The following is a 72,089-nucleotide window of genomic DNA, read 5'->3' as shown; positions in this document are numbered from 1 at the left end:
TTCGTTGTTTCTTGGGGGTGCTCTTTGTCCGGCTGGGTTGTTTGGCCTGGTGTTGGTGTCGGTTCTGGTTCGCTTCATTGGTGGTGCACCACCTCCGGTATTCCTCTTCCGAATCTGATCCTGTACCCCACGTTGTAGTAGTTGGATTCGGTAGAGGTTGGCAGCACTGGAGTAAGCCTCGTTGAGGGTGCGGGGCCCGCTTACTATTAGTGCTTTTCGAGCTTCGAAGTTGAGGCCCGATACAAACCTTTCTATTTTTGTTGATTCCGTGGGAACTAATTCTGGCGCGAAGCGTGCCAGTTCGAGGAATCATTTATGGTATTCAGTAATGGTCGGCGTGCCTTGTTTTAGGTGGAGGAACTCCTCGTGCATCGAAGAGAATCGTTCTCGCAGGCGCGTTTTCAGGTTTTTCCAGTTAAATCCTGGTTCCTGCCTGTAAGTGGGTCCTTCGTGGGTCCACCAAAGATCTGCCTCGTGTCCGAAGTAGAACGAGGCTATCTCCACGCGGCGTTCTTCTGGGCATTCTACCAACCCCAGAATTTTGTCGAAGGTCCGTATCCATTCTTCGAGGATGGCGGGATCTTCTTCGCCCGAGAACGTGGGTGGTCGATGGTTCGAGACCTGTCGGGCGACTTCTGAGTTTGTGTTCGGTGGTGGCCTATTGTTGCGGAGGGCTACGTCGCTTAGTGCTTGGGCGACCTGGGTGAGTTGCTGCAGGGTTTGAGCCAGGGGGTCGTGTGTGGTGGGTTCAAGAGTCCTTGATTGTCTTCTGTTCGGTGCCATGTTGCTGATCTATAGAACCAATGTTTACACTGATTTAGAGGGTCGTTCCCTTACCTTGGTGTGATAAGCGAAGAGAAGTTCTTTTAAGTTAATGAGGGATAGGGTCGTGGGATGTTATGTGATGGTGGTGGGTAGGCTCACAATCTCACTGCGCGTCCTAAGATTCCTGAGTCTTATGTCCCTGAATACCTAGAGTTCAAGTCTAATGTCCTAAAGTCTGGTCTTAAGAGTCTTATCCTAGGCTCAAACTTAGGCTCTGATACCAACTGTAACACCCCAGAATTTTAGAACATTTAAAACTTATATAATAAAGGTAATCCTTATAAAATCCCGGGAACATAATATAAGAGTATGGGGAGCTATGCCACACCTGGGCTAGAGAACCCAAGTGCACAGGCAAACTAACTAGGATCCTCAATAATGTCAATACATAAATATGGCACGCAGGCCGAAAGGGAACTATCTACTCTACGCTTCACTTCTCTAGCGCGCTCCGGTGTCTACTCATATGTGCCTGAAAGCCAAATATATCTGTTCAGCGAGAGATGCTGGTAACCCACTCCAACGTGTTGAAATACAATATGTATAGATACAGATATAGGAAAACCATTTTGAAGCAGGAAGATATACTTAGGAGACTCTAGCCTTTAAAACCTGGAATAGACTCGACAAGTAGAGATAAGCCTGTTAACAGTAATAGATAGTTAAGTAGAGATATTATCATAGAAATGCACATCAAAGGTCACAGTTCCCTTTCCGATTTCATCATTCAATCATCATTCATAGCACATACTCAATGATGGCGCCACGGGACCAATCGCATGCCCCGAACATGAGGGTTAATGCGTATAGCATTAACACGGCCCCGCAGCACCCTACCTCAATACCACGGTATGAGGGGAGTTGATCGCAACCAACCCTTTTAGAACCGTTGACGAACTCAACGTCGGATCACGATCCTACACACCGCTGACGCACCCAGTCGGTGGACCGCGATCCCCTTTACAATGGGGGACATACGACCCTACACACTGTCGATGCGCACAGTCGGTGGACCATAGCGGATCTAAGCCCGGCATACCCCTGAGCTGTACTCAGTAGGTGGGCGAAGATCCTCGGAGACTATGGCCCTACACACCGCTGTCCCATCGTTCGATGGATCGCAGCCTGCCGTAGCCCTACACACCGCCTGATTACTCAAGTCGGTGGACTACAGCCTTCCTCGGCTTATTGGCCCTACACACCGTCCTGGCGCGTTCAGGTCCGGTGGGTCATAGCACCGAGGCCCATAGTTGGACCTGTAGTCCAAGAAGTAAATCAAATTGGCCGCAGCCACTTCTGAGTCTTAACCCAGGACAATCCATTGGCCTTCAGCCACTTCCGAACCTTTAGTCCAGGATCAATCCATTCGGTCTTCAACCGACTTCCGAACCTTTAGTCCGGGAAATATCCATTCGGTCTTCAACCGACTTCCGAACCTTAGCCTGGGAACCACCCAATTGGCCTATAACCAAAATGGGGGATCATGCAACACATAACACATAGGAGCACGTAATAACACATTGGGAGGGGAGAGACATATAAATAATCTTACGTGTGATCATTCATATACTAAGAATAGTCCTAAGGGTTCATACAACCTCCACCTAGGCCAACGGGTTACCGATTCAACTAGCATGCAATTCCTAACACTCGTTTAACCTACGAATGGTACCTAGAATATCAAACTAGACTCGAGCACGACAAACGGGGTCCGTTTGGACATCGTGGGGGATGGGGAACATCAAACGGGGAAGCCGGAGACCCGGGGTGGGGTACGGGCCAGCGGGTAGCCGGTGGGTGGGAGTCACCCGCCGGCTGCCCGCCGGAATTCACTGTTCCGGCAGCGGGTTGCCGGCGTGCAGGCGACTGCCCGGCGGCTACCCGCTGCCCGGCGGTGATTCTAAGCAGCGGGTAGGTGACGGGTTCCCCTACCCCCACTGACTCATTTACCATAATTTCGTCCCGGGGACCTTTGTGGAACCCGAAACCATGCTTGGACACTTTCAAACGCAATTAACGACACCACGTAGTCAAATTACGGATCAAAAGCAAGAATCACATACAACTCATCCTATCACGACTTCTAAACATAAACAGCCTACCGGGACAGTGAATTCCTCATTTACCATAAACGGATCGCAGCCTGCCGTAGCCCTACACACCGCCTGATTACTCAAGTCGGTGGACTACAGCCTTCCTCGGCTTATTGGCCCTACACACCGTCCTGGCGCGTTCAGGTCCGGTGGGTCATAGCACCGAGGCCCATAGTTGGACCTGTAGTCCAAGAAGTAAATCAAATTGGCCGCAGCCACTTCTGAGTCTTAACCCAGGACAATCCATTGGCCTTCAGCCACTTCCGAACCTTTAGTCCGGGATCAATCCATTCGGTCTTCAACCGACTTCCGAACCTTTAGTCCGGGAAATATCCATTCGGTCTTCAACCGACTTCCGAACCTTAGCCTGGGAACCACCCAATTGGCCTATAACCAAAATGGGGGATCATGCAACACATAACACATAGGAGCACGTAATAACACATTGGGAGGGGAGAGACATATAAATAATCTTACGTGTGATCATTCACATACTAAGAATAGTCCTAAGAGTTCATACAACTTCCACCTAGGCCAACGGGTTACCGATTCAACTAGCATGCAATTCCTAAGACTCGTTTAACCTACGAATGGTACCCAGAATATCAAACTAGACTCGAGCACGACAAACGGGGTCCATTTGGACATCGTGGGGGATGGGGAACATCAAACGGGGAAGCCGGAGACCCGGGGTGGGGTACGGGCCAGCGGGTAGCCGGTGGGTGGGAGTCGCCCGCCGGCTGCCCGCCGGAATTCACCGTTCCGGCAGCGGGTTGCCGGCGGGCAGGCGACTGCCCGGCGGCTACCCGCTGCCCGGCGGTGATTTTAAGTAGCGGGAAGGTGACGGGTTCCCCTACCGCAACTGACTCATTTACCATAATTTCGTTCCGGGGACCTTTGTGGAACCCGAAACCATGCTTGGACACTTTCAAACGCAATTAACGACACCACGTAGTCAAATTACGGATCAAAAGCAAGAATCACATACAACTCATCCTATCACGACTTCTAAACATAAACAACACCCAAACATGCGAATTCCCACCCAAATATAAATCAAGAACATCACAATGCAAATTCTCAATTCATCCTAGGGCTCTAATCCCGCCCAAACCATCCAGAACATACTTTATCTTTAACATCAAGAAATATCAAGATTCGTCAAGAATCATTATATCAAAATCAAGAACTTCTTTTCAACATCAAGATCATCAAGAAGGCATATAAATCATCTTATCAATCAACAAGATCATAACACAACTATCATAGAAGAATTCATCAAGACACGAGAATATAGAGGGAGGCCTAAGAGGGAGATCATAGCTAAGAAAATAGGTTTTGTTGAGACATGGGTTACCTCTTAGCCTTAATTAATTTCCTTGGCTATGAAGGGTCTTTCTTTAAGCTTTCTTCTTTCTTGATTTCTCCTAAAGGGGATTCTTGGAACTCCTTGTGTGGTGAGAGATTATTGTGGTGTAAGATATAGGTGCCTCCTATGACCCTATATTTATATATATTCCTAAGAGTCCCAATTGGGGTCTAAACACTATGGGCTTGCTAATTCTATTCCTTATAGAACTAAGGGGTTGGTTATAGGGATGTGGGCCCATGGACTATGGTGGGCCTTTCTTAATTGATTAATGGGTTTTTAATTCTCCTTTTAGGGCAAGTGATTAAATACTTTGTTAGAGTTAGGGGTCGTAACATGGGGTGTTACACATCGCGAATAATCCGGTTTTTCACGAGCGGACGAAGCATATTGAAGTTGACTGCCATTTTATATGGGAGAAAGTGGAGCAAGGATTAATATCTATTACACACGTTCAAAGCGGTGATCAACTGGGTGACATATTCACAAAAGGGCTTAGTAAGAGTCGGGTTTTATATATATGTAACAAGTTGGGCATGTTTGATATCTATGCTTCAACTTGATGTGGAATGTTAGAAGGTTGTTAGTGGATTGCTCTCAGCTACTCATTTTGAAATTCAAATGAGTGGCTGGTCTTGCTATTAGATTGTATATATGTAGGCTTCAATGTACAGCGTATTATTCATTCAGTGTTCAATACATACACTTCACTACATAAGTTCTACAATAATGAACAATGGAATTACCAAACCAAAGACGGATCTAACTCCCTGTACAAAGTAGATTACATCTCCAAGCCAGTTGCTCTCTCGGCCCAGTTGTAACACCCCAGATTTTCAAGATATTTAAAACTTATAAAATAAAGGTGAAATCTCATTAAATCCCAAACATAGTACGAGTGTACGGGGTGCTATGCCACACCTGAGCTAGAGAACTCAGGTGCACAGGCTAACTAACTAATGTCTCAATGATATGAATGCATAAACATGGCACGCAGGCCGAAAGGAAAACTAACTACTTCTATGTTCCAAGCTCTAGCGCACTCCAGTGACTTAATCTTCTGTGCCTGAAAGCCAAATATATCTGTTCAGCGAGAGATGCTGGTAACCCACTCCAACGCGTTGAAATACAATACGTATAGAGATATATATAGATATACGAAAACCATTTTAAAGCATGAAGATATATCCTATGAGACTCTAGCTTTTAAAACCGGGAATGACTCGACAGATAAGGCTAGACACAAGCAACAGTTATAACAGGCGTATACAATCCACAACAAGCAAGACAGATAAAGCTGAGCATAATTAATAATCATAACCCAACATAAACAATCCCCAGCACAAATCCCTTAGTCACATTCCCCAATATACTCATAAACACAACTCCTCCATATCTCGTCACATAGCATACTTTGTTGGCGCCACAGGACCAATCGCATGCCCATACATGAGCGTCAGCGCATATAGCTCTGACACGGCCCCGCAGCACCCTGCCCCGTCTCACATTACGGAGGAGCCGATCGCAACCGACTGATGGACCTTTGTCCTACATAATATTTATATACCTGACCGGTCTTTACCAGCCTGGTTAACAGTTGGGATGGTTCTCAGCCCATTCAACTGCCCGTATAGTGGACCTTTGTCCTATATAATATTTATATACCTGACCGGTCTCTACCAGCCTGGTTAACAGCCGGTATGGTTCTCAGCCCATCCGACTGCCCGTATAGTGGAACTTAGTCCTATATAATATTTATATACCTGACCGGTCTCTACCAGCCTGGTTAACAGCCGGTATGGTTCTCAGCCCACCCGACTGCCCGTATAGCCCGATTGATCTTAACCAACTCGGGGTTACATGCACACATAACACATAGCAAGTACATGCAACCCACATTAACACATTGGGAAGGGGGAGAAAACGTATAACAAAACCTATGCGTGATCCATCACATACTAAGAATAGTCCTAAGGGGTTCATACTTCTTCCACCTAGGTCAACGGGATACCAATTCAACTAGCATGCAATATAATAGACTCATAAACCTACGAACGGTACCCGAAATATCAAACTAGACATAGGCACGATAAACGGAGTCCGTTGGGACACCACGGGGGACGGGGAAACCGGGAACCCAAGATGGGGAAAATTCCAGCGGGTAGCCGGTGGGTGGGGGGCCACCCGCCGGCTGCCCGCCGGATTCACTATTCCGGGCAGCGGGTCGCCGGCGGGCAGCTGCCCGCCCGCCGGCTGCCCGCTGCCGGGATCACTATTCCGGCCGTGGGTAGGTGGCGGGTCCCCTACCCCCCACTGACTCTTATCACACAATTTCGCCTCGGTAACCATTGTGGAACCCGAAACCATACTTAGACACTTTACAACGCAATCAACGACAACACGTAAACAATTAACGGATCAAATACGAGAAACGAACGGCACATAACCTATCATGCTTTTCTAAACATAATCAACACCCAAACATGCGATTACCCCACCTGATAATCCAAGAATAATATCATACGATACAACCTTGGGTTCTAATCACTTTTATATCAACAAGAATACGATTCGCCTTCTAATTGCAAGATTCGGTAAGAATAACACATAAGCATCAAGGGCATCACACAATTTATCAAGAACAACACATAATCATCAAGAACTCGATATAATCATCAAGAACATCATAATTATCAAGAATCTCCCAATATCAAGATTATCAAGATCCCCCATGGGATCATCACATCAATCATCAATAATAATCATCACAAGTCATTAATACACAATAATATGGGGAAACCCTAAGGGGGATCATAACTATGAAAATAGGTTTTGTTGAGACATGGGTTACCTCTTAGCCTTAATTAATTCCTTGGCTATGAATGGTCTTTCTTTAGGCTTTCTTGCTTTCTTGATTTCTTCTAGGGGGATTCTTGGAGCTCTTTGGGGAGGTGGGGCGTTATTCTTGTGGGGGGTTTCTTGGTGCCTCTTAAGTCCCCTATTTATATATTTAGGAGTCCTAGTTAGGAACTAATATTATGGGCTTGCTAGTTCTATTTCTTTTGGGACTAAGGATTGGGTTTAGGGATAAGGGTCCGTGGACTATGGTGGGCCTTCCTAATTAATTATTGTGATTTAATTCTTTCTTTTGGGTAATTGATTAAATGATTTAATTGATCTTAGGGGTCGTAACACGGGGTGTTACACTCTCCCCCCCTTATCGGGAAGCTTCGTCCCCGAAGCTTGGTCATTGCCGAGTGACTTTCTCTTAGTTACCTTGGGCAGCCTTCATCCTCTCCCGGATGTGCTTGACCTTAGTGATTGTGTCCTGTAGGTGTTGGGGCCCTAGTGTTATTGGGTCGACCATGTCTTCCCAACATAAGGGGGTTCTGCACTTTTGTCCGTATAGAGCTTCGTAGGGTGCCATACGAATGCTCGCGTGGTAACTGTTGTTGTATGAGAATTCAATAAGGTCTAGGTGTTCCTCCCATGTCCCTTGAAAGTCCAACACGCATGCTCTTAGCATGTCTTCGAGGGTCTGAATGGTCCTCTCGGTTTGGCCGTCCGTAGTGGGGTGGAAAGCAGTGCTTAGTTTTAGTTGTGTCCCCAAGGCTAATTGCAGTGATTTCCAGAATTGTGAGAGGAACCTGGAGTCTCTATCGGATACGATGTTTCGGGGGACTCCGTTATACTTCACTACCCGGCTCAAGTAGGCTTGGGCCAGTTGTGTCATTGTCCATGTTTCCTTCATGACGATGAATCGCGCTGTTTTGGTTAGTCGGTCCACTATGACCCAAATCTTATCCTTGCCGGTCTTCGTTGGGGGTAGTCCTCCGACGAAATCCATGGATATGGAATCCCACTTTCCTTGTGGTATCTCAAGGGGTTGTACGAGTCCCTTGGGCTTGCATCGTTCGGCCTTCACCCTTTGGCAATTTAGGCACCTGGCCACGAAATCTGCGATTTCCTTTTTCATGTTGGGCCACCAAAACGACCTTTTTACATCTTAGTATAGTTTGTCACCCCCTGGGTGAACCGAGTATGGGGAGTTGTGTCCTTCCTCCAAGATTTTTTGCTTCAAGTGGGGTGCGTTGAGGGCACGCACCACCTATCTTGGTAACGGAGACTGCCGTCTTCGTGTATTTTGAAGGGTCCTTCCTTCCCCTGGGTTAGGTCGAGGCGGATTTTATCTAGTTCCGGATCCTGCTGTTGCCCTATTTTGATTTCCTCGAAGAGCGTAGGCACGACTTGTGCGTTGAATAAGTGGATGTCGGGGTGGTTTTGACCTTGTTTTATTATTTCCAAATTCAGTCTTTGGAAGTCCCTGTACAGTTGGTCCGGTAGGATCCAAGTGGTGTTGAGGGAGTGGTTAGTCTTCCTGCTTAGTGCATCCGCCACCACGTTAGCCTTTCCCTCATGGTATTGGATGTCCAGGTCGTAATCCTTTATGAGTTCTAACCACCTCCGTTGTCTCATGTTTAGGTCTTTTTGGGTGAAGATGTACTTTAGGCTCTTATGGTCCGTGTAAATCTTGCATTGCACCCCGTATAAGTAATGCCTCCAAATTTTTAGTGCGAACACGATGGCAGCTAGCTCGAGGTCGTGGGTGGGGTAGTTTTCCTCGTGGGTTTTGAGCTGCCTGGATGCGTAGGCTATTACTCGGCCTTTTTGCATTAGCACGCACCCCAACCCCTTCTTGGATGCGTCACTGAAGACCTCGAATCCTTCTTCCCCGGAGGGGATGGCGAGTACGGGTGCCGTGGTTAACTTATCCTTCAATTCTTGAAAGGCCGAGACGCAGTCGTTGTCCCATTGGAAGGGGGTTTTCTTTTTCATGAGCTTGTTGAGGGGTTGGGCTATCCTGGTGAAGTCGGGTACAAATCTCCTGTAGTAGCCCGCCAAGCCTAGGAAGCTTCGGACTTCGGTGAGTGAGCTTGGTGTGGTCCATTCTTTAACGGCACGGATCTTGGCGGGGTCCACCTTAATCCCTTCCTTGGTTATCACGTGACCCAGGAAGGCCACGCTGTCTTTCCAAAATTCGCATTTAGAGAACTTGGCGTATAGTTGGTGCTCCCTTAGAGTTTGCAGGGTTATGCGGAGGTGTCTTTCATGTTCTTCCTTGTTTCGGGAGTAGACTAGGATGTCATCAATGAATACAATGACGAAGTCATCCAAGTGGGGTCGGAATACTCGGTTCATGAGGTCCATGAATATGGCAGGCGCGTTGGTGAGTCCGAAGGGCATTACGGTGAATTCATAGTGACCGTAACGTGTCCGGAAGGCTGTTTTCTGAATGTTCGGCTTGGCCACCTGTATTTGGTGATACCCGGATCTTAGATCAATCTTTGAGAATACCCTTGCCCCTTTAAGTTGGTCGAACAAGTCGTCGATTCGGGGAAGGGGGTACTTATTCTTTATCGTGACTTGGTTAAGTTCCCTGTAGTCGATGCATAGGCGCATGCTCCCATCCTTCTTTTTAACAAACAACACTGGCGCTCCCCATGGGGACGTGCTAGGACGGATGTAGTCCTTGTCTAGCAATTCTTGCAGTTGCGTCTTTAGTTCCTTCATTTCTTTTGGTGCTAATCGGTAGGGAGGTTTAGAAATTGGGGCAGCGCCCGGTACGAGATCTATGGTGAACTCGACTTCTCTGACTGGGGGTGCCCCGGGGATTTCGTCCGGGAAGACGTCGGTGAATTCGTTTACCACTGGGATGGTTTGTGGTTCGGGGGTTTTGGTGCTGAGGTCCTCGACCGAACATAGGAAGGCCTCGCTTCCCTTGTTTAGGTATTTCTTCATTTTCATCATGTTCACCACTTTGATCCCGGCTTCCTGGTGGGTTCCATGGTAAGATACCCTCTTACCGTTTGGTCCCCGAAGGACCACTTTTTGTTCTCCGCATAGGATTTGTGCTTGGTATTTCCCTAGCCAATCCATGCCCAAAATCACTTGTACCCCATCCAGTTTGAATCGGATTAAGTTGCTGGGAAATTCCGCCCCTTGTATGGTGATCATTATATTTTCGTACATGCGGTCGCATTCTAGGATTTCGCCGGAGGCCACTTTGACCTGGAGTCGGACCTTGGTGCTGGTGTTGAGGCCGAGCCGAGTGGCAAACTCGGTTGCTATAAACGAGTTGGTAGCCCCCGAGTCAAATAACACTGTGGCGGGGGTGGCGTGTACTAGGAAGGTTCCGGAAACTATGTTGCTATCCCCAATTTTGGCTTTGCTTAGAGTAAGGATTCTTCCTTGAGCGGTTGGTGTTGTGACTTGGCGGGGCGAGGCGGCCCTGGGCTTTTAAGGCCGCGGGTGGGGTTCATGTGATTTCCTTCTGATTTCCTTTTGTTTCCCAGGCGTGTTTCCCGGGGTTGGTTTGGCACTTGTTGTAGTTGGGATGCCTTGGCATAGGCTTCCCTGAGGGTTCCTGGCTCTTGTGTGGCCAGGGCTTTTTGATATTCGGGGTCAAGGCCTGTTATAAACCTTTCGATCCTGATCCTCTCGGTGGGTACTAGCTCGGGGATGAGGCGAGCCAGTTGGCGGAATTGTTGGTAGTATTCCGTGATCGAGGTTGCACCTTGTCTTAGGTGGAGGAATTCTTCGTATATGGTGGCTCTTAGGTGGTTGGGATAGAATTGTTCTCGTAGCCGCGCTTTTAGGGTTTCCCAGTTGAATCCGGGGTCTTGTTCGCAGGTGGGTCCTTCGTGAGCCCACCAGGTGTCGGTCTCGTGTCTGAAGTAGAAGGAGGTCATTCTTACTTGGTGGTCTTCGGGGCATTTAGTTGCCCTGAATATCTTGTCGAAAGTCCCGATCCACTCCTCGAGGGTCGTGGGATCTTCGTTTCCTGAGAGGGTGGGTGGTTGGTGCGTCGAGATTTGTTGGTGGATCTCCAAGTTCTCGTTTGGTAAAGGCTAGGGAGCGGTAGTACTTAGTGCCTGGGCAATTTGGGCCAGGCGTTGTAGATTCTGAGTCAGGAATTCCTCGGTGGGGAGTTTCGGTGTTCCTACCTGTCTTCTTCTCGGTGCCATCCTGGAGTTCATAGGTCGATGTTATTTTGCGTCCTTACCTTGATGCAATAAGCGAGGGGGGGGGGGGGGTTTCTTTAAGTTAGAGAGGGATAAAGTGAGGAAAGGTTATGTGTAGGTTTCACAATCTCACCGCGCGTCCTAAGATTCCTAAACACTATGTTCCTAAGTACCTAGTGTTTAAGCTTAATGTCCTAAGGTCTGATCTTAAGAGTCTTATCCTAGGGTCAAGTTTAGGCTCTGATACCAACTGTAACACCCCAGATTTTCAAGATATTTAAAACTTATAAAATAAAGGTGAAATCTCATTAAATCCCAAACATAGTACGAGTGTACGGGGTGCTATGCCACACCTGAGCTAGAGAACTCAGGTGCACAGGCTAACTAACTAATGTCTCAATGATATGAATGCATAAACATGGCACGCAGGCCGAAAGGAAAACTAACTACTTCTATGTTCCAAGCTCTAGCGCACTCCAGTGACTTAATCTTCTGTGCCTGAAAGCTAAATATATCTGTTCAGCGAGAGATGCTGGTAACCCACTCCAACGCGTTGAAATACAATACGTATAGAGATATATATAGATATACGAAAACCATTTTAAAGCATGAAGATATATCCTATGAGACTCTAGCTTTTAAAACCGGGAATGACTCGACAGATAAGGCTAGACACAAGCAACAGTTATAACAGGCGTATACAATCCACAACAGGCAAGACAGATAAAGCTAAGCATAATTAATAATCATAACCCAACATAAACAATCCCCAGCACAAATCCCTTAGTCACATCCCCCAATATACTCATAAACACAACTCCTCCATATCTCGTCACATAGCATACTTTGTTGGCGCCACAGGACCAATCGCATGCCCATACATGAGCGTCAGCGCATATAGCTCTGACACGGCCCCGCAGCACCCTGCCCCGTCTCACATTACGGAGGAGCCGATCGCAACCGACTGATGGACCTTTGTCCTACATAATATTTATATACCTGACCGGTCTTTACCAGCCTGGTTAACAGTTGGGATGGTTCTCAGCCCATTCAACTGCCCGTATAGTGGACCTTTGTCCTATATAATATTTATATACCTGACCGGTCTCTACCAGCCTGGTTAACAGCCGGTATGGTTCTCAGCCCATCCGACTGCCCGTATAGTGGAACTTAGTCCTATATAATATTTATATACCTGACCGGTCTCTACCAGCCTGGTTAACAGCCGGTATGGTTCTCAGCCCACCCGACTGCCCGTATAGCCCGATTGATCTTAACCAACTCGGGGTTACATGCACACATAACACATAGCAAGTACATGCAACCCACATTAACACATTGGGAAGGGGGAGAAAACGTATAACAAAACCTATGCGTGATCCATCACATACTAAGAATAGTCCTAAGGGGTTCATACTTCTTCCACCTAGGTCAACGGGATACCAATTCAACTAGCATGCAATATAATAGACTCATAAACCTACGAACGGTACCCGAAATATCAAACTAGACATAGGCACGATAAACGGAGTCCGTTGGGACACCACGGGGGACGGGGAAACATCAAACGGGGAAGCCGGGAACCCAAGATGGGGAAAATTCCAGCGGGTAGCCGGTGGGTGGGGGGCTACCCGCCGGCTGCCCGCCGGATTCACTATTCCGGGCAGCGGGTCGCCGGCGGGCAGCTGCCCGCTACCGGGATCACTATTCCGGCCGTGGGTAGGTGGCGGGTCCCCTACCCCCCACTGACTCTTATCACACAATTTCGCCCCGGGAACCATTGTGGAACCCGAAACCATGCTTAGACACTTTACAACGCAATCAACGACAACACGTAGACAATTAACGGATCAAATACGAGAAACGAACGGCACATAACCTATCATGCTTTTCTAAACATAATCAACACCCAAACATGCGATTACCCCACCCGATAATCCAAGAATAATATCATACGATACAACCTAGGGTTCTAATCACTTTTATATCAACAAGAATACGATTCGCCTTCTAATTGCAAGATTCGGTAAGAATAACACATAAGCATCAAGGGCATCACACAATTTATCAAGAACAACACATAATCATCAAGAACTCCATATAATCATCAAGAACATCATAATTATCAAGAATCTCCCAATATCAAGATTATCAAGATCCCCCATGGGATCATCACATCAATCATCAATAATAATCATCACAAGTCATTAATACACAATAATATGGGGAAACCCTAAGGGGGGATCATAACTATGAAAATAGGTTTTGTTGAGACATGGGTTACCTCTTAGCCTTAATCAATTCCTTGGCTATGAAGGGTCTTTCTTTAGGCTTTCTTGCTTTCTTGATTTCTTCTAGGGGGATTCTTGGAGCTCTTTGGGGAGGTGGGGCGTTATTCTTGTGGGGGGTTTCTAGGTGCCTCTTAAGTCCCCTATTTATATATTTAGGAGTCCTAGTTAGGAACTAATATTATGGGCTTGCTAGTTCTATTTCTTTTGGGACTAAGGATTGCGTTTAGAGATAAGGGCCCGTGGACTATGGTGGGCCTTCCTAATTAATTATTGTGATTTAATTCTTTCTTTTGGGTAATTGATTAAATGATTTAATTGATCTTAGGGGTCGTAACACGGGGTGTTACACCAGTACTGTAAAACAAATAAACAAATAAAACAACTACTATAAAATAAAATAAAAATCGCTACAAACTTTTAAGGAGAAATTATTTTTCAGAAAAACATGTCAAAGGTTAAAAGAAATAATTAAAATCTTAAATATTTTATTCCTTTGAAGTTGTGTTTTCTACTTTCTCTGGACTATACATAATCTTCAAGAACTCATTACCCAAAAGAGAAAGAAATATTTCAACACTAATACTTTTGCTCAGTTTAATTTAGAGTCTTAAAGAATCAATTTTTATTAGAAATTAACTTTCAAAATTTTTGAGTTTTGATATCAAAAGAAAGTCAAAGGGAGGTACATTCCAAGATGTGATACGAGCAAGGGGTTGGCCATGTTGTACAATTGGACAATCATTATCGTAGGATCATGATTCACACATTTGTGTGAACTATAAATAAAAAGTACATTTTTAATATATTAAAAGTACATTATTTGAAAGTATATGATAATGTAATATAAATAATGTATTTTTAATATATAAAAAATGTATATTGCATTCATGGTTCACACAACTATGTGGACCATGGTCTACACAATAATTTGCCACAATTGGACGCATGGATCATCTCTTTGTTTATTCCACTAGAATGGCAGCAAACCTTACAATCATATTCAAGGATGCACAATCTGGGTGTGGTTGAGTGGAAGGAACTCATCCATTTTTAACCAAAAGTCAATGGTTCGATCCTTGATTTTGGGTATGGAGCAGCCTTTAATCTCTAGGCCAGCTGCCCCACCCAAAAGAGGTGCCTACAATTCAATGAGAGAATTAGTCATTCTATCCGACGGAGGAGACCCCGGGTACACCCAAAAGAAAAATAAAAAATTAAGGACGGTGCCTACAATTCAATGAGAGAAAAGAAAAATAAAAAATTAAGGACGGTGGAAACCCCGGGTACACCCAAAAGAAAAATAAAAAATCAAGGATGCATGCCTCCACCTGTGACCTTGGAAAACCTTTATTGATGTAAAACAACAAGCTATAAATAGTATTATGAAATGTACCCCCCAAAAGAAAAATAAAAAATCAAGGATGCATGCCTCCACCTGTGACCCTGGAAAACCTTTATTGATGTAAAACAACAAGCTATAAATAGTATTATGAACTGTACCTTTATAAGAATAGCAGGAAGTTGTAACAACTGTTCAAACACACCTACTCTACACAGGAGCATAACTACCACAAATACAGAGAGATAATATGTCAGCCACATATATCCTTAACACGCCCCCGCAAGATAGATTGAGGACCCGTCGGAGATCCTTAACACGTCCCCACAAGATAGATTGAGGACCCGTTGGAGATAGAAGAAACAAAGAGCGGCCTAACGGCTTTGTGAGTAACTCAGCGAGCTGAGCCAACGAAGGAATGTTCCGAAATAATCCAACACCAGATGCTTCATACGTGAATGGAATACCGGATTTTTGCACACATACGTCGCGCTAAGGTTGTCACAGAACACAAGCAAGGGTTTCACTAGTTGCAGCCGCAGCTCTTAGAGCAAATTCTTTATCCACAAGACTTCTGCAGCAGCATTCGCCAATGCTCGATATTCGGATTTCGTCGATGAGCGTGACACAGACTTCTGGCGGGTGGACTTCCAAGAAACGAGATTAGCACCAAGATACAATAAGTACGCGGTGGTAGAATGGCCATCGGTGGTGCAACCGCCCCAATCATCATCTGTATACACACTTAGCGACAGTGGTTGCCCAGTACGGAGGAACAGTCCATGACAAACTGTTCCCTTTAGATAGCGTAGTAATCGTTTGGTAGCCAACCAGTGCAGCTCCGTCGGCGAATGCATGAACTACGAGAGATGGTTAACTGCATAGGACACATCAGGGCTAGTGATGACCAAGTACTGCAACAAGCCAAGGAAACGCCGAAACTGAGTGACATTAACCGCAGCACTACCAGATTGCGCAGGAAGCAATTTGTCTATAGTAGCCAGTGGTGTTGAAACAGCCTTTGCACCATCCATCTTAAACCAAACCAGTATGTGTGTGATATATTGACTCTGAGACAGGAACATGCCATTAAGTGTTGGGACTACTTCTATGCCCAGAAAATGATGCAAGGAACCAAGGTCCTTAAGAGCAAACTAAGTTGATAGAGCCTTAACAAACTTGTCAAGCCACACAACATCATTTCCTGTTAATATAATATCATCCACATACACTAGGAAATAAAAATAACATTATTAGCAGAATAAACAAATAAAGATGCATCTGCTTGTGACTTCAAAAACCCACAACGCAACAAGAACTGAGAAAGTTCCATGTACCAAGCCTTGGGAGCCTATTTAAGACCATATAAGGCTTTAGTCAGTTCACAAATATGAGTTGGAAATGCATGATCGACAAACCCCGATGGCTGCTCCATAAAGACCTCCTCATGCAACTTTCCATGAAGGAACGCATTATTAATGTCCAATTGGCGCAAATCCCAGCGATTACTCAAAGCAATGGTCCAAACCACACGTATGGTCACTGGTTTCATAATCGGAATATATGTCTCAAAATAATCCCGGCCAGCAGTCTGCAAGAACCCTATAGCGACAAGCCACGCTTTATACCGGTCAACCGACCCATCCGGTTTGCGCTTGACACGATAGACCCACTTGCAGCCAATCGGGACAGTCGCTCTGCGGGGAACCAGTTGCCACGTTTTGTTAAGATGGAGGGCTTCGAACTCCTCATCCATTGCTTTCCTCCACCAAACGTCTTTAAGAGCCTGGGCGACGGTAAAAGGTTCTAAAGCGGGAGGCAAGGGATGTGACGTGGCATGGTTGATAACATAGTCAGAATACCTGGGATTGGGACGACGCTCGCGGGTAGACTGACGTAGATTATCATGTGGTTGAGGAACTTTGAAGGTGGTAACGGGCAGGGGGTCAGACACAGATTGGCTGGGATGTTGGCCACTTTATGGAACAATGGGTGACGAGCAAGCAGAAGGTGATAACAAACTGGACTGAGCTAACAGTGAACAAGTGGGGACGTCCAGACTGTTTTCGCCGACCTGTGTTGGAACCGGAGTTTGAACATCCACCGGAGCAGGTTGTGGATAGTCGGCTATGTTAGGGAGAGACATAGCTGAAGAAGACGCGGAAGACGGAGCTGGTGATTGAACAGCTAAGGGAGTGGTCACGGACTATGTAAACACAGGAGATGACTTGAACACAACATCACTGACTTCTGAACCATGGAAACCAGAGGGTGGGCTGTTAGGTGTTTGCTGCAAATCTCTATAAGGAAACATATGAGGCACAAATTTAACATGCCTAGATACATAAATGCGAGTAGAATTGTAGTCTAGACATTTGTAACCTGATTGAGTGTTTGAGTAGCCAAGAAAGATACACGGACGTGACTTCGGCTGTAGTTTCTTGGTGTTATAGGGGCGCAACAAGGGGAAACAAAGGCAGCCAAAGGGTTGTAACTTATCATAGGTAGGCAATTGACCAAACAGGACATAAACCGGAGACTAATTACTCAAAACCGGTGTTGGGAGCCGATTAATGAGGTAGACGGCTGTCTGAAAGGCATAGGTATAGTACGAGGACGGCAAGGATGCAGAGTGAAGGAGAGACAGACCAGTCTCAACGATATGCATGTGTTGTCTCTCTACGACTCCATTGTGCTCAGGGGTGTGTGGTGGGGTGGTGAAATAAGAAATACCGTGAGCATTTAGAAACAGTACAAGTTTTATAAACTCTCCCCCATTATCTGAGTAAAGAGAAATGATTGATAGGCCAAAATATTTCTCCACTAACTGTTTAAACTGAGTAAATATTAAAAACACATCCGACTTACGTTTCATGGGGTATAGCCAAATGTATTTAGAAAAATGGTCTACAAAAATTACATAATAGCCAAATTCATCAATAGATTTCTCATTAGGCCCCCACACATCAGTATAGACTAATTGCAGAGGTTTAGTATGTACATTGCATGAAGAACAGTAGAATTGTCGCACAGACGACATAGATACTGGAACATTACAGCGTTGCAACACAAGTTGTAACACCTTATTAGACGGGTGGCCACGTTGTTGGTGCCACTGAGGCAAATGAGACAACTGTGTAACATGAATTGTTGGGTGAGAAGCAACTAGTCCATAGTAGACACCATTAATGTTCGCCCCGTAGTAGTGAAACCCCCGTTTGAAGATCCTTGACAAGGAAATGCAAATCAAAAAATTCAATAGACACACGGTTAGTCTTGCATAGTTGGGATATAGAAACTAAGTTATTGTGTAACTGCGGGACACGCAAGACATTGTCTAGAGTGAGAACGGTATGCAAGACATTGTCTAGAGTGAGAATGGTAGAGGGAGTAGGAATGATAGACTAGCCTCAACATTACAAAACGCCGTAAGGCACGTCTTCGCCTTTTAAAACCTGACCATAATCACAGTTAATCAAATAAAAAATCCACATATTGAACACACAAAGCAAAAAGGGATAATCATGTCCATTTAGAAGATCAAATACATAGTATATTTTTCTTCTTCCTATGACTCTTCATTTCCAAATCTAAGACAAAGAACTTTGGGAGATATAGATCCTCATCAACTGTTTTTACTCTTTCTTTTTTTCACCGTCTCTTAAATCGACAACGTCGCCATCCCAAGTATCATAATTTTATCACTCTCCGAAATACCCATCCATCTATTCTACAACTAAAGGCTTTCAACGTCAACATTTGCAGCTCATTGGCGGCAATCCTCTCCATCCTTCAGATTTGTAAACACCACTAGTCTCTATGTTTTTTTTTTAAATCTTCTTATAGCAAAAGAAAATGTAGAGATGATGATTTTTAAAAGTATTATATTAAGTTCATTTATTTTTGTATAATTACTTGGGGTATAAGGAAGAAAAGAATACATAGAATATAGGAGGGATTTGTTGAAGAAAGAAGAAGAAATGTCTACAAATGAGATGAAGAAATATTTACAAAATTGTAAGAAAGTAGAAGGACATAAATGGAAAGAGAATTAACTTTTTTTAACTTTCTTAAAAGTCGTGCCAAAAACAAATGATACATACATTTCGGGAGATAAGTATCAAATAGTTTACATTCAATATATAAATAATCTAACTTTAACATATTAAAAAAATACATTTTATTCATAATTCACATAGTTTTATGGACCATAGTTCACTAAAAAAATTGTCAAAGGGTTGTAACTGCCCTAAACAAATAAAATAATTTACGAATTATAGAAAGTTGTACCAATGTATGACGCCAAAACCTCAATCATTTCTATACAGTTATGTGAATTATACTATCAAATAATATACTTTTAGAATATTAAAATGTACATTATAATAAAAAAAAATACATTATTTACGTACTGAAAATATATTATTTTGTATAATATAAATTCACTATACCAATAATGTGAACTTTGTTATGGTTAATTGTGCCGCTATCATCCTTAAACCCCCAAACCTTCTTTTCCCCAACTGCGCTCTATGAGTGAGTGTTTTCTCCCACTCTGCACCAAACCGGCAAACCCTTCTTGCATTTACTCCCTAAGCTCAGATCAGCATCCATCAACTTGCATTAAATGTTATGCACCCTGCATACGCTTCAGCACTGGCATTTCTACTGCGGTAGTAGATTCTTGTACACATATGGAAATCGCGTAATGGAGTAGTTTATAGCAGCTGGGTGCATTTTGAATATGATCGGATCTTGAGTAGGAACTTAAAGTTGATGTGAATTGAGAAATGGGTCATTTAAGCTTATTTTCATCGCACCGGAATGCGCGCAAGTGGCAGCTGCTTGATCTGGTGTTCGCGGCCTTCTTTGCGGCGGTGTTCGTTTTTTTCCTCCTCGTCTTCACGCCGCTGGGTGACTCTCTGGCGGCATCCGGCCGGCAGGCGCTGCTTTCCGGGGATTCGCAGCAGCGAAGCCTCCTCGTCACGCTCGTGGAGTCGGGCAGGGAGATCGCCCCGATCCAGTTCTGTCCTGCTGATTATGTGGACCATATGCCCTGTGAGGACCCCAGAATTAACAGCCAACTTAGTCGAGAGATGAATTACTACCGGGAGCGGCATTGCCCTTTGCCTCACGAGACACCGATTTGCTTGATTCCACCCCCTGAGGGATACAAAGTTCCTGTCCGGTGGCCGGAGAGTTTGCATAAGGTGAATTTTCCTTTATTTCGTTTCATACCTAGTTTATCACTCTTTTCAAATTTTGAACTTTTCAAACTGAGAATGCAGAACCCCCAGTAGGTAGTTATATGTTTTACTGAAGTATTTAATGCACTTAAAAGCTGTGCTTAGAGAACTGTGAACCCTCCAAATCCCCAAGCCTAATTTGGTAAGAAAAACACATTGAAGCTGCCTAGATGTGAATGTGGCCATGTAAATGAAGACTCTACTCTGAGTACTAGTTTAGTCTGGACTGAGCTTTTCAGAAAACCCCTTCCTTTAGTTCTTGTAGGCAAATTATATTATGCACCGCGCGTCTTTTTTTTAAATGAAAATAAACAGTGTTTGTTTCCGCCGTTTCGCACCCTTTTCCAAAAAGTAACTCTGTTATTTAGTGTCATTTTGTATACACTGCAGTTTCAGTTGAACACAACTACAGTTTCATTTCGATATAACTATAGTTTCATTCGATATTTATAGACTCAAATATGTGAAAATGTTATTTAATTTTATTTTATATACACTATAGTTTCATTAAAACACAACTACATGATCATTTTGATATAATTACAGCTTCATTGTACAATATACATTCAAATATGTGAAATGTTATTCAGTTTCAGTTTATATATACTGCAGTTTCATTTCACTATAACTACAGTATCATTTTGATATAACTGCAGTGTCGGTTTGGATATACTGTAGTGTCAGTTGGTGTTTAATACACCAAACAAGCGGACTCCGTTAACTCTAACGGCGGGCCGTTTCTTTACTTAAAGAAACGGCGTCGTTTTTTACCGCGGTGCACATGCACCGCGGTCTATAATATAACGACTGGTTCTTGTATGGTTCTCCATTTAGATAAAGCCTGGTCAGAATTTAGCTATACTTCAGTGAATCAGTGCCCTTAAAGCTGTATGTTTATGTGAACTGTGAACAAGGGTGAGGACTTTGAAGCTCAAATTGGTTAAGAAAATCTCACATAAGCTAGCTAGATACCAATATGTGGATGAAGATGCTCAAATCTGAGCTGTTCGGAGGGTGCCTTCTTTACTTTGGATCTTTGTGGCTTTGTGTATGATTCACCATTTAGATAAAACTTGGTCATACTTTACATAGACTGGATAGTTGCCAAAGATGTTCAACTAGGCAATTCTAAGTGCAAGTTAACTGAGTTTAAGCTATTTTCTGAGATCCATTTATATGTTTCCTAGTCCAGTTGTGAGTGATAGTAATTCATTCGTATATAATTTGGCATATGGTTCCAATTACTCAATGTCTTTTCAGTGTTACAATGGGGAAATCATCCTTTGATGGATGGCTTAACCTGTTTCCCTTTAAGTTTAGTATGGTAGTGATGTACTTTTGGTGATTTCTTCAATTTTGGTTAACCATTGATGCAATGTTCTAATAACTTGTTTTAAGATTACTGTCAGTCATATTCCATCCTTAAAAGATTCCATTTTGGCATTACCTTTTCATGAGTGGCTTGATCTGTGATTAATATGTTTTATGTCTGGTCACTGATGAATCTGTGTTTTATCCTTTGCAGATATTTCATGACAACATGCCTTACAATAAAATAGCTGACAGGAAAGGTCACCAAGGATGGATGAAAAGGGAAGGTCCATATTTCATCTTTCCTGGAGGTGGCACAATGTTCCCAGATGGGGCAGAGCAGTATATTGAGAAACTCAAGCAGTATATTCCTTTAGATGATGGAGTTTTAAGGACAGCCCTTGATATGGGATGTGGGGTAAGCATTCCATTTTTGTTTCTTTGAACTCATTGGTTTCTACTGCTCTGAAACCATTTAGCTCCTTACACCTGTAGGTTGCCAGTTTTGGTGGTTATCTACTTTCCAAAGACATGTTGACTGTTTCTTTTGCTCCAAGAGATTCACACAAATCACAAATACAATTTGCCTTGGAGCGAGGAGTACCTGCACTTGTTGCCATGCTTGGGACACGCAGGCTCCCATTTCCTGCTTTCTCATTTGATTTGGTGCATTGTTCTCGGTGTTTGATTCCTTTCACAGCATATAGTAAGTTTTCTATATCTCAACCCACACTTGCTGCTATTATCTTACTACTAATATGCTTCTGATTTTAACAAAACAACTGGTATGTGCAGATGCAACATACTTTATTGAAGTTGATCGGTTACTTCGCCCAGGAGGCTACTTTGTTGTCTCTGGTCCTCCTGTACAATGGTCTAAACAGGATAAGGAGTGGGCGGATCTCCAAACTGTGGCCAGTTCATTGTGTTACGAGTTGATTGTTGTGGATGGTAACACTGCTGTCTGGAAAAAGCCCAGTGGGGATTCATGTCTTCCAAACCAAAATGAATTTGGGCTTGAACTGTGTGATGAATTTGATGAACCAAGTGTTGCATGGTGATGATGCTTGTGTGCATTATTGTTGAATTGACTTTTATCTCTTTATTCTAAAGCACTTGCCAATGCAGCTTCAACCTTCATAATTATATAGCTGACATGGTTTTCATGTTGGTAGGTACTTTGAACTTAAAAAATGTGTGAGCAGGACATCATCTGTGAAAGGAGACTATGCAATTGGGTCAATTCCAAAATGGCCACAGAGGTTGGTAGAAGCTTCTTCAAGGACCGTTTTATTAAAAAGTGGAATCAATATTTTTGAAGCAGACAATAGAAGATGGACAAGGAGGGTAACATATTACAAAAACTCATTAAACTTGAAACTGGGAACTCCAGCTGTACGAAATGTCATGGACATGAATGCATTTTTGGGAGGCTTCGCTGCAGCAATAATATCTGATCCTGTGTGGGTGATGAATGTCGTTCCTGCTCATAAGCCATTAACACTTGATGTCATTTATGATAGAGGACTTATTGGTGTTTACCATGATTGGTATGTCATTCTAGCACTTTAAGCACAGCCAAAAATCCACCCCCAAACAAACCCAATCATAAAACATACACACAAAGCACAGAGGATTGATTTAGCGTGAGAGTTAACAGTTGATTACGTTTTCAGGTGTGAGCCTTTCTCAACATATCCTCGGACCTATGATCTAATTCATGTAGCTGCTATTGAATCTCTTACAAAGGATCCTAGTTCCGGCAAGAGTAGGTATGTATGATCCTATTGACTTTTAAATGGTTAGTATGCATGAATTTGTGGTTTATGATATTCCATATAGCTATACATTAACAGTTCTTACATTTTGGAGCATCTAATATGGAGAAGTTAATCTTTGCATCCACCAATTTGATAGAATGGTTTACAATCTGAAAGACCATTTAATTGTAATATGCAATAGTTACTGCTTGTTATTTTATGGCTTGAAGCTAGTGTCATGTTGACCGTTGCAAGATCTTATAATGATAGTTTCAGTAGTTTTACTACTTTATCATTATCAATCTTAATATTCTTTCTCTAACTCATTTTGTCCATGCATGATTGTAAAAGAAATGTCTTTTAGCAACTGATAGTAACTAAATATCTAACCGTTGCAATTGTAGCGAGGTAACCTTTTGGGAAAATTGCACTTTTCGTCCCTAAGTTATACGGTAATTGTAGGATTCGTCCCTATTTGTTGGCCGTGCTCACTTCTCATCCCTAAGCTATAATTGATGTTGCAAATTTCGTCCTTTTTCTAACAAAACATTATGGACTAAATTTGCAACATCAATTATAGCTTACGAACGAGAAGTAAGCACGACCTATTAGAAAAAATATGAAATTTTCAACGTCAGTATAACTTAGGGACGAGAAGTGAGCATGACCAACAAGTAGGGACGAATTCTACAATTACCCTGTAACTTAGGGATGAAAAGTGCAATTTCCCCTAACTTTTTTATGCAATGTTTCACTTTGACGAGCAAAACCACTTAAACATAGTAGGAAGTAGCTTCCTGAAAAAATGCATAAAGCAAGATATTACAATGTTCATACTGTCTAAGTTCCAGGTTAAGCAGAGTGAAGTTCGCATCTTAAATGTGTGTGCGTGTCCTGTTCAGACTTCATTTTGTAGTTAATTTTTGTCCATAGCTATATATCTAACCATCAGCACCTGATGTGTCCCTGGCATATCATATTAAGCAATTTAGTTGTTTGATCTAAGCTATGATCTTGGCTTTTTATGTGATTCCTTTCCCGAAATCTCCATCCCACTCTGGAACAAAGAGAAACAGTGCCAGGTAAAAAGCCCTTGAGCTGTGGAAAGCGGTCTGATATCTCCTCTACATTTTCAGGTGTAACCTGGTGGATTTGATGGTGGAAATTGATAGAATGTTAAGGCCAGAAGGGAGTGTTGTAATTCGAGATTCGCCCGAAGTGATTGACAGAACCGAACGAATTGCTCATGCTGTAAGATGGACAACAAGCATCTACGAGAAAGAGCCTGGCGCAAATGGGAGGGAGAAAATCCTGGTAGCAACAAAGAAACATTGGAACCTATCTTCAACCTCCCACTGATGGAAGCTTTCCTGTTTGTTTGTTTACTATAGAAATCCAAGTGTTGGCACACGTATAGATGACGCTGCATGCACTTTGTACAACTGTGTTGTTTGTTAAATGGGGTTGCTGTAATAGAGTGAAGGGGAGTGTACATATATGGAAGTTCCTTGTCATCTGAAAAGGAATGACATCTGTACTAAGCTAGTAAGCTTGACCAGTTATTTATTGTACACCATAATCATCATTAATTTCTTCCAAGCACTTCTTTGATTGCTTTTGCTCCGGAGGTTTATAAGTTTATATATATATATATATATATATATATATATATATATATATATATATATATATATATATATATATATAGGGATTGGTTCACGTGCAAAGAAAGTTTCAAGTGAAAAATGGAGTGAAATCTTAGTCCTATATTAATTTTGATCGTATGGACAAAAATGTATGTTTTTTTTTTAAATGAATAAGGTTCAAATTGGCCACTGAACGTAACGTGAAAATGCAATTAGGACACTGAACGAAAAAAGTGCAATTAGGCCACTGAACAATCCAAATGTATGCAATTTCACCTGATAGCAGGTTACCATCAATTTTAGCAGGTTACCTGCTTACGTGGCAGCTGAGTTGACATTTTTAATAATTTTTAAATAATTTTTAATAAAGTTTGATAATAAATTTTTTAAAAAAATTATTTAAAACAAATTTATTTTTTTAAAAATTTATTTATTTATTTATTTTTCAATTTTTTTAAAAAAAATTATTATTAAAAGTTATTAAAAATTATTTAAAAATTATTAAAAATGCCAACTCAGCCGCCACGTAAGCAGGTAACCTGCTAAAATTGATGGTAACCTACTATCCGGTAAAATTGCATACATTTAGAGTGTTCAGTGGCCTAATTGCACGTTTTTGGGTGTTCAGTGGTCTAATTGCATCTTTTTTTCGTTCAGTGGCCTAATTGCATTTTCAGGTTAAGTTCAGTGGCCAATTTGAACCTTATAATAAGGAGCTTTTTGTCTTTTTCTTAATATCCATAAATATTTTTGTGAACTGCCTTTTACTTTATGCGTGAGATAAAAGCTCAATTCTTATTTCTTTGTATCTACATTTAAAGTGCATAAATTTGCACCTTACGGTGCATAATTTGTAAATTAAGGTGTAATTTTGCTTAAGGTGCATAAATTTGGATCTTTAGGTGCATAAATTTGCAAAACTTTGAAACTGTGAAGCTGAAACTTTATGTGCATAATTTTGCTCCTTAAGGGGCATAAGTTTGTACTTTAAGATGCATGAATTTATAGCTTAAGGTGCATCAAATTAACTGTTAAGGTGCACAACTTCTTTTCCTTACGAATAATGGCCCCTAGATTTAAGTTGCATATATTTAAAGCTTAAGATTCATGACTTTAAAGCTTAAGGTGCATAAAATTAACTATTAATGTGTACAACTTCTTTTCCTTACGAATAATGGCTCCCAGACTTTAGATGCATATATTTAAAGCATAAGGTGCTTGAATTTACAGCTTAAGGTGCATCAAATTAACTGTTAAGGTGCATCAAATTAACTATTAAGGTGCACAACTTCTTTTCCTTACGAATAATGGCCCCTAGACTTAAGGTGCATATATTTAGAGCTTAAGGTGCATGACTTTAAAGCGTAAGATGAATGAACTTACAGCTTATGGTGCATAGAATTAACTGTTAAGATGCCCAACTTCTTTTCCTTATGAATAATGGCTCCCAGACTTCAGGTGCATATATTTAAAGTTTATGGTGCATGACTTTAAACTACTACCACAAACACCACCACCACTATTGCACCACCACTACCACCACCAACACCACTACCATCACCACATATTATTATTACTAGCATTTTGTACGCGCGATGCGCGAAAACTTATGCCCAATATCAAAATATTTATAAGTAACAAAATTTAAAAAATTAGTAAATTATGTTTTGCAATTTCTTAAAGTGATGATACTTTTGAATTATCATATATTTGATAATATAGTGATATATGATATATTGATATGGATACACAAATAATATACATACATACATATATATATATATATATATATATATATATATATATATATATATATATATATATATATATATATATATATATATATATGATACACATATATAATTTAACATTCATATAAATATTTAATTAAAATATAATTTATAATTAAATTAATTGTTATATGATAATTTTAATAAAATGATAATTAAAAATAGGAAAAAGATATGATAGATGTAGGTGTATGGTAAGATTGGTAGATAGATTAAAAACTAACGGTGTTATAACGGTGTAAGGGTGATTTTGTCCAATGCAAATGAATCTACAACAATTAAAGCAAAATGTATATATTTATTAGCATATAAAAAAGTGACAAAAATCAAGGACATAACTTGTATTGACACTTATTATGTTTTTAGATTATTATTATTATTATTAGGAAAAATGACACTTTTTCCCCGAATTATAGGCTGATAGCACTTTTTCTCCCTGAGTTATTCATGTATTCATATTTGTCCCCTCAATTATTTTTAAAGTGACAATTTTTTCCATTTGATGTTAAATGGACATTTTTACCCTTAAAATAATTATTTCATTTATTTTTCTTCTCCAATAAATTATTGTTTAGATGTAGGGATGACTGTGGTTCAATTTGAACCTAACCGGATACTATATCAACTGAACTGAAATAACAGAGGTGGTTCTTGTTACGATTCACAACTGGAAAAAAATAAAATAAAATAAAAAAATTTTTGAATTTAGATTATTTTAAAAATAAAATATATAAAAATAAATATATAAATTTTGAACCGGCCGTTTAAACCGAAACTGGAATCATAATAAATGCGAATTGGAATCGAACAGATTTGTAAACACGATTTTTAAATGAGTTAATACCCAAAATCGTCCTCGACTATAGTGGTTTTTCTCAATTTCGTCCTAAACGACTTTGGTGACCTAATATCGTCCCAGACTTTTGTGTTTCGCTCAATTTAGTCCTCCATTTGTTATCCCGTCAAATTGGTGTTAAATAAAGGGACAATTCAGTAATGTCAATATTGATCTCTCTTTACTTTCAACTTGTGAAGTGCGAAATTCCTCTTTCTTGTACGAATTACACACAGAATTACTCCTGGACCTGCAAATCAAATTTTATATTCGCAGTTTTAGGAGTAATTCGTAAAAAAAAAAAAAGATTTCGCAGTTCACATGTCTATGAGTAAAGAGATGCCAATATTAAAATTACTGAATTGTCTATTTATTTAACACCAAATGGACAGAATAACAAGTGAAGGACTAAATTGGGCAAAAACACAAAAGTCTGGGACTAAATTGAGCGAAACACAAAAGTCTGGGACGATATTAGGTCACCAAAGTCGTTTATGATGAAATTGAGAAAAACCACTATAGTCGAGGACGATTTTGGGTATTAACTCATTTTTAAATGATAAATTTATTCGGTTCCCGTTCACATTTATTCGGATTCCAGTTTTGGTTTGAACCACCGGTTCAAAATTTATTTATTTATTTTAAATTTTATTTTCTGTTTTAAAATAGTTTAAATTCAACAATTATTTTTTTTTTTTTTTGTTATGAATCGTAACAGTCCATTCGGTTGTTATAGTGTCTGGTTCAGTTCAAATCGAATCGTGGTTATCTCTACATTTAAAAAATAATTTGTTAGAGAATAAAATAAATGAAATAATTATTTTAATAGTAAAAATGTTCATTTTACATTAAAGAAGGAAATACCACCACTTTAAAAATAATTGAGGAGACAAATATGAGTATAAGGCGAAAAAATGCTACATAAAAAAAATAAAAAATAAAAAATAAAAAATAAAAAAGGTCATAAATTCATAATAGTTTTTGGGCACACTCCAATTTTTCTTAATTTCGGGGGCCGAAAGTCGAAAGTACCACACGGTTGACGGTCCACAGCTCAAGAGGTGAAAAATGAAAATTGATAAATACCCAAATCCGCACTTTTATTATCCAAAATATATTAACGGTTCTTTCTCCCTCTCTAGCTCTACCGAGACCAAAAGCCTCCATGAATGCTGCTCTCCTTCTCACCTTTCTTCCACCAAAGCTTCCTTCCTCAATAACCGCGCCTTCGCTGCAGTGTACTACTTCCCTTCTCACCTACACGAAGCCAATTGCATGGAGTTTGAGGCCGATTCCTCGGCCGAGGCTCGACTTTCGGGCATGGACTGACGACGGCGACGCGGACGGTGGAGGCCCAGACGACTACGACATGGACGAGGATGAGGTTGAGGAAGCCGACAACAAGAAAGACTTCGATGTCGATTACGACACCTCCCTCGCCCTTTCCATCTCAGCCGCCGGCACCGGCGGCGACGACGACATTGCCATGGTCTACAGCAGCAGCTTCGTCTCCACCCAGGGTTGGGACTCTGAGAAAATCGTTGATTACAGAATCAACGAAGACGAATTCCACAAGATTAGCCTCCATCACTGCGATTTCTTCATCCGCAGACCTCCCGATCCTGACAACGACGTGTATGATTTCCGTGAGGTCGAGGAAATCCGTTGCTTTTTACTCTCAGATTTGAGCATACCACAGCAATTAGCATGTTAATTTCACCAATTTTAATGTGTTTTTATTGTTTGCAGATGTACGTTACTCCACCGGATACTGATGTGTATGCAATTCCCAAGCTTCTTGCACCAATGCCTCAAAAGGTTTCATATACTCCAACTTCATCACTTGATTATACTATACTTATTAAAAAATCTGTATTTCCATGTTAGTTAGTGGTTTAACAATCAAAGTATTTTTCATTGTTTGTAGTATATTAGATGTGGAAAAAGTGAATATGGATCCTACAATGTGACAGAGCCTCCCATTGATGCGCCTAGGGATCCCATGTACAAATCGGAGAGGGAAGTATTGAAGGTATAGCATCTTCTATTCAGTGCATTATTATATTATACACTATCTATAATTCCAATGCTATATGGTAGTATTGAGTAGGTGTGAAGTACGTGATTTAGGATGAATATTCCAGGATATGGATTTGGTTGTTTTTTTTGTTATGGAGAGAAAGAGAAGTAAAAATACTGCAATGGCTGTGATCTGATCTCTAAGAGATGAATAATACTAATGCACTGCTCCTTCTTGGAGTTGCAGACTTGCAATAATCTTGATCTTCTTGCAGGTATACTTGACAAAGCATTATAGGAACCGCAGATTAGGTGATCCAGATTTCGTTCTCGATTTTGAGGAGATTTATGTTATTGATTCGAAAACCAAATCTATTACAAGAGCTAAAGTGGTGGTAAGTGACTTGTTTGATTTTAATGTATTTAATTGGATCTAGTGATGATATGTATAGCTCCAATTGGTGCTTTTGATTTTCTATGAATTTCGCTTTGATTACAAGAGGGTATAGAATCTTATTTTTTTCTGTTTCCATTTCCTGTTGGCTTAAGGCCACAAACTAAACATTTACCTTGTACATTTGGAACCAAGTTGAAATGTGTTTGTTTAGGTGTTATTCTTCCTTGAATACATCTTCAAGCCTTTGATGATCAAATTTTACTGTGCATTTGCCAAGCCAATTCTGATTTCAGTTTATTTTACGTAATTTCATTACTAATTAATAATATTCAAATTCTTTGAAATAGGTAACAGTTCCAGACGGAATAAACAGGGATAGAAAGAATGATTTGCTTGTCATCCATGATAATGGAAACTCTTTCAAAATAATCCCATCGGTAAGTAGTTCAAATCAGAATTGCAAGGAATTTTTATTATCATATTATTTGTGTATTTAATGTGGAAACTGCTATATATTTCTGTATTTTTAGGAAGAAAGAGAAGATCCTTCTCTTGTGATACAGAAAGAAGAGTGGAAGAAGACGCGGGAAGATATGGAAAAGCACCTTAGAAAGCTTAGGGACTTCAGTACATCAAATTGGTTTTAGGCATGCATAATGATCGATCGATCTTGTAGAATTAGATGGTGACATTAGTCAAGTAGAGTTTGATTTTACTTCAATTTTGGATGCATTGCATGTTAGTACTGTTTAGGCTGTGCCACAAGCTCAAGCTTTAATCAGAGTCTCCAACCTATTATTAGTTGTAATCTATGTATTGTAAAATATCACTCTACTTCTCCGTCCTATGCCCTGTGATATGAGAAACCTTATTCCAATATGTGCAATTTTGCACAACTTCAATTCCTTTTGAGGATTGAGTTCTGAGAAATGAGAATGTCATTGTGAAGCAATTATATTAATATGAAAACCAAAGGAACATACATGACCAAATTACTTTGATTGCTATCTTTTCAGTTTTCAAGTTGTGGATACAAAACTACTAGTACATATTTAAAGAGAAAAAAGTAGCCTTTAATTGCCATCTCAAGTCTCAAAAACACTACTACACTACATTCCTGCTGGCTGCTGCAAAAAGGAATTTTAATTGTGTCTTTCCAACTCCTCCCTCCTAGCAAGATCCAGGCATAACAGCAAGGCATTTTGGGTCCTCCCAAGGCTTGAACGCTCCTTTCTTACTCATATTCTGCAACAGTATAGTTGAACAACTCACCCACCCCAATTACTCATAAATGATTACAGCTATAAGATAGCTCAAGCAAAATAAAATAGCATAAAGGAGATAATCTGCATAAAATTCTTAATCACTATTGTATATTAACAAACAAAGTGCAGAAAAAATGCCACTCACCTGTAGCCAATAGAAAAATCCACGCAAGATGTTCAACATTTTATGTTTGTCAGGACTCACTTCTTCAAGTTTGTTGTTAAAACCTGCATGTTTGTGTGAAAAGGTATACATCAATGCATCCATGCAGGCATTCATGTTTTTAAATTTTCACATTAAGGCAGGCATTCTTCGATCTTTTAAAGAACACAATTTTAATTTTCTCAAGATATGATAGATAAAGATAATACAAATGCTCTAGTATTGCAGGAATATAGAGTGGATATACACAAGTGTTAGAAGAAGGCATAAAAGTAAAAAAGTACATAACAAGGATAACTAAAAACAACTTGACAAAGGACACCAGTTCAAGAGATGGAAAATGATTTTCCATTATTAAAAAAAAAAAGAAAAAAATACTAGAGAAACTACAAGAAACAAAATCACACTTAAACTATAAAACTCAAATCAAGCATATTTCACCCCGTAAGAAAATGTGCAAGCTTCACACCGTGTGTTTGAATGAGAACGAGAGAGAGTGCAACAGGGCACACAAGTGGCTTCTTTCCCTTTCTCCATATTATATGCATGTAAAGGCATGAAAAACTATGTGCTCTACGCCTCTACTAAACTAGAACTTTAAGCTACCATAGAGGGAATATAGAAGAAAGCACATTTGTGGAATCTCATATCTTTCTCAACCAAAATTTGTAGTAGGAACTAAGTGCCCTAAATATGACAGAATAAGTTCTGGAATTAATTTAAAAGCCGACTTTAATCAAACTACACCAAGGAAACATCAAACTACAAACAAAGATTTTTAAGTGCAGATGGTTCCAAATTTGCGGAGCATATGTGGTGGCAGAGCTAGGAATGAAATTCAGTGGGATCAACAGCTTAAATTAATACGGAATATTATTTTATAAGGCATTGAAATATAAATTATCTCAACGATCAACATGATTTTTACGAAAATTCATTGATGAAGGTGTTCATTTTACCCATAAGAGTTTTAAAAAGTTCTTCCCTATTTAGACAATTAGACTTTTGTTATTTATATATTAACCCCAATATTTTATTCAGTGGGATCAATGTCACTCGAATGCATATAGCTATGTCAAAAAACTATATTGTCAACTATGAAGAGGGATATCATTTGGAGCTTCTTGTTGCATGAAATCAGACACTACATCCACATGTACAATGAAATCATCATATGGTAATATGGTATGGTAGTTCGCATAACTTTAAAACAAAAAGAGAATTGCTTAGATCTGGACAAGTAACTTGCAAAACGTAAATTTTTACCATCAAAGTGATCAAGATAAGATTTTCCAATTCTATTTGATGGGCAGCGTCTCTCTCTCCCATGGCGTAACTCCAAATTTCTATCAATTGGCTTTTGAACTTTGACATCTTGCAAAAGCTTTTCAAACTCTGCTTGGTCATAGGGCGTCCTAAGAATACTGATTATCTCCTGTCTAAATTGAGAGTCTTCGTACAGTGTGTTGCCCACCTAAATAATTCAAGGGTAACTCAAATTAAAAATAGAAAGTCATAAGCGGATGAAAAGGAGGGGCACGAGGCAGGGGAAAACAACCTCGCAATAATCTGTTGAAGGGACACATGGATGGAAGCTTCCCCCATTGTGAAATGTAAAGGAATCTATAACCAGGACTTCATCATCTCCAGAATCATCACGATCATATTCCACATGCTGGTTGTCTGGAAATAAAGCCTTCAAGGTGTATCCTTCACATTGCATGCATTGCAGGAAAAGAGCATAATCTTTGTCTAGATATTTCTCCTCGGCACCTGTACTCGAAGTTCTCTGCTCTTTATCTGACTTATTCTTCATATTATACTCGTGTTGTTTCCCGGACAAAGGCTGCCTTCTCCCAATAGAAACAGGATTCAATGGTCCAAGCACTGATTTTTCACAATTCCTCACATCACTCCTTAAAATTCTTGGTCTTTCCACATTGCCCTTTACCTTAAGATCCTCCAAATATTTCCCATCACCTCCTTTCCTAGTCTTCTTCACTTTTCTCCTATGAACATCATTCCGCTCATCACTAGATATGACCTCTTCTTTTTCATAGTGCAGATATAAGGGCAATCCATTCTCCTCGAGTGTAGTCACATACGCTGTCCCTTTTTGTACAGTATTATCCAAAAAGATTCTATACTGAGGGTCGATATCATTATCATTATCATTATGATCCAGACTATCTTCCCATTCAAAGCAACTTTCTTGGCTACTGTCTAGGGTTTCTAAATACAGCATATAATCACCATCCACCTGTGTTGAGATTTTCTCAAACTTGGAATCTTTGGTATCACACTTCACATTCCTATGTCCTGCACCAGACATGCCATACCTCTTCTTCCTCTTCTTCCCCCGCTTCGCCATTATTATTATCTTTTTCCCCTTTTGTTTCCTACAATCAATTTATTTTCTCACATGCACTTACCATTCCCAAAACCAGTATAGAAAAATAATCACCGCAAACTGCAACCAAAAAATATATAAATAAATAAAATTCTCGGCTTCCCGAAGACCAAGGTAAGAATTGGAGGGTGAAAGAAAAACAAGTGTAAATGTTAAACACAGGAAAACAAATGCATGCGTAAATATGCATTTTAACTTAAAAAAAAAAAAAAAAAATTATTCGCAATTTGTGTACTCCGTGTATAAATACATGAAGTAGGGTTAACTCGGCCATAAGTGTCACCTGAGAATCGCCGGAAAATCAGAGCCGCGGAGAAGATAGGGCAATGGTTTCTGCGGATGGACTATGGACTGGTAGTTTCGGAGAGTTACAATTCAATTACAATGCAATTCATGCCAACCAAACACCCCATAAAGCACAGCAACGGCCAACTCTTCTTCGGACGCAGAGTCGCAGACAATTTACCCTTTTAGTAGGGTTGTTAAGGAATAGAGCTTTTGGTAAATTACTAATTTTTGTATTTGTGTTCGTTAAGTCTTGTTCGTTAAATCTTTGTTTATGTTTGTTTATTAAGGTGAACGAATATAAATGAACAAATTTTAGAGCTCGATTTATAAACGAACAGTCTGAATAGTTGTAAGCAGGGACGGAGTCAGAAATTCGGTTGAGGAGGGGGGGGGGGGCGAAACAGTACAGACGGATTTAGAAATCTACTATCTACTATCTACTATCTATCTACTATCTACTATCTATCTACTATATACTATACTAATAAGAGTCCAGGAGAGTTAGGCCTATAATGGGTAAAAAAAATGACGGTCACAGATTTTAATCAAATGAATGGCTCAGATTGATTAAAAGATTGATAAGATTTAAATTTTACACTAAAATTTCCTAAAATACCCACACACCGTTACTAATTTCGTTAAAATTTTAAGAATTGTCGTTAGTTCACCATTAACTTACTCATTGATTTCAATAAAAAAAAAAGTCTTAGGTTCGAACCTCATCCCAATCAAAGTTGGCATAATTAGTACTCTATTTTACTCTTATTAAATTATATAAATAATAATTTAGTAGCTACAACAAAAAATTATAGATATGCATTTCTTTAATTTAGAATTATGTGTCCACAATGCCTTTATTCAAAAAAAAATTATTCATTATCAATAATCAATAAATTAAATAAGAGAAACAATTGTATTAGTTATATTGTCTTTATTTTTCTACAGTATAAAAATTCTTTATATTCAAATTTATTAATTGATTATATTCGCTACATTGTCCTTACAATATCTTAATTCAGTGAAAAAAAATTATTCATTATCAATAAATTAATTAAGAGAAATATTTTCATTAGTTATATTGTCTTTATTTTTCTCAAATGTAATACATTCAAATTCATCAATTGATTATATTCACTACATTGTCTATTATCTTTTTTTGTGCCCATTATTTTTCTAATTAAATATCAAAGTTATAATACAAAATAATGCTATATATTTATTTACCAAGTATTTTATTAATACCATGAAAAAATTAAAAAAAAAATATATAATTAATAAAGCCAACCATATTAACTACTTGAGAGATTTTGTGACAAAAAGAGTATTCAAATCACACAACAAATTGAAGTGAGAACTACCTTGCAATGTCCTTGTTTGACAATCAACAGTTAGCAGATTATATTAGCGGATTTGACCAACGAATTTATTTAATTATTAACATTGGGTAGAAAAAATGACCGCCAAATTATTAAATCAAATGAATGATTCAAATTGTTCAGGTTTTAATTTTTTTTTTTTTAAGTTTTTCTAATTTATCCTTAATTATAGAGTTAATAACCAAAATGGTCCCTCGACTATGTCATAATTACCAATTCAGTCCTCGATTATCATTCTTACCCAATTAAGTCATCAACTATGTAATTTTTGCCCAATTTAATCCTCCGTTAACTTGTCTGTTAGTTGATGGTTAAAGTTAGGGGCAAAATTGTAATTTTATAAACTTCCTTCATCTGATCTCTCCTTCACCACCGGCTTGTGCTGGACCCAGAACAAGGCCTTCGAGATCGCAAGGTGGAGGAGGAGGAACGACGGTGGCGAAATAGTGGTCGCCTAGGGAGTTGAAGGTGGTGGTGGTGGCGGTGGAGTGGAGGAGAAGCGGTGTTTGGAGCCCGTAATAGCTGCTGGCCGGCGGGTTGGAATAACTAGGAACGGATGACAGCGCAGTGGAGGAGGCGGCGGCCGGGTACAAGCTACGACCGGTGGCGGCTCTTTCCCGCTTGTGGGCGTTCTGGTGGCCGCCGAGAGCTTGGGAAGTGTAGAACTTGCGGGAGCAGTAGAGGCAAGGGAACGTTGTAGAAGACGAAGACGACGGTCGTCGAGGAGGCGTTGTCTCCTTCAATTCCAACCCAATCCTTACTGGCATCTTTTATTCACAGAATTTACCATGAATGGGATGGGAATCCCATGGAATTGCCAACACCTTTTGTTTTCTATTCCAGGGAATGCAGTCCAAACCCCTGACTCAGATTTGCTATTTTAGAAGGCAAAAACACCCTTGTAAACCTTTCCTTTCTACCCTCCATGCAGCTCATGATGGCTAGAAGTCGAAAATCTTGCTAGTTTTGTTAATAGTGAATACATATGCATCTATAATATATATTTTTCTTGGTTATCTATATTAAATAAATAGGATTTAATTTCTTCAATTTAAACTATGTTCTTTAAAATATATTGAGGTCATCAGATTCAGTCGTGAATATGGGTATTTAGGCTATTTGATGGTATAGTCCTTTTCCATTCCTTAAGCCAACCAAACTCTAGAATGTTATTCCTTGTATACTCAGTGCTATTTTTTATGAGTCCAACAATGAAATAGCCTTCCTTCTCTACTCTATTGACTTTGAAATTCTATTCATATTCCCTTTGTTTTCATTCTGTTGAAAACAGGATGTTAAATATTTTCACCTTTCATAAACAAAAAAGCACAGCCAAATGTTCATTCCAGGATCGGGAAATCTTATTCTCCCTCTTTAGGAATTCTGAATTTGTTCCTACCCTGAACTTTCAGTTCTTCAGTTTCAACCTCATTTCTAGGACTTTAACACCCAATTCACCCTCCATGTGTTCAGTCAGTAAGCAACCTCTATCAAATGCATTTATACATGTTAAAAGGAAATAGTCTTTGAAGAACATATCCATTAGGCACAGGAGCAATTCAGAATTGTTCTGTGTCACAGGAGCAATCCCTGGGCGACAAGTCGGTGTTGAACGGGAGATCAAATGAAGGAAGCTTATTAAATTACACTTTTGCCCCTAATTTTAACCATCAACTAACAGCCAAGTTAAAGGAGGACTAAATTGGGTAAAGATTACATAGTTGAGGACTTAATTGGATAAAAATGGTAGTCGAGGACTAAATTGGTAATTATGACATAGTCGAGGGACCATTTTGGTTATTAACTCTTAATTATATGATTATCCATTTAACTTTTCCGTTAAAAATTTTTACATTCAAATTCATCAATTGATTATGTTCACTACATTGTCTCTTATCTTTTTTGGGCATTATTTTTCTAATTAAATATCAAAGTTATAATACAAAATAATGCTATATATTTATTTACCAAGTATTTTATTAATACCATGAAAAAATTAAAAAAATATATAATTAATAAAGCCAATCATATTAACTACTTGAGAGATTTTGTGACAAAGAGAGTATTCAAATCACACAACAAATTGAAGTGAGAACTACCTTGTAATGTCCTTGTTTGACAATCAACAGTTAGCGGATTATATTAGCGGATTTGACCAACGAATTTATTTAATTATTAACATTGGGTAGAAAAAATGACCGCCAAATTATTAAATCAAATGAATGATTCAAATTGTTCAGGTTTTAATTTTTTTTAAAGTTTTTCTAATTTATCCTTAATTATATGATTATCCATTTAACTTTTCCGTTAAATACCGTTAATTCACCGTTAGTCTAATTCTAATATTAACGTCTAATATAGAATTATAATTACACCATTAATTTAATTCTAATATTAAAGTCTTAATAGAACTTAACCACAAATCCTAATGTCGAAATCTCCTCAAACAATATTAGTATATATTGGAATAAGGTTCAAATTGGCCACTGAATGTAACCTGAAAATGCAATTAGGCCACTGAACGAATAAAAAGTGCAATTAGGCCACTGAACACTCCAAAAATGGACAATTAGGTCACTGAACTCTCCAAACGTATGCAATTTCACCAGATAGCAGGTTACCATCAATTTTAGCAGGTTATCAGCTTACGTGGCAGCTGAGTTGGCATTTTTAATAATTTTTAATAATTAATTTTAATAATAAAATTTATAAAAAATTGAAAAAAAAATAAATAAAAAATAAAATAAAGTCATTTTTATTTTTTAATTTTTTTTTTTAAATAAAAATTTATTATTAAAATTTATTAAAAAAGATTTAAAATTTATTAAAAATGCCAACTCAGCTGCCACGTAAGCAGATAACCTGCTAAAATTGAGGGTAACCTGCTATCAGGTGAAATTGCACATTTTTGGAGTGTTCAGTGACTTAATTGCACTTTTTTTTTTGTTCAGTGGCCTAATTGCATTTTCAGGTTACGTTCAGTGGCCAATTTGAACCTTATTCCGTATATATTTAATATTTTATGCCCTAATTTTTATTTGTTCTCCCTTATGTCCCGTATTTGGTTTCAACCATACCTATACAGTTATTTTATTGACAATTATAATCAATCTTGACTATATTATCTTGCGTTTGTAAACTTAGAATTACCTATTTAACCCGCACGGGCTTAGCTCAATGGTTTAGTGGGCAGTATTTGGGAGAAAAGGCCAATGTTTGAACCTCGGCGGCGGCAGTGCGGGAATTATGTCCAAAGTGGGCAGATTCCTTGTTCGCACCGGCATTTGGTCCTGTCTGCTGAACCATTGAGTCACCGTGATTTACAACTTCCCACAATGCTCTGTCGGGTCGGAGTGTGGGGGGCCCTTGGGGTTGGGGACTCAACCTTTGGGAGAAGAATTACCTATTTAAATACGCAAATTCAACCTTCAATTATCTATGCATGAACAATTTCAATATAATCTTGCCTTAATATACTTTAAAGTACTTATTTAAAAAAAAAAAAACATTGGGCATTATCCCAATCGCGCAATGCGCGTAAAAAACTAGTTTTTTTTTTTTTTAGAAAAGGCGAAACATTAAAACAAAAGAGATAATTTAAAAATAAATAAATAAACTACCTAAGAAATATAATTGAAAATATTGTTGGATATGAACGAAAAATAAAACACATCGAAACTCATAATTAATAAAATAATTTAATCTTATTATAGAGTGTGTGTAATATTTAAAAAAAATTGTAAAACTATGTTGATGCTAAAAATGGAACCCTTAACCTCATTACTACCAAAGCTGTGCTCTACCACCTACTCTAACTCACTTCTTATTAATATTTTATAGATTTTTTATACTAATACTAAAAGATGTACTATATATACAAATACTATATATGGGGTGGGGGTGGGGGTGGGGTGAGGGGGGGCAACCGCCCCCCTGCCCCCCCTCTCCCTCCGTCCCTGGTTGTAGGCTCGTTTGCTAAGAGCTCGTGAACAAGCTCGTTTATTCATTTAAATAAGGTTTACGAACATATTCATGAACAAGCAATTAAACATATATTATTGTTTGTGAACATAGATTATTTATTATTCACGAATGAATTGTAATCATGAACATGAGCCTGTGTTTGGTTATGTTATGAAATAGAAGAATGTATTATTTCCTGTACATCCTCAGAAGAGAATACACAACACAACCATATATATACAAGCTAGAAGACACCAAACAAGGAAACAAATTCCCAAAAGACTAGACTGCCTAATATATATATATATATATATATATATATATATATATATATATATATATATATATATATATATATATATATATATATATATATATATATATCTACTACCTACTATCTACTATACTAATAAGAGCCCAAGAGAGTTAGGCCTATAATGGGTAGAAAAAATGGCGGTCAAATTTTTTAATCATATGAATGGCTAGATTGATCAGATTTTAATTTTTTCTTGAGATTTCCTAATTTATCCTTAATGAACATGATTATCCGTTAACTTTTCCGTTAAATATTATCTTTTCCGTTAATTTCGGTTAGTTCACCGTTAACTTACTCATTGATTTCAATAAGAAAGATCTTAGGTTCGAACCACATCCCAATCAAAGTTGACATAATTAGTACTCTATTTTACTCTTATTAAATTAAATAATAATTTAGTAGCTACAACAAAAAATAATACATATGCATTTCTTTAATTTAGAATTATGTGTCTACAATGCCTTTATTAAAAAAAAATTATTCATTATCAATAAATTAAATAAGAGAAATAATTTCATTAGTTATATTGTCTTTATTTTTCTCCAATATAAAAATTCTTTACATTCAAAATTCAAATTCATCAATTGATTATATCCGCTACATTGTCCCTACAATGTCTTTATTAAAAAAAATTATTCATTATCAATAAATTAATTAAGAGAAAAAATTTCATTAGTTATATTGTCTTTATTTTTCTACAATGTAAAAATTCTTTACATTCAAATTCATCAAAAGATTATATTCACTACATTGTCTATTATCTTTTTTGTGCACTATTTTTTAATTAAATATCAAAGTTATAATACAAAATAATGCTATATATTTATTTACCAAGTATTTTATTAGTACCACTAGTTTTTTACGCGCATTGCGCGATTGGGATAATGCCCAATGTTTTTTTTAAAAAATAAGTACTTTAAAGTATATTAAGGTAAGATTATATTGAAATTGTTCATGCATAGATAATTGAAGGTTGAATTTGCGTATTTGAATAGGTAATTCTTCTCGCAAAGGTTGAGTCCCCAACCCCAAGGGCCCCCCACACTCCGACCCGACAGAGCATTGTGGGAAGTTGTAAATCACGGTGACTCAATGGTTCAGCAGATATGACCAAATGCCGGTGCGAACAAGGAATCTACCCACTTTGGACATAATTCCGCACTGCCGCCGCCGAGATTCAAACCTTGGTCTCTTCTCCCAAATATTGTCCACTAAACCATTGAGCTAAGCCCGTGCGGGTTAAATAGGTAATTCTAAGTTTACAAATGCAAGATAATATAGTCAAGATTGATTATAATTGTCAATAAAATAATTGTATAGGTATGGTTGAAACCAAATACGGGACATAAGGGAGAACAAATAAAAATTAGGGCATAAAATATTAAATATATACTAATATTGTTTGAGGAGATTTCGACATTAGGATTTGTGGTTAAGTTCTATTAAGACTTTAATATTAGAATTAGATTAATGGTCTAATTATAACTCTATATTAGACGTTAATATTAGAATTAGACTAACGGTGAATTAACGGTATTTAACGAAAAAGTTAAATGGATAATCATATAATTAAGGATAAATTAGAAAAATATTAAAAAAAAAAAATTAAAACCTGAACAATTTGAACCATTCATTTGATTTAATAATTTGACGGTCATTTTTTCTACCCAATGTTAATAATTAAATAAATTCGTTGGTCAAATCCGCTAATATAATCCGCTAACTACTGATTGTCAAACAAGGACTTTGCAAGGTAGTTCTCACTTCAATTTGTTGTGTGATTTGAATACTCTCTTTGTCACAAAATCTCTCAAGTAGTTAATATGGTTGACTTTATTAATTATATATTTTTTTAATTTTTTCATGGTATTAATAAAATACTTGTTTTCAAAAAAAATAAAATAAAATAAAATAAAATACTTGGTAAATAAATATATAGCATTATTTTGTATTATAACTTTGATATATAATTAGAAAAATAGTGCACAAAAAAGATAATAGACAATGTAGTGAATATAATCACTTGATGAATTTGAATGTAAAAATTTTACATTTGAGAAAAATAAAGACAATATAACTAATGAAAATATTTCTCTTAATTTTTCTTTTGAAGGTAAATATTTCTCTTAATTAATTTATTGATAATGAATAATTTTTTTTTCACTGAATTAAAACATTGTAAGGACAATGTAGCGAATATAATCAATTAATAAATTTTAATATAAAGAATTTTTATATTGTAGAAAAATAAAGACAATATAACTAATACAATTATTTATCTTATTTAATTTATTGATAATGAATAATTTTTTTTTTTTTGAATAAAGGCATTGTGGACACATAATTCTAAATTAAAGAAATGCATATCTATAATTTTTTGTTGTAGCTACTAAATTATTATTTATATAATTTAATAGGAGTAAAATAGAGTACTAATTATGCCAACTTTGATTGGGATGAGGTTCGAACCTAAGACCTTTTTTATTTTTTATTTTTTTTTATTGAAATCAATGAGTAAGTTAACGGTGAACTAACTGCAATTCTTAAAATTTTAACGGAATTAGTAACGGTGTGTGGGTATTTTAGGAAATTTTAGTGTAAAATTTAAATCTTATCAATCTTTTAATCAATCTGAGGCATTCATTTGATTAAAATCTGTGACCACCATTTTTTCTACCCATTATAGGCCTAACTCTCTTGGGCTCTTATTAGTATATATAGTAGATGAAAAAAATTAAAAAATTTAAATTAATAAAGCCAATTATATTAACTACTTGAGGGATTTGTTGACAAAGAGAGTATTCAAATCACACAACAAATTGAAGTGAGAAACTACTTCGCAATGTCCTTGTTTGACAATCAGCAGTTAGCAGTTAGCGTTAGCGGATTATATTAGTGGATTTGACTAGCAAATTATATCAACGGTTGGTAAAAAGATATTTGAAAAAATAAGCTGTTTAAATTAACATTTAAAATGACCTAAGGGTATACATATAATAATAATAATAATAATAATAATAATAATAATAATAATAATAATAATAATAATAATAATAATAATAATTGTTTTAATAATAATTTTTTTTAAAAATATAGATGTGTTTTGGAGAAATCAATCTAAAAAACATGAAGCGAAAATATTGTAAATTGCAATGTATGTATTTTAAGTGGTTTTGAACAAATTGTTGCTTCAAACTGTTGAATAACCAAAACACTTTCTTTAGCATTTTGATCTTTGGGTTACATCATATTTACCAATCGTCCAATATCTTTTGGTTACATTATAATTAAAATTTTTAGATTTTTACTACATCTAAATTCCTTAAATTATGAATTTCTTTATCCATAATAATTTATTCAACAATAATGGTTGAACTAAATGAACACTGAGCAAAACACCTAAAGGACTGGTACCGTTGATTCATTCATTGATCTTGTATATATGTGCATTCATTAAATATATTAGAATCCTTTACAACAAAAATACTTGGTTACTATTTAAAAAAAGTTTAGTAACAATTATAATGAATCTCCTATATTACATTGTATTCATATACTATGAATTAAATATTTAAATAAACAAATTAGACATTAAATTACTTATGTTGAACTTCTCATATATAATCTTGCATTGATATACTTTCAAATATTTATGGGAAAATTACAAAAAATTTCCCTCTATAATATGTCGATTATCAATGTCACCCCTGAATTATGAGTGGTGTAAATGTTGCCCCTCAATTATCAAAATGGTGCACATATAGCCCCTCCCGTAGCGGACCTATGGTTTTCCCCATCGCTGGTACTTCGAATCGAGGGAGGGAAAAAACAACTAAATTACATATTTACTCCGACTTAACGGTGCTGTACACTAACGGGGAACAACATGTTCGTTATGGGAGGGGCTATATGTGCACCGTTTTGATAATTGAGGGACAACATTTACACCACTCGTAATTCAGGGGTGACATTGATAATTGGCATATTATAGAGGGACATTTTTTTACAATTTTTTCAATATTTATTTAATTATAAACATTGGGTAGAAAAATGACCGTCAAATTATTAAATCAAATGAATAGTCCAGATTGTTCAGATTTTAATTTTTCCTTTGATATTTCTTAATTTATCCTTAATTATATGATTATCCGATCCGTTAACTTTTTCATTAATTACAACATTAATCTAATTCTAATATTAAAGTCCAATATAGAATTATAACTACAACATTAATCTAATTCTAATATTAAAGTCTTAATAGAACTCTAACCACCAGAATCTCCTTAAACAATATTAGTATATATTTAATATTTTATGCTTTAATTTTTATTTGCTCTCCCTTATGTCACGTATTTGGTTTCAACCATACCCATACAATTATTTTATTGATAATTATAATCCTATCTTGACTATATTATCTTGCATTTGTAAACTTAGAATTACCAATTTAAATACGCAAATTCAACATTCACTACTACAGAAATGATATACCACGTCACTTAATAGAAGACGTTTTTTTAAATAACCGTATTCTATTATATGTTTTTATACTACGACAAATAATAGAAGACGGTTATACGGTTTTCTAAATAACCGCCTTCTATTATATACTACGGCACATAATAGATGGTAATTTTAAAATAACCACCTTATATTATATACTACGTCACTTAATAGACGGCGGGTTTAAAATAACCGCCTTCTAATATATACTACGTCACTTAATGACCGACATATAAAGTATGTTTTATACGTTAAAACTATAGCTATAGACGGCGGTTTCAAGAAAGAACCGCTGTCTGTACATATGTTTTAACGTCCAAAATATATGTATAGACGGCGGTTCCACATGAAAACCGCCGTGTATACATGTAAATTAAAAGATTCTATGGCGTACATCTTAACATTAGACGGCAGTTAAAAACCGCCATATATATGAAGTATACACGGCGGTTCAAAAAACCGCCGTAGAAAGTCTTTATTTACAAAGGCGGTCACCTACACGGCACTTCAAGAGCCGTCGTGTATTTATAAAAATAACCGCCGTGGTAGGTGTTTTCTGTTGTAGTGATTCAATTATCTATGCATGAACAATTCTAATATAATCTTGCATTGATATACTTTAAAATACTTATTTAAGAAAAACATTGGGCATTATCCCAATCGCGCAATGCGTGTAAAAAACTAGTATATATATATACACACTATAACACTCCCCCAACTATAACACTCCCCCTCAAGTTGGAGCATAGATATTAATCATGCCCAACTTGTTACATAAATAACTAACTCTGGTGCCGTTAAGGGCTTTTGTTAATAGGTCCCCTAATTGTTCTCAGTCATCACAAATCCTGTAGATATTAAACCTGTTTGTATCTTTTCACGGATGAAGTGGCAGTCGATCTTTATGTGCTTGGTTCGTTCATGGAATATCGGGTTGGATGCAATATGAAGAGCAGCTTGATTATCACACCATAGTTTTGCAGGGATTGGAGCTTTGGAACCAGATTCATTCAGGAGGTTGTTTATCCACATCACTCCACATGCTGATTGTGCCATAGCTCTATATTCAGACTCTGCACTTGAACGAGAAACCACATTCTGCTTTTTGCTCTTCCACGAAACCAGATTACCTCCAAAGAAAACACAATAGCCAGTTGTTGATCTTTGATCTTCTTTTGATCATACCCAATCAGCATCAGTAAAACACTCAATTTGAGTGTGACCATGATTTTTATACAAAATTCCATGTCCATGGGCTCCTTTCAAGTAGCTCAAGATGTGCTCTACAGCTGCCTAATGATCAACAGTTGGAGATGCCATATACTGACTCACAACACTAACAGAGTATGCAATATCTGAACGAATCACTATCAAATAGTTCAGCTTTCCAACTGATCTCCTGTACCTCTCAGGATCTTTAAACAAATCCCCCTCCTTTGACAATTGTGTGTTCGGTATCATGGGAGTATTGCATGGTTTAGCACCCAGTTTTCATGTTTCAGAAAGTAAGTCAAGTACATATTTTCGTTGAGCAAGTAATATACCTGTTTTACTCCTTATAACTTCAATACCCAAGAAGTACTCTAGTGGCCCTAAATCTTTTGTTTGAAATTGACTATGAAGAAATGTCTTGAGAGATGAGATCCCTTCGGTGTCACTCCCTGTAATGACAATGTCATCCATGTAGACTACTAACCAAATAATGCATGTTTTAGACCACTTGTAAAACATGGAGTGATCTGATTTTCCTTTCACCATCCCAAAGCTCTCAATAGCTTGACTAAATTTCACAAACCAGGCACGAGGACTTTGTTTCAACCCATATAATGACCGACGAAGTCGGCATACTCTCCCTAACTCCCCCTAAGCAACAAACCCAGGAGGTTGCTCCATGTACACTTCTTCGTGAAGATTCCCATGCAAAAAAAGAAAAAAAAAACATTCTTGATATCAAGCTGATGTAGAGGCCAATCATGAATGGCAACCATCGAAATGAGTAACCTGACAGAAGTAAGCGTAGCCACAGGAGAAAAATTATCAAAATAATCAATTCCATAAGTTTGGACATATCCCTTAGCCACAAGACGAGCTTTCAATCGAGCAACAGACCCATCAGAATTTACTTTGACAGCGAACACCCATTTACAACCAATAGGCCTCTTATCAGCATGCAGGTTAACCAATTCCCAAGTACCATTACGATCCAGAACATTCATCTCTTCAATCATAGCATTTCGCCACCTAGGATGGGACAAAGCCTCTTTAACAGTTTTAGGAACAGAAATAGAATCAAGAGAAGCCATGAAAGAACAAGAAGCTGGTTAAACACGACCATATGACACAAAGGAAAACATAGGATAAGTACAACTGCGTTTATCTTTTCGGAGAGTAATCGGAAGGTTACTGTCCAAGACTGGATCTAACGACGAAGAGGTGGTTTCAGGAAATTGTGCAGGCACCGAGTCAAGGGGACTAACTGGAGGCGGATCTGGAACAGATGCATTCTGACGAGGTCTACAAGAATATACCTGTAAGACGGGGGGGGGGGGGGGGTAGGAAGGATAGGAACATAGAATGTGATCTTATACAACAAAACATCATTATCCTCCCCCTGACGGATAACATTTGGAGAGGAAGAGAGAAAAGGAATGTCCTCATGAAAAGTCACATCAATGGACACAAGGTATCTACCAAGCTTAGGAGAGTAACATATGTACCCCTTTTGCACACGAGAATAACCAAGAAAGACACACTTTAAAGACTTTGGATCTAACTTGGTGACAGTGGGATGAACATCCCGAACAAAATATACACAACCAAATATACGTGGGTCAATATGGAACAAAGACTTTGATGGATAGAGACAATAGGATGGTGTTTTCCCATTCAAGACTATAGAGGGCATGCGATTGATTAAGAAACAGGCTGTGGAAACAACATCAGGCCAAAATCGCTTAGGAACTCCTATCTGAAATAGCAAGGCCCTTGCAGCCTCGAGTAGATGCCTATTTTTACGCTTAGCCACCCCATTTTGGGAAGGTGTGTCGACACAAGAGAACTGGTGTAGCATACCCTTCTGAAGCATATAAGAGGCAAAGGGGAACGGAAAATATTCCTTAGTATTATCACTACGTAAGATTTTAACAGGCACTCCAAACTGGGTTTCAATTTTAGCACAAAACCCAAGAAACAAACCAAACAATTCAGAACGACTCTTCATCAAATATAACCACGTCATATGAGAAAAATCATCAACGAAAGTAACAAAATACTTGAACCCAAGTTTAGAGGTCATAGAACACGGTCCACATACATCAGAATGGACTAATTCAAATGGAGAAGTTGCACGTTTGTGGACTCTAGGACTCAAATACACGCGATGGTGCTTAGAAAACTCACATGACTCGCAAGGTAAAGAAGACAAACTCCGAAATTGAGGACACAATGTCTTTAACAACGGAAGGGAAGGATGACCCAAACAACAATGAGCATCAAACGGGGTGACAACACTAGAACAAGCCACAGACTCCAGCCTCATGGTGAAAAGAATGTAAAGTCTCCCATACATGTGTCCCTTACCAATCACCCTCTTTGTCGTAAGATCCTGAAACAAACAATGGTCTGGAAAGAATGTAACACACCAATTTAACGAACGAGTAAGTTGGCTAACCGAAATTAAATTATACGAGAAGTTAGGCAGACTCAAGACAGATGAAAAGAGGACCGAAGGGACAGGCAAAATGGTACCATACCCAAGTACACGGGAGGTAGATCCATCTGCTAAGGTGACAGGAGGACTATGTGTATGAGGAGAAAATGTGGAAAACAGACTAGAGTTACCTATCATATGATCTATGGCTTATGAGTCTATGATCCATTTGGAAGAGGACGAGAGAAGGGAATAAGTTGTGTTACCTGAGTTAGCAATAGCAGTGACCGAAGATGATGAATGTTTAAGAGAGGCTCGGTACCGAGAAAACTCAGCAAACTCATCAGCTGAGATTATGATCGACTTAGCAAACATATCAGATTGATATTCAGCCATACCCACACAAAAAAGCAGATCACAAAGCACAAAAAATAGGAATCGGAAGGTGTACGATACAACCAGGCTGTTAACCGGCGAAGTTGACCGGCGTTGACTGGCCGTTGACCGGCGACCGACGGCGGATCTGAAAACAAACAACACTGCCAGAAGTGTCTCCTCAAGACGAGTCCAATGGTGGCAACAGCATCTCGATCGAAGATCGGAGGAGGAGATCTGCCTGGAAAAAGAGGCGGTTCTCCGACGACGGTGACGACGCGTGCGGCGACAGATGACGACCAGACTTCAGCCCCAAGCTCGCGACGAGGTTCCGATTAGGCCTATGGACTTGGTTTGGGAGAAAAACCACAAGGCAGGTGCCGAAACGAGATGAACAATCGTGGCGGTGGTAGCTCTCTGTTGGCAGTGGCGGCGGCGAAAAAAAGGGTTAGAAATTTTAGGGTTTAGGCTCTGATACCATGTTATGAAATAGAATAATGTATTATTTCATATACATCTACAGAAGAGAATACACAACACAACCATATATATATATATATATATATATATATATATATATATATATATATATATATATATATATATATATATATATATATATATATATACAAGCTAGAAGACACCAAACAAGGAAACAAATTTCCAAAAGACTAGACTGCCTAATATATATATATATATATATATATATATATATATACTATAACAGGTTATTAAGCGTTCATGAATGTGTTTGTAAACATTAACGAACATGTTCGTTAACGTTAATGAACACGTTCGTGAACATTAACAAACACTAATGAACGCTTAACAAACGAACACGAATATGATTTTAAAAAACCTTAACAAACGAACATGAACACTTCAAAAATCTTAACAAACGAACACGATCAACCTCCATTCGTTCATGTTCGGTTCGTTAACAGTCCTACCCTTTAGTAGATGTTCGTCTCTGATTTGTACAATACTAAAATATGTTTGGACTCTTTTGACTCTTGTGCAATGCCAATGAACATGTTAAATTATTCTGTGGACCTGGGTCCAAAGGTACACAATTTACCTTTTAAAAATTCACAATTTGTGATAACCCTGTATTGTGTATTCACAAATTTCCAAAACTTAAAACACAATTTATATTCTAGAAGTTCACAATTCCAATACTAAAAATACACAATTTAGAAATATGGTCAACCTTACAAGGTGAACCCTGGTCAATGTATAACAACTCAATGAGCATTGCCTATTCAAGTCCTTTGGGTAAAGATTGGTGCATGGGAGAGGATTATTTTTTTTTTAAAATTTATTATTTAGTTGGGTAAGCGTTATAACTTTTTAAACTAACGAGAGACGTTTGGTTGGTAGAATACATTAGAATGGAATGCCATTCTGTGTAATATATCTATTTCGTTGTTTTGTTTAATTTTTACGGCAACGAATGGAATTATACAAAATGGGCAACTCTCTTAGCAATCAAAATAGTCATTCTCAAAACTCCCCTCAGTCTGGGACTCTTCATCGTCGACTGCCCTCATTGTTCTCTACCGACACCCTTCACTACTCACTGCTGACCCCTCCCCCCACTCTACCTCAACTTTCTGCTTAGTATCCAAACACTTTTTTACCCTCGCAGACTCCTGATTATTTTGTTCTACCGACTCCTCGCTGACGCTCGCCTCTGTCCCGTCCAATCGGGGTATATATCCCATCAATTATATTATTATTAGAAAAAATTATGATATTGATTTTAAAAATTATGCTTTTAGTAAGGTCTCGTTTATTTACAAGAACAAGACCACAAAAATGACCCTGACAGACCCATCTCAAACCAGCAGTTGCCTAATGGCAAAAACAATTTGCCAGAAGAAAATTTTAGAATTACTACCATATAAATACCATAATGCTATGAAAGGAAATTTTAAAAAAGTAACTTCCATTGGATATATATATATATATATATATATATATATATATATATATATATATATATATATATATATGAATATATATATATATATATGAGGTTATCCTTCAAAGCTGGTGGATTTTCTCATTGAAGACTCCGAGTAAGTTCAAAAATTTGTAATTCTTGAATGAATACATTTACTAACATTATAAATTTTTATAATATGATAATATACATTATTTTTGGAACAATAGGATTAAATGCACACTATGGGATTCACATGTGGATGATGTCCTGCCCTATTTTACTGAAACTCTTGATGGCTCTATAATTATTCTGTTGCAAATGTGTAGAACAAAGCACTTAGACAGTAAGTTTCACCTTACTTTTACAATTATTTTATACACACTGCCTATCTAACATAAACATCTAACAACTTATCTCTTAATCTCAGCTGAAGTCAGAATATCAAGTTCATATAATGCAACCAAGGTTTGGATAAATCATGATTGTAAAGAGTTTAAAGTATTCAAGGCTAGGTAAATTTTTCTTTTTCATCAATGGCTAATTTTTTAAATTAACTATCTAACCATTGAATTTTTTTTCCAGTTTGAAGGATAATCAGATTCCTATTAGGAGCATGACCAATGTTTCAACATTTTCATACCCTAACAGTGAGGAATATTCTAGCAAGAAACCTATGATTGTTAGCACCATAGTTGAACTTTATAACGTGGCTGAGGTAATACTCATTAAAATCTCTTAGTTGTATCCAAATAATATTATTAGCTTCCTTTTTTTTTTATCATCCAAATCTCTGTTCTATTTTACTAAAATACAACAGGAAGGCTATTACCATGTTCCTGCAAAAATCACTGCATTGGAGAGTGCCAGACAATGATACTACTATTCTTGCAAGTCAGCATGCTGTTTTAGAAATCTTGAGCAGAAAAAGGCCTCACCGTGGTGTGACACATGCAAAATTAGTTGGCAACTAGGAATTCCAAGATACAGGTTGGGTGTTAGAGTTTCCGACAAGTATGGGGATGCACCTTTTCTGCTCTGCGATAACGAATGTGCTGAGTTATTAGGATTGAGTGTTTATGATCTCAGAAACAATTAAATACTTGGAGGTATACATTTCTTTTATCTACTTATATATTGTATTCTAGGCTTTAATAGTTCACACATTACAAATTTTGAAAAATTTAACTTTGATTATAATTTGTAGGATCCTGCTCAGATTCCAACAGAATTTGAGTCTCTTAGGAACAAAGCTATGGTTTTCAAAGTCTCAGTGAAGTATGATCACATTAAAAATCCTTTCTTAGCTATTCCTGTATTGAACATAACTCAGGATGAAGATTTGGTGGCAACACACTCTACCCTTACAAATGAGACGGATGAGCTATCAAAACTAATTGCTCAAGAAGAAGAAGATGATGACCCTAACGTACGTAACTGAACTATTATAAAATGTGTTTTCGGTTTGGTTTTATTGTTTTTAAAAATCAACTTTTTTTTTTAAAATCAAGATTATGAATCTGGAGATAGTTCTGATGAAGCCAGTAGTCCTGTTGTTCAGCAAATTCAAAAACCTATAAAGGCAGATACTGATGAACAGATATCTCCAGATTCAACCAAGAGAAATCTGATGGACCAATTCACATCTACTCAGGATGCAAAAAGATCTAAACCTATTATTATCAAGGCGGAGAAAAATTGAACAAAAATGATTATGTTGTTCTAATGTGGTTTACTAAGGGTTATTCTTTAAGCTCAGTTTTTGTGACATTTTGCAACTTTGATGGCTTATTGGGAGCGTTATGTTGTGCATCCGTGTGCACCATGCATGGTGCACACGGATGCAAAAACGAAGTCGTTTTGACGTCGACTTAAAAAAATCTATAACTTCATAACTATACATCCAGAATTGCATAACTACACATTCATAACTTCATAACTATACATGCAGAATTGCATAACTATACTATTAGGAATAAAGTGTAATGGTTTTGATATGCCAAATTTGTATTTGTAGATCCCCCAATTTTGTTTATAGGTCTAGTAGAGTCTTAGACCATGATCGAGAAATTATTTAAACTGGAAAAGAGAAAGACAGAGGAAGATGCATGAAAATAGAAGAAGAAGATATAAAGCCTAAAATCAAGAATTTGTCTGGAGAAAATGACAAATTGAAGAAAAAGATGAATGATACAATAATTCACATCAATGCTACTCAAAGAAGATATCACAGAAGAATTTTCGTGAAGAAAATTAATATTGGAAGAATGCATGAAATTGACTTGGAGATCAAGCATCTATGGAAAGAAAGGAGTACATCAAATGTGATTGGAGATTTAATCAAAAGCTGTACGGATGAAGTGGATGATGCTTGATATGTTATGTGAAATGGCTCAAGTTTGAAACTCACCATCAACAATTTTACAAGGTAAAATTTGAGAAGCCAAATTAAATTAATCTGATACAATTGCACTTGGGAGCCAATTCAAAGGGATTGGGAGCCGATTTCGAAGGAATTGAAATTGGGAGCTAGTTCGAAGCAATTGAAATTGGGAGCTAGTTCGAAGCAATTGAAATTGGGAGCCAGGGAGCCAGTTTCAGAATTTCACTTGGGTGGTAATTGAGATGAAATTGGGAGCCAGGGAGCCAGTTTCAGAATTTCACTTGGGTGGTAATTGAGATACAATTGCACTTGGGAGCCAATTTAAAATTGAAATTGGGAGCACTTGGGAGCCAATTCAAAATTGAAATTGGGAGCCAGGGAGCCAGAATTTCACTTGGGTGGTAATTGAGATACAATTGCACTTGGGAGCCAGAGCCAGTTTCAGAATTTCACTTGGGTGGTAATTGAGATACAATTGGGAGTCGATTTCATAGCAATTGAAATTGGGAGCTAGTTCGAAGCAATTGAAATTGGGAGCCAGTTTCAGAGAAATTGAAATCAATTGAAATTGGGAGCCAGTTTCAACCGATTCAAAGAAATTGAAATCAATTGAAATTGGGAGCCAGTTTCAACCGATTCAAAGAAGACATGGAGCCAATTGAGGTTGTAGTATGGGATGCAATTTCAAGTTGGGAACCGATTCAAAGAAGACATGGAGATCAAATTGAATTGAATGAAATTCAATCCCAGGAGAAGTCTGGGAGCCAAGCCAATTTCGAAGTCAAAGGGAGCAGAATTGAATTGAATGAAATTCAATACCAGGAGAAGTCTGGGAGCCAATTGCACCAGGAGCAGTTTGGGAGCCAATTGCAAGTCAAAGTCAATTGGGAGCCAATTACAATGGAGAAATTCAAATTGGGTGCCAATTACAAGCCAATTGAAATTGGGTGTCAATTACAAAGGAGAAATTCAAATTGGGTGGAAGTTCAAAGCCAGTTTGAAGTCTGAGAACACCCAAACGTGAGAATGAAGAAGATGAAGATGAACTTACAGGGATTAAATCAATGAATATTTTTGAATCCCAAAGATACATGGACCACTTCAGAGCTGATCAGAGAAGCCGTTCTACACCAAAACTGAGACCCAGATATTCTCACTCAAACGTTAAACCAGAGGAATATCAGATGGAGTTTGGAAGCTCATTTAGATGGAGATGAAGATCCATCAAACGGCTAGCTTATCCTTTCTGACATCTTTGCAGAAGATAAGATAAGATCTCTAACAAAAAGATACAAGATTTCAAAAATGAAAGCGTCTCTTTCCAACGGACAGATTCTCATTACCAGCTATAAAATGATGAAGATATGAAGACTTGAAGATAGGGGAACTCACGAACAAGAGAGCAGAAAATTGGAAACTCATCAAGGAGATCTAATAGAGCAATTAAGCTTGAAAGAGCATAGAGCAAAAATCTCATTTGGTACAGAGCATACCAAAAATCTTCAAGTGAGAAGTGAGAAAAGAAAAAGAATTCAGAGAACTTCAAAAGAGAAATATTCTGAGAGTTCTTAAACAGAGCAAAGCAGAGCAAAAATATCCAGTACTTTACTTGATATATTCAAAGAGAGAAAACACTCAGAGCTATCAAGAGAAATCATTCCAGAGTGTTAATCTTCATCAAAGAGACCTGCGCATCATTGAAGATCATCTACAGAGTCTCAGAAGTTGGAAGCAAGACAACACTTGTTTTGGAGCAAAACAAGAGAAGGGAGGAAAGTAGCACGGAGCTGTGAAATCCTGGATTGTCACACGGAGCTGTGAGATCCAAAGCAGCAGTGTCGGAGGCACTGGGCGTGATTGGTGTGGGCTTGGTGATCAAAGCACCATATCACGGGATACTTTTCTACCGGAGTGTGGACGACGGGGGGAAAGTAACGCGGAGTCGTGAAATCCTGGGATAGTAGCGCGGCGACGTGAAACCCAAAGCAGCAGTGTGGTGTCACTGGGCGTGATTAGTGCGGGCTTTGTGATCAAAGCACTAGATCACGGAAATTCATTGTATCTTGGAACCAAGAAGTGGTAGATATAGTGAATTGCTCTTGGAGATAAGAGCAAGTGGAGTAGGAGGATTACACCACCTCGCGAACCACTATAATTGTCTTGTGTTCTTTACTGCTTTCTTTACTTACCGTTCTTTACATATTCGCTCTACACGAGATATACTGCTCACACAATCTCACACACACTTTATGTATATTTATTTCCGCTGTGCACCATACTCTAACAATCTAGTTAAGAGTTTTGGTTTATCTCTGGCTTAGCAATTGTTGTGCTGTGCGAAAAAGTCTGAAAGTCTATTCACCCCCCCCTCTAGACTTTCACCTTACCTCTTTTGGGACCAACAATTGGTATCAGAGCAGGCTGTCTATTTAGGCCAAATTGCTATCTAAGCACGTGCCTAACTGGGTCAACCGTTTCTGACTACCAGACAGATCCATTCTACAAAGTGTGTGAATTGGATTAATCTTTCATATCTCTCGTGATGATGATGAAGAAAGATTTAGCTCAAAATCTATTATTCTCTCTTGATAAATTTGATGATTGGAAAGTTCGTATGCAGGTACACTTATCGGCTTTACACGATGAAATGTGGGAAGTTATTTCCACTAGCCCTATAGAAATATTAAAAATCAATACGGCGTTTGTTATATCCCCGGATGCTCCACAGTACGTACAAAAGCCAAAATCGGAATGGACATCGGACGATAGAACGCGGAATAATCTTGACAATATTGCCAAGGATATTCTATTCAAAGCCGTTGATGATACAATATTTCCGAAGATCCGAAAGTGTGCCACTGCCAAAGAAATATGGGATACTCTCATCAAGATTGGCGAAGGAGATGAACAAGAAAAATACAATAAGCTCACAATCGCCATGAAGAAGTTTGAAGATTTCAAAATGCTCTCAAATGAAAGTGTTGCAGACATGGAAGCTCGAATGATCAAAGTTCTTGGAGAGATTAGTGATCTTGGCAAAAATATTAGCCAAAAAGAAATTAATCTCAAAATCCTACGAGGCTTACCATCTGCATGGGATATGAAGGTTACGGCTATGCGCGATCACCGAGATCTAAGAATGTTGTCAACAGACAAATTATTTAGTGATCTAAAAGCATATGAGTTCGAAATGAAGGCCAAAGATGATGATGTTCATGAAGCTCGAAATGCTGCTCTAATGGCCGAACAACCGTCAACCTCCAGGTCAGTAGAAAATAATGTTGAATTTATGACTGACGAACAATTTGCTCTTTTTTTCAAAAAGTTTAGAAGGTTTATGCGAAAAGGAAACAACAAAAATTCTGCTCGTGGAAAATTCATCTCTCGCATAACACAAGAAGAAAAAGTCGAAGAAAATAAGGATTTGTGCTACAATTGCTGCAAACCCGGACATTTTAAAATAAATTGTCCGTATCCGATCGTTAGCAAGTATCAAGGCAAAAATGTTGAATCTACGCCGAACAAATCCGAAAGCAAAAGGTTCAAGCGCGACAAAAGAAAAGCTCTCGTTAGCAACGAACCAAACGAAAATGATGATTCGGAGGATTCATCATCAAGCGATGAAAGTTCATGTTCGGATGATGATACGGCGCTAATATGCAAGTCAATTGAGTTGAGTACAAGTGAAGATTGTCTTATGGCTCTTGAAGCAGAGGAAGAAGAGGTAACATCTAATTCTTTCAATTCTGTTAATTCTTCTTTTTCTCGTGAATCTATTGACAATCTAATGCGAGAATGTCAAGAGATTGTGCTCACTCATCCTCAACTCAAGGAGAGCAATAATATTCTAATTCTTGAAAAAGAAGAAATGAATAAAAAATTGCAAGATGCTTTACTTGAAGTGAGTAAATTGAAGAATGAAAATATTCATCTTCAAGAAGAGTGTAAAGCAAGAGAGGTTAGAGAACATAATCTTAGAGCTACTATTGCTACGTTCACCAATTCGTCTAAAATTATAGATAAAATGGTGAGCATGCAAAATCCATCAGGAGATAGAACCGGAATTGGTTATGACTCCACATGTTCTCAAACCCCTCAAAATCTGACTAATTCTACTACTACTTTAAATAATAAAGTTCAAGTGGTAAAATTTGTTAAAAGTCAGAATAGCTCAATGAGACAAGGACTTGGCTATCAAACAAAAGCAAAATTGAATGTTGAAAGGCCGAAACAATTTAATTATACGGCAAAGCAACAAAAATTCTACAAGCAAAGATATGCCAAAGAGTCAAGTGCAAAAAGATTTCATAGAAAAGAGGGAAACTTTTCTAGAAATAAAGTTGGGAAATTTCATCCCACTCAAAAAGATTGGTTGTGCAATAGATGTAATATTTTTTATAGACCAAAGCAACCATTCTCTTCCCAGGTGCCAAAATATAAAAGTAATTTTCAAAACCCGGCGCCAAAAATATTTTCTAAAGTGAGTTATGATTATTGTGTCTCTAATGGTTACAAATTGCCTCATCTTATTTCAATAAGATCAAGGTGGGTTTGGTTACCAAAAATCACTAACAGTAAAGGACCCAAGCAAGTATGGGTACCTAAAGTTAATTAATCTTTTTTGCAGGATGTTTGGTACATCGATAGTGGTTGCTCACGCCACATGACTAGAAATAAATCATATCTAGAGAATTTCAAAGAAAGCGATGGACCAAAAGTTATATTCGGAGGAAATCAAAATTATGGAATTACAAAAGGAGTTGGCACGATCAAGAAAAATGGCTTGAAGATTGAAGATGTGTCTTTCGTTGAAGGCTTAAAATTTAATTTGTTGAGCACTAGTCAATTTTTTGATAAAGGCTATCTTGTAGAATTTTCTAAAGATAATTGCCTAATCAAAAATGAGCTCACAAATGAGATTGTTCTTTCTGGAAAAAGACGAAAGAATATGTATGTTGTTGATTGGAGCACTAGCAAAGAATCAGTGTGCTTAATGACCAGAAATTCAAATGAAGCTAATTGGGAATGACACAGAAAGCTCAACCACTTAAACTTCAAGACCATCAATCAGCTTGCAAAGAAAAATCTAGTAGAAGGCTTGCCAGATATTATCTTCAAGAAGGACCAAGTGTGTGATGCATGCCAACGCGGAAAGCAAATCAAATCATCATTCAAATCAAAGACACACGAGTTAACGTCAAGACCGCTAAGCTTACTACATATGGACTTATTTGGACCGGTTGATCCAATAAGTGTAAGTGGTAAGAAATATACTCTCGTTGTTGTTGATGATTTTTCCAGGTACACTTGGACCGTGTTTCTCAAGAAGAAAAATGAAGTTGAGCAAGTTCTACCGAAGCTGTTGAAGCAACTACAAAATGAGAAAGAATTGCAAATATCAAAAATATGAACGGATCGCGGAACCGAGTTCGTGAATGGAGTTATACAAGCTTTTTGCAATTCACATGAAATTTCTCATCAAATATCTGCCGCAAGAACACCGCAACAAAACGGTGTTGCCAAAAGAAGAAACCGGACGCTCAAAGAAGCTGCACGAGTGATGATTAGTGCTGCCGGTCTCCCGAAACGATATTGGGCGGAAGCTATCAACACTGCTTGTTATACGCAAAATCGAAGCATGATCCATAAGCAGTACAAGAAGACTCCATATGAGTTATATAAAGGGAGAAAACCAAATATTGGTTATTTTCATATTTTTGGATGCAAATGTTTAAGATGATGTTTTGCAGGGAATGGATGAGTTGGAAATTAATTCTCTAGAAAATCCCATCCCTCATCTAGAAGAAGTTGGAAATTCTTTTAATAATAATTTTGGGAGTGATGCCTCACGTGAGAATGAGGATGCAGTACAAGTTGGTGATCCAATTAGTGATCAAGTTACTGGTGAAGTTGGTGGTCAATTACAAAATGAATTAAATGTAGAAATTCGAACCAACTCTCCCAGTACACAACAAATGGATCCATTCAGTACCATGCACCCATTTGAACCAGATTTAAGATGGCTCAAAAATCACCCTCCAGAATTAATTATTGGGAATATTCATGAAGGCGTGAAAACAAGATCATCTACCATAGAAGCATTGTTCACGTGTTATCTATCTCAGATTGAACCAAAAGAAATTGACAAAGCTCTCAATGATCCGGATTGGATAAATGCTATTCAAGAGGAGCTCGATCAATTCAAAAGAAATGATGTTTGGGAACTTGTTCCAAGACCGGCGAACCACAATGTTGTAGGAACCAAATGGGTCTTCCGGAACAAAGGAAACGAAGAAGGCGTGATTGTTAGGAATAAAGCAAGGCTCGTTGCAAAAGGATACTCTCAAGAAGAAGGAATAGATTTTGATGAAACTTTTGCACCGGTGGCCCGACTTGAAGCAATCAGAATTTTCCTAGCCTACGCCGCACACAAAGATTTCACCATTGATCAAATGGACGTGAAAAGCGCATTCTTGAATGGTCTACTCGAAGTAGAAGTTTATGTCGAACAACCCCCAGGTTTTGAGGTAAAAGGCGAAGGTGATAAAGTCTACAAACTTAAAAAGGCATTGTATGGGTTGAAACAAGCACCTAGAGCTTGGTATGATACTTTGTCAATGTTTTTGATAAGCTGTGGATTCACTAAAGGCCTTGTTGACAAAACTCTATTTAGAATTCAAGATGGTGATCATATTTTATTAGTGCAAATATATGTTGATGATATTATTTTTGGAAGCACTAACAATTCTTTGTGTGAGAAATTTTCGAAGCTTATGCAGAATAAATTCGAAATGAGCATGATGGGTGAATTGAATTACTTCTTGGGCTTACAAGTCAAACAACTGAAAGAAGGAGTATTCATCAATCAAGCAAAGTACACCCGCGACTTGATAAAGAAGTTTGGCCTTGATGGAAAATCATCGATCAAAATTCCAATGAGCACATCAATAAGGCTAGACAAAGATGAAGATGGAAAGGATGTCGATCAAACAAAATATAGAGGAATGATTGGTTCACTTCTATATCTTACTGCAAGTAGGCTGGACATTTCTTATGCTGTGGGCGTGTGTGCAAGATTCCAAGCAAATCCAAAAGAAAGCCACCTCACCGCAACAAAGAAGATCATACGGGTTTTACTCTTAACGAGTTTTTCAGATGCGGATTTTGCAGGTTGCAAAATAGACAGAAAAAGCACTTCCGGGACATGCCAGTTCTTGGGGGGAAGGCTTGTTTCTTGGTTCAGCAAAAAGCAAAATTCCATCGCAACTAGTACCGCCGAGGCCGAATATATTGCTGCAGGAAGCTGTTGTGCGCAAATTTTATGGATGAAGCAACAATTGAAGGATTACGGAGTTAATTGTGATGACGTTAGTATTTATTGTGATAATACTAGTGCAATCGCTATCACTCACAATCCGGTGCTTCACTCAAGAACCAAACATATCGACATTCGACATCATTTTATAAGGGATCACGTTGAAAAGAAAAATCTGAAGATCGAATATATCCCTACGGAAAACCAAGTTGCTGATATTCTCACGAAGCCTTTATGCGAAACGAGATTTTCTACCTTAAGGCACGAGTTGGGAATGATCGAAATGAGCTAAGTATCACTGGACTTAATCTCTCTATTTAAATTGATACTTGTGCTCAAACTAAATTGTTTTATATGAATAAATTGTTTTATGTGTTTATATGTATGTTTTTACTCGAAATTTTTATGTGATAAAATTGCAATATGTGTTAGGATCTTATTTGTGTATTTGCATGTGTTATTTAACGTGAGATCATATGCCATGCAAATTAATTTGATAAAATGTGTAATTCGTGATTTATTTGATAAGTTGTTTAAAATTGCATGTTTTAATGTGCTAAATAAGTTTTTGAGTATGTGTTCATGTTTCTGTAAATTAACTAACTTGTTTGCATGAACAATTTGCTCTAAAAATGATTTACCGTGTTTGTTTAATAATGTATATGTGTTATGTGCAAAATGTGATTTAAAGTGTTATTTGTATATGTGTTTCGTATATATGCAGTATATGTGATATAATTTGCCATAAAATGTTTTGGAAATCTAGAAGTTGTTAGTTTCTAAAATTTTTTTTGGAATCTGATTAATGTGCTTTTTATATAAAGTTGTTTCTAATTATAATTTAGGAATATGTGTGTTAATTTTGTTAGTTTCCAAAATGTGTTTAATTTTTGATTGGAAATTACAGTGTATGAGTTTAATATAATTGGTATGTGTGATTAATTATTTGTGGAGTAATTTTTGCTACTAACGAGATGTTTGAGTGTTATTATGTTTGTGGTACACGAATTTGAGAAGGAAATCAGGAGATAAAGGAGGATAATCAGAGTTTAATTGGGCATCAAACCTCCACCCATAAACTCCTACCCTTTCTAAACCTCCCCCCATAATCCTTTCCTAAATCAAATCTTTCCAAACAAGATTTACCCCCTCTCTCAATCGACACCCCCATCTCGCCTGTCAGAAATCTACTCTCTTAATCGATCCCCACAAACAAATCTCAAGGAGATCAGAACCCAAATCCTTCCTAAGTGTCTCTTCAAATCTCCACCCTCTACACCTTACGTGCATTGGGTATTTCTAAAGAGGTGTGAGCATTAAATGCTATTGTCTGCTCATGATGATATTTTCTCTTTCCTCGTAACACTATCTATCAGATGACTCATCTACCCTAAACTCACCCAATCGACACACCTCAACAAAAGGGTACAATTGAGAAGTCTCATATCTCTCTCTTAAATCCGAAAAACCCATTCGAGTCATCCTCCTCATATAAACCTCTCTCTTATATCTCAAAAAACTCTTTCAAGACCTTCAAAATATCAGAAAACTCTCTCTCAAATTATCTCTCTTCGATCAATCGATCTGATCATCATGGCCCAATCTGGAAGAAAGCAAATTGATCCTATTTTTGCCCTCTCGCAACAAGTGACGAATGGGATGGTACTCAATCCTGAGTTTTTCAGACTAGGTTCTACCAACAAGGACACGGCCGAGAAAATTCTTCAAGCTTTAAAAATATGGACTGTTTGATTTCTTCACCTACAACTACTTTGGAACCTTTGAAGAAGATGTAGCCAAATTTTATCTACATGCAGTCGTTGAAAAGGACTCGATTAAATCTAAAGTTGGAGGATCAGAAGTTTCGATCACTGAAGATGACATACACAAGTGCTTCAACTTTCCTGAATCTCAGATAATGCCAGAATCCCACAGCTATGTTGTTCAAAATTTTTGGAATGAGATTCGTGGTCCTACGAGTCCAATTTTCTCTGACGTATCCGCTCATAAGAATGTATTGAAGTTTGAATACGAGATGTTGGTGGACATGATTTACAAAATTCTTGAACACAAACTGGGAAGTACTGAAGATTTGACCGCATCAACAGTGTGCCTGATGGACGGAATCATGAAAGGAATAAAATTCAAATGGGCAAGATTTATCTACAGGAAGATGGTTATTTTTGTTCATGCTGCCAAACCAATGAAGAAACCTGCTGTAGTGGACAGATTCTATCAAAATGTTGGATATGGTCTCATCATTGGAGAACTGCTAAGGAAGAAGACAATTCCAATGAGAAAACACAAAAATATTGGAATTTACAGAGTTCTCTTCAGAAAATTCAGTCCTAATTTTGGAAAAAGGTCAAGCCAGAGAAGAGGACAAGAAGGTGGGAGTTCCACAAGTTCAAAAACACCTCAGAGTTCTAGACCGAGAAACAGCAAAGCAATCTCAACCTCAAGTAATCAAATGGGATCATGCAATCGATCAGGAAGAGATCAAGAAGCCATCAGTACGGCTATGGCAGTTGTTCTGATCAAATATGCCGAACCAAACTTGTTGGCCGAAGGAGTTGACGATACTACAAGAATGGAATTTGCAGGAGTTGATGTGCAAATTTTGAATGATCTACAAAGAAGGCTCTCGAGTCAATCTGCAGCCGAAGGAAGTGCATGACCTATAGTTTTTGACTCAGCTCTTATTCAAGATGATCCGGAGCTGTTGAAAGAATTGATAATGGTGCAAACTTGGAGAGAATGGAAACTTGAAAGATATCATTCTTTCATGTCAAAAACCACCCCAGATTTAATACGGAGTGAAGATTTTTCCTTGGAATGGTGCGGAACGAGCGTGATGCTAGATGCACTCAACATGGATTTAAATCAAGTTTATCACATGAAGCTACACGAGAAGGCAGCCAGACAAAAAGGAAAAGCACCAATAAAGGGAGGCAGTACGGCTCAAGACCGTTTAGCAGAACAAGAACGACAGAATGAAATTTCACTTCAGTTAGCTCTGCAAAGGTTAGTTTATGACACACATCATTATCCAGGTAACACATCTCTTGTGGATAATGAAATTTTTGATGAAAGAACTGAAGGGATGGCACTCATTGATGTACCAATCATAAGCACTGAAAATCATATGGACATGCTTGTGAAAGTCCATGATGCTTCTTTATTAATATCTGATCTGGAATCTGGAGTGCAATGAACAACTTGTGGGATCCAATGAAGCCGAAGTGTCAGTACGAGAAGTGTCAGAAGAAAGAAGAAGAGATATACCAGTTGAAGTTGCAGTAGAAGTTGCTACTGAGAGTAGACTGCAAATCACAGAGGATTTATCCAGTGTATTGTCGGTACACCATACCGAGTCTACCATGGACCCTGTTCTAGAAAATGAAGAATTATTTGCAGACAATTACACAAGAACAGAAGTCCTAGAAGAACAAGTTGGTGATCTAAACCAAGAAGCCGAATCACCTGAAGAAGAAGGGATGCAACTTATTGATACATTTGTTTTCACAGATCCGAATAGAAGTCCATTCGGATCCCCTCAAAACTTTGTGCAGATGAATGATCAAGATGATGGCATATTTTCATCCTTATTTGCCAAAGTAGCCGAATCCAGTGATGTTGTTTGTCAAACAATTGGAGAAAAGTTGGTTGAACAAAACCAAAAGCTAGATCAACAACACACGGATGTATGAGTCAATCTAAAGGAATTAATGGAGCATCAAAATATTTTGAAGACCTAGATTGACAAAGCAGAAAGAATTTTGAATGGAGAATTGACAAAAAGGCTTACTTGAAGTGATTCAGCTCATGAAGAAAGAACGTGAAGCAGCTGAAAAGATTAATAACGAACGTCACTTGAGACAGATCAAAGCAATTCAAGACCAAGAAAGCCGAATCAACAAACTTGAAGCTGAACTCGCAGTTACAACAAACAAGCTTGACAACGTGCAAACCGTTTCCATTGAAACACACAACAGTGTTGAAACTGTGAAGGCAAACCAAGACCGAGATTTTAAGACCCTTGCATTTTTGGTTGATAACGCCAAAAGGGGGGAAGAAATTCTCAGTCACTTGGCTTTGCAACAACAAGAATTTATTCTTGGAAGCCAACAACAGCCAATGGTGTCTACTCAAGGTAGAGGCCGAAGCCGCGGACAATCCTCACAAGGACCATCTCAGATTGGTTTTGCTCAGTTCGCGAATCCTAGTCTTGGTACGAGTACATCAAAGGTTGCTGAACAGCGTGGCTAGTTTGAATGCTCTAAGGGTACCGCCACTCAGACAACAATATGGACTAAGGAAAATCTACCAAGCATGATCAAGAAATGGCCTGCAGCCGATCAAGCCCAATGGATCTCGGAAAAGAATAAAGAAGAAGAAGGCAAAAGGAAAAGAACCGAGATGTGGTATGAACTAAGAGATTTCATCGGAAATATGGGCATGAATCTTGGAGAAGAAAGAAGCTTCGAAGAATGTGTCTTATGGTGGGAAAACGGAGTTCTTCCGGGCAACAATATCAAAGAAGCTTATGGACATTACATGGCCGGACAGCTTACAAAGAAATTTCAGAATGCAAAGTTCAAAGATGATTTCTTCAAACTCAGAGAACATGTCAAGGAAATTTTGAAGAAAGACTCTGGTGTGAAGAAACCCAGAAGGTAATCTGAAAATTCTCTTAAGCTGATATTTTCTATTTTCGAACCTCTGTTGCGTTTTTCTATAAATTCAAAATATATCAATAATAATTTCCCATGGTCTATTTTGAGTCTTTAATTCTATTTGTTTAATGTAATTAGACTTTCGTGAATTAAAAGACAAGAAATATGTCAAACGCACGACAAAATTAAAAATTGATGATGATCAAAATAAAAATAATTCAAGATGCGTTTAGGAGCTTGTCTAAAAATTTAATTCACAAGTTTCTTTTGATTGTGTCTAGAAAACCATTTGTTAAACTCATCTTGGCTTTGTCACATAAAATTGAGCAAAAAGATTATTTTTCAAAGACTTAAAGCCAATGATTGAGTATAGGTTTTGGCATTATCAAAAGGGGGGAAATTGTTAGGAATAAAGTGTAATGGTTTTGATATGCCAAATTTGTATTTGTAGATCCCCCAAATTTGTTTATAGGTCTAGTAGAGTCTTAGACCATGATCGGGAAATTATTTAAACTGGAAAAGAGAAAAACAGAGGAAGATGCATGAAAATAGAAGAAGAAGATATAAAGCCTAAAATCAAGAATTTGTCTGGAGAAAATGACAAATTGAAGAAGAAGATGAATGATACAATAATTCACGTCAATGCTACTCAAAGAAGATATCCCAGAAGAATTTTCGTGAAGAAAATTAATATTGGAAGAATGCATGAAATTGACTTGGAGATCAAGCATCTATGGAAAGAAAGGAGTACATCAAATGTGATTGGAGATTTAATCAAAAGCTGTACGGACGAAGTGGATGATGCTTGATATGTTATGTAAAATGGCTCAAGTTCAAAACTCACCATTAATAATTTTACAAGGTAAAATTTGAAAAGCCAAATTAAATTAATCTGATGGAGTTGGGCGTCGATTAACAAGTGGAAATTGGGAAGCAATTGCACTTGGGAGCCGATTTCATAGCAATTGAAATTGGGAGCCGATTTCATAGCAATTGAAATTGGGAGCAAGTTTCACATAAGAATCAATTCAAGATGGGAGCCAATGTAGAATTGAAATTGGGAGCCAATTGAGGTTGTAGTATGGATGCAATCCCAATGTAGAATGAGTCTGTACAGGAGTATATATAGTAGTGAATAGTAAACCTATTACAAGACGCCAATGTAGAATTGAAATTGGGAGCCAATTGAGGTTGTAGTATGGGATGCAATTTCGATGAGCATACGATATATCTGAATGAATAATAATGAGTCTGTAGAGGAGTATATATAGTAGTGAATAGTAAACCTATTACAAGACGAATACTAATAATAATAGGTAATGAATACTAATTACTAATAATAATAGGTAACGAATACTAATGATGATAGAGTCCTAATACTCCCCCTCAAGCACAAGGTGGACTAGCAACAACATTGAGCTTGCCACATAGAGTAGAGAAACGCGGACCAGGGAGAGCTTTAGTGAACACATCAGCGAGCTGATCCTTTGTGGAAATGAAGCTAACCTGCAACTCCTTCTTCGCCACTTTGTCACGAACAAAGTGGTAATCAATTTCCACATGCTTCGTACGAGCATGGAACACCGGGTTGGAACAGAGATAAGTCGCACCCAAATTATCACACCAGAGAGTGGGAGGAGCAGCCAATGACACTCCAAGCTCGTGCAACAGAGAAACCAACCAGGTGACCTCCACAGACACATCAGCCAGAGCCTTGTATTCAGCCTCTGTAGACGAACGAGCAACCGTGCGTTGCTTCCGACAAGACCAGGAAATCAGATTGCCACCAAGAAAAACCGCAAAACCCCACTAGTAGACTTCCTGTCAGCTGGATCACCAGCCCAGTCCGAATCCGAAAAGGCATGAACCGCAACATAGGATGAAGGACGAATAAAAAGGCCAAAGTGCAGAGTTCCTTTTACATACCGCAGAACACGCTTGAGCATAGCCCAATGCTCAGTGGTTGGAGAGTGCATATGCTGACAGACCCGATTCACAGCAAAAGAGAGATCCGGACGAGTAACAGTAAGATACTGTAGAGCCCCAGCAAAACTGCGATACTGCGTGGGATCCGCATAGGGAACCACAGAATCAGAAGAAGGTCGGGACACAGGAACCGGAGTAGCCAACGGTTTACAGTCCACCATACCTGCACGGCTCAAAATATCTCGCATGTATCGCTGCTGAGAAAGAAACAAACCACCATCCTTGGAGACCGTCTCAATGCCAAGAAAAAAGACGGAGCACCCATGTCACGAATCTTAAACTCCGAGGCTAAGTCAGTAAGAAACCGAGTAACACACGAAGCATCAGACCCCATAACAAGGATATCATCAACATAGACAAGCAAATATAAACAAATAGAGGCACGGGTATAGATGAATAAAGAAACATCAGTCTTGGAGGGTGAAAAACCAACCGACACCAAGAAAGCATGCAACCTATTGAACCACGCTCGAGGAGCCTGCTTAAGACCATAGAGTGACCTCTGTAACAAACACACATCATCCGGCCGTGACTGGTCTTCATAACCGGGCGGCTGTCTCATGTAAACTGTCTCTGCAAGATTACCATTGAGGAAGGCGTTGTGAACATCCAACTGCCGAATGACCCAACCGCGAGAAACGGCTAAAGAGAGAAGAAGCCGCACGGTGGTGTGTTTGGCAACAGGACTGAAAGTCTCAAAAAAGTCTTGCCCAACGACTTGATTGAAACCCTTTGCGACCAATCGAGCCTTGTGCCGCTCAATCGTGCCATCGGCCTTGCGCTTCGTTCTGAACACCCATTTGCACCCTACAACATTCATGCTAGGTGTACGACTAACCAGACGCCAAGTGTGATTTTGGAGCAAGGCATTAAACTCAAGATCCATGGCCTCACGCCACTCCGGATACCGAACTGCCTGAGAATAACAAGTCGGTTCAGGAACAGTCATAAGAGCCACATGCTGCGTCGGTCCTTGAGAACGGGTTGCCATGACATGAGACCGAGGCTGAACAGGCTTCGCCGTATGGCGGCCTCACTTGGGCGCAGTAGGAGCACCCGAGACCGCCCCTTCCGGAGCCGTAGCAGTCACGGTGCGAGAATCTGAACCAGCTGCGGCAGCCCCGGAATCTGCGTCCAACTCTGGATGAGGATCAGGTCCAGTGGGACAAACATCGGAGCCAACACCAACCCGAACGGCACCAACACCCCAGGGCTCAACCGGGCGAGAGCTAGAGACCTGAGAAGGCATAGAAGAAGCAAACGGATATATGGTCTCATCAAACCGTACATGACGACAAATGAATACCTTGTTAGTAGCAGGATCTAAACAACGATAGCCACGAAACGAAGACGGATAACCAAGAAACACACACGGGGATGACCGATACTGCAACTTGTTACGATTGTACGGGCGTAACAGAGGATAACAGAGACATCCAAACACACGCAAGAAGGAATAAGAAGGATTAGAATGATGCAAACGATAATGAGGACTGACATTGTCTAGAACTCGAGTAGGCATTTTATTGATGAGATAGACCGCAGTCTCAAAGGCATAATCCCAATATCGCTGTGGAACTGAAGCCTGAGCCAAGAGAGCCAGACCCGTTTCCACAACGTGACGATGCCGACGCTCAACTCTACCATTCTGCTCATGGGTATAGGCACAAGATTGCCTATGATTGATACCCAAAGAGACAAAAGTACGGTGCAACCGTTTATACTCTCCCCCTAAATCAGATTGTATAGAGACAATCTTACGACCATATGAACGCTCAACTAGTGACGAAACTGCTCGAAGATAGCATACACATCAGTTTTTAATCGCATAGGATAAAACCATACATAGCGTGTGTAGTCATCAACAAACAAAACAAAATAACGAAAACCATTGACAGAAAGAAAAGGCGCTGGGCCCCAAATATCAGTATAAATAAGCTCTAAAACATGCGACGTAGTAGTATTGACACGAGGCAAGGGAAACCGAGATGATTTCCCAAGCATACAAGCACGACACGACACCGAACTATTACTAAAACTAGAATCAATGGAACACAAATTCAAAATCTGCCGCAAGACACGAGGATGAGGGTGACCCAACCGACCATGCCAAATGTCAGAGGAGACACGCGAAGCCACTAACGCAGCGGAACTCGAACGAGAAACGGCCTAAGAATAGAGACCCCCCGAAGCCTGCCCTCTATACAGAACTTCCCTGGTTGAACGATCCTTCACAAAGAAACAATCAGGGTGAAATTCAAAGAATACATTATTATCACGGGCAAACCGTTGCACAGATAATAAAGACGCAGAAAGCCCAGGAACAAAAAGAACATCAGACAACCGAAACAGTGTTTTAGAAGAGGCTACCGAAGACGAACAAATACCAACAATAGGTAAACACTTACCGTCACCAACACGAAGATGATCCGGACCGTTATAAGAGACCATCGAGGACATCAAAGACGGATCTGGTGTGGCATGGTTCGACGCACCAGTGTCGGGAAACCATTGCTGAGTGCTAACCGAAGCCACATCATCCACAGGATACGCAACATGCGCTCTCGGCCCCGGAGCTCCATCGTACCGGCGAAAGCACGAAGCTGCCGAATGGCTCTCGCCGGAGCAGATCTGGCACTGGACAGCCCCGGCACCGCCACGACCACGGCCACGCCCTTTGCCGCGACCACGGCCGCGGTTGCCGCCTCCACGCTGCTGCCCGCCCGAACGGCCTCCACCTCGCTGAGTCGCCATGGCGACCGAAGCAGCAGCAACATCACCAGCATCATCGGCACATATAAAAGCCTGCGAAACAAGAAAATCGGATAGCTCGGGCAGAGACACCGAAGCACCCCTTGTGAGCGACGCCACCAAAGGACGATATTCGGACTGCAAGCCTCGAAATATATACATATTCTGATCCTCTAGCGTCACCGGACGGCCGGCAAGCGCTAAATCCTTGATAAGCACCTGCGCACGGCCAAGATAGTCCGGGATCGAAGCATCCCCCTACCGTAATCCTTGCAACTCGCCCACCAACCGGAGGGCACGAGCCCGTGTAGTCGAACCAAGAACCTGTTCGATTGCCAACCACAAATGCCGAGAAGTGGACTTACCGATTGCGAGGTGCATCATCTCGTCGGACAAGGATGAGATTAATAAGGAGAGCACAACCTTATCTTGACGGAGCCATGCACTCCGAGCAGCGGAAGACGAAGCCGACGAAGGCACGGCAGGAACAGCTCCCTCGGCAGGCGGCACGGCAAGCGCGGTGATCGGCGGACATACCGAAGTACCATCGACAAAACCCAACAACCCTTGGCCATCCAAGAACGGAAGAAGCTGAGTACGCCAAAACAAAAAATTGCGGGATGTCAACTTGATGGAGACGAAGTGATGCGCCGAAGAGAATGACACCCCCGACTGCAGCGGTGCAACAAGCGCGGCCTCGGAAACGGTTCGTTCAGAACTACCAACAGAGCCATCATCAGATCCGAGGTGCGCCATTAGAGAGAGGATAGAGAAACCTGCTGATACCAGATGAGGATACGATATATTTGAATGAATAATAATGAGTCTGTACAGGAGTATATATAGTAGTGAATAGTAAACCTATTACAAGACGAATACTAATAATAATAGGTAACGAATACTAATTACTAATAATAATAGGTAACGAATACTAATGATGATAGAGTCCTAATAATTTCAAGTTGGGAACCGATTCAAAGAAGGCATGGAGATCAAATTGAAGGGAGCCAATTTCGAAGTCAAAGTCAACAATTCAAATTGGGAAGCAATTGAAAGCACCAGGAGCAGTTTGGGAGCCAATTGCAAGTCAAAGTTAATTGGGAGCCAATTATAATGGAGAAATTCAAATTGGGTGCCAATTACAAGCCAATTGAAATTGGGTGTCAATTACAAAAGGAGAAATTCAAATTGGGTGGAAGTTCAAAGCCAGTTTGAAGTCTGAGAACACCCAGACATGAGAATGAAGAAGATGAAGATGAACTTACAGTGAAAATATTCTCACAAGGAAAATAACTAGTTTAACTAGTATGGGATTAAATCAATGAATATTTTTGAATCCCAAAGATACAATGACCACTTCAGAGCTGATCAGAGAAGCCGTTCTACACCAAAACTGAGACCCAAATATTCTCACTCAAACATTAAACCAGAGGAATATCAGATGGAGTTTGGAAGCTCATTTACATGGAGATGAAGATCCATCAAACGGCTAGCTTATCCTTTCTGACATCTTTGCAGAAGATAAGATAAGATCTCTGACAAAAAGATACTACCTCCGTCCCATTTTGTTTGTCTGATTCGGTTAACGAGGCTTGACTGAAGCTATTTTTACTTCAATTTTTCATAATATTAAATTTATTTTTAGTATATAAAATTTATATATTTAGAAATTACATTAAAAGTACTATTAAACATAAAAAATTAAATTTAAAAATAATTAAAAATTACTAAAGAAAATAAGCAATGAAGAAAGAGTTGGATTGACCAATGAATAGTAAACAGGACAGGCAAAATGGGACAGAGGGAGTACAAGATTTCAAAAATGAGAGCGTCTCTTTCCAACGGACAGATTCTCATTACCAGCTATAAAATGATGAAGATATGAAGACTTGAAGATAGGGGAACTCACGAACAAGAGAGCAGAAAATTTGAAACTCATCAAGGAGATCGAATAGAGCAATTAAGCTTGAAAGAGCATAGAGCAAAAATCTCATTTGGTACAGAGCATACCAAAAATCTTCAAGTGAGAAGTGAGAAAAGAAAAAGAACTCAGAGAGCTTCAATAGAGAAATATTCTGAGATTTCTTAAACAGAGCAAAGCAGAGCAAAAATATCAAGTACTTTACTTGATATATTCAAAGAGAGAAAACACTCAGAGCTATCAAGAGAAATCATTCCAGAGTGTTAATCTTCATCAAAGAGACCTGCGCATCATTGAAGATCATCTACCGAGTCTCAGAAGTTGGAAGCAAGAAAACACTTGTTTGGAGCAAAACAAGAGAAGGGAGGAAAGTAGCACGGAGCTGTGAAATCCTGGATTGTCACACGGAGCTGTGAGATCCAAAGCAGCAGTGTCGGAGGCACTGGGCGTGATTGGTGTGGGCTTGGTGATCAAAGCACCATATCACGGGATACTTTTCTACCGGAGTGTGGAAGACGGGGGGAAAGTAACGCGGAGTCGTGAAATCCTGGGATAGTAGCGCGGCGACGTGAAACCCGAAGCAGCAGTGTGGTGTCACTGGGCGTGATTAGTGCGGGCTTTGTGATCAAAGCACTAGATCACGGAAATTCATTGTATCTTGGAACCAAGAAGTGGTAGATATAGTGAATTGCTCTTGGAGATAAGAGCAAGTGGAGTAGGAGGATTACACCACTTCGCGAACCACTATAATTGTCTTGTGTTCTTTACTGCTTTCTTTACTTACCACTCTTTACATATTCGCTCTACACGAGATATACTGCTCACACAATCTCACACACACTTTATGTATATTTATTTCCG

The 72,089-nt window shown here is 38.6% G+C and overlaps 5 protein-coding genes and 1 long non-coding RNA gene across 6 annotated transcripts; 3 read left to right on the top strand and 3 right to left on the bottom strand.

Annotated features, from left to right (window-relative positions):
• The first annotated feature begins 19,424 nt into the window (after positions 1-19,424).
• Positions 19,425-24,874, top strand: LOC109157653 (probable methyltransferase PMT13). Its single transcript, XM_019305509.1, has 7 exons — positions 19,425-20,149; positions 21,711-21,914; positions 21,992-22,202; positions 22,292-22,553; positions 22,672-23,046; positions 23,173-23,268; positions 24,393-24,874. The coding sequence occupies exons 1-7, from the start codon at positions 19,730-19,732 to the stop codon at positions 24,613-24,615; spliced, it is 1,791 nt and encodes a 596-aa protein (XP_019161054.1). The 5' UTR covers positions 19,425-19,729; the 3' UTR covers positions 24,616-24,874.
• A 3,762-nt stretch (positions 24,875-28,636) lies between these two features.
• Positions 28,637-30,822, top strand: LOC109157655. The gene is made up of 6 exons (XM_019305511.1): positions 28,637-29,178; positions 29,277-29,345; positions 29,455-29,559; positions 29,822-29,941; positions 30,291-30,380; positions 30,474-30,822. The coding sequence occupies exons 1-6, from the start codon at positions 28,693-28,695 to the stop codon at positions 30,588-30,590; spliced, it is 987 nt and encodes a 328-aa protein (XP_019161056.1). The 5' UTR covers positions 28,637-28,692; the 3' UTR covers positions 30,591-30,822.
• An 84-nt stretch (positions 30,823-30,906) lies between these two features.
• LOC109157654 lies at positions 30,907-34,171 on the bottom strand. Its single transcript, XM_019305510.1, has 5 exons — positions 34,065-34,171; positions 32,930-33,841; positions 32,638-32,845; positions 31,354-31,436; positions 30,907-31,188 (listed from the first exon to the last, which is right to left on the bottom strand). Exons 2-5 carry the CDS (start codon positions 33,740-33,742, stop codon positions 31,114-31,116), a joined length of 1,179 nt encoding a protein of 392 aa, XP_019161055.1. The 5' UTR covers positions 33,743-33,841; positions 34,065-34,171; the 3' UTR covers positions 30,907-31,113.
• Positions 34,172-35,795: 1,624 nt separating this feature from the next.
• On the bottom strand, positions 35,796-36,212 carry LOC109157587 (zinc finger protein KNUCKLES-like). The gene has a single exon (XM_019305444.1). The coding sequence runs from the start codon at positions 36,210-36,212 to the stop codon at positions 35,796-35,798; it is 417 nt and encodes a 138-aa protein (XP_019160989.1).
• Positions 36,213-48,558: 12,346 nt separating this feature from the next.
• LOC109157657 lies at positions 48,559-62,880 on the top strand. The gene is made up of 3 exons (XR_002050265.1): positions 48,559-48,628; positions 57,376-57,379; positions 62,870-62,880. It is a non-coding gene; the product is annotated as an uncharacterized LOC109157657 (long non-coding RNA).
• A 3,465-nt stretch (positions 62,881-66,345) lies between these two features.
• LOC109157586 (uncharacterized mitochondrial protein AtMg00810-like) lies at positions 66,346-66,717 on the bottom strand. The gene has a single exon (XM_019305443.1). The coding sequence runs from the start codon at positions 66,715-66,717 to the stop codon at positions 66,346-66,348; it is 372 nt and encodes a 123-aa protein (XP_019160988.1).
• Positions 66,718-72,089: the final 5,372 nt, after the last annotated feature.

Source organism: Ipomoea nil, unplaced genomic scaffold (assembly GCF_001879475.1).
Source record: "Ipomoea nil cultivar Tokyo-kokei standard unplaced genomic scaffold, Asagao_1.1 scaffold2791, whole genome shotgun sequence".
NCBI lineage: Eukaryota > Viridiplantae > Streptophyta > Magnoliopsida > Solanales > Convolvulaceae > Ipomoea > Ipomoea nil.
The sequence above is the reverse complement of the archived record's forward strand: the minus strand, read 5'-3'. Positions and strand labels throughout refer to the sequence as shown.

Coding starts and splice junctions, on each gene's coding strand:
- LOC109157653 (XM_019305509.1), top strand. CDS start 19,730: ATGGGTCATTTAAGCTTATTTTCATCGCACCGGAATGCGCGCAAGTGG. Junction 22,203..22,291: donor GATTCCTTTCACAGCATATA/GTAAGTTTTCTA, acceptor TGGTATGTGCAG/ATGCAACATACTTTATTGAA. Junction 22,554..22,671: donor GATGAACCAAGTGTTGCATG/GTGATGATGCTT, acceptor TCATGTTGGTAG/GTACTTTGAACTTAAAAAAT.
- LOC109157655 (XM_019305511.1), top strand. CDS start 28,693: ATGAATGCTGCTCTCCTTCTCACCTTTCTTCCACCAAAGCTTCCTTCC. Junction 29,346..29,454: donor TTGCACCAATGCCTCAAAAG/GTTTCATATACT, acceptor CATTGTTTGTAG/TATATTAGATGTGGAAAAAG. Junction 30,381..30,473: donor CTTTCAAAATAATCCCATCG/GTAAGTAGTTCA, acceptor CTGTATTTTTAG/GAAGAAAGAGAAGATCCTTC.
- LOC109157654 (XM_019305510.1), bottom strand. CDS start 33,742: ATGGCGAAGCGGGGGAAGAAGAGGAAGAAGAGGTATGGCATGTCTGGT. Junction 31,437..32,637: donor TTATCTTGATCACTTTGATG/GTAAAAATTTAC, acceptor ACAAACATGCAG/GTTTTAACAACAAACTTGAA. Junction 31,189..31,353: donor GATTTTTCTATTGGCTACAG/GTGAGTGGCATT, acceptor ATACTGTTGCAG/AATATGAGTAAGAAAGGAGC.
- LOC109157587 (XM_019305444.1), bottom strand. CDS start 36,212: ATGCCAGTAAGGATTGGGTTGGAATTGAAGGAGACAACGCCTCCTCGA.
- LOC109157586 (XM_019305443.1), bottom strand. CDS start 66,717: ATGGTGGACTGTAAACCGTTGGCTACTCCGGTTCCTGTGTCCCGACCT.